This window comes from Mytilus californianus, unplaced genomic scaffold (genome assembly GCF_021869535.1).
Source record: "Mytilus californianus isolate M0D057914Y unplaced genomic scaffold, xbMytCali1.0.p SCAF_11, whole genome shotgun sequence".
In the NCBI taxonomy this organism is placed as follows: Eukaryota; Metazoa; Mollusca; class Bivalvia; order Mytilida; family Mytilidae; genus Mytilus; species Mytilus californianus.
In genome coordinates, this window is record NW_026262593.1 from 17,667,646 (window position 1) to 17,728,898 (window position 61,253).

At 32.4% G+C, this 61,253-nt stretch overlaps 1 protein-coding gene and 1 long non-coding RNA gene across 2 annotated transcripts; both read right to left on the bottom strand.

The window, feature by feature from the left end:
- Positions 1-9,935: 9,935 nt before the first annotated feature.
- LOC127720738 (uncharacterized) lies at positions 9,936-15,153 on the bottom strand. The gene is made up of 4 exons (XR_007990975.1): positions 15,069-15,153; positions 11,841-11,996; positions 10,402-10,551; positions 9,936-10,012 (listed from the first exon to the last, which is right to left on the bottom strand). It is a non-coding gene; the product is annotated as an uncharacterized LOC127720738 (long non-coding RNA).
- An 11,800-nt stretch (positions 15,154-26,953) lies between these two features.
- On the bottom strand, positions 26,954-43,068 carry LOC127720717 (uncharacterized). Its single transcript, XM_052227482.1, has 13 exons — positions 42,864-43,068; positions 42,111-42,201; positions 39,769-39,924; positions 36,668-36,817; positions 36,201-36,282; positions 34,933-34,977; positions 34,450-34,494; positions 33,160-33,257; positions 31,507-31,579; positions 29,807-29,893; positions 28,873-29,561; positions 28,278-28,307; positions 26,954-27,243 (listed from the first exon to the last, which is right to left on the bottom strand). The coding sequence occupies exons 1-10, from the start codon at positions 42,900-42,902 to the stop codon at positions 29,818-29,820; spliced, it is 855 nt and encodes a 284-aa protein (XP_052083442.1). The 5' UTR covers positions 42,903-43,068; the 3' UTR covers positions 26,954-27,243; positions 28,278-28,307; positions 28,873-29,561; positions 29,807-29,817.
- Between the last annotated feature and the right edge of the window lie 18,185 nt (positions 43,069-61,253).

A 61,253-nucleotide genomic window follows, 5' to 3' on the forward strand; every position in this document is an offset into this window, starting at 1 on the left:
AAGAATTTAAATACAATTTTCCCTAAAAAACGTCAAAAATTGCAATTTTGAGCTTTTCATTTGAAAAAACGGGACGGGCGATTTTCGATTTTTTTTCATTAAATGATTGGGCACTCCTCCCTGAACAAAATGATGTATCATATTGGTATAATATCACTAAGAAAAAAATCCAGGTATCATGCAAACCTTACCTTAAATTCTTATTTATAAAAATGTTGGCTAATTTAATTTTACCTTGATCTGTCTTACTTCTGTACTTTCGTAACAATACAAGTAATAAAAGGACTATGCAGACAACTACAACAACTGCTAACACTACAACACTGCAAAATATGTCAATATATCAACAAATGTTTACAAGCTATCTAGAAGTTTCTTATTGCTAAATTCGGTATCTTTTTTATCCAAATTGTTACTGAATTGATTACTAATAATTAAAATGGAAATGGAAAGAAAGGTGGTAGCCCTCAACCTTTTTTTCAAGAAAAATATTTGAATATTTAAAATCAAAATTGTATATCTTTTTACAGAAAGCAAGACAACTATTCTTTCTTTGAAAGTGCAGATGTCTTTAAAGAATAAGTTTTAAAATTTAGTCATGTACTTTTAAATAATTGTAATTGATATATAGCAGTTGGACAAACACTAAATTAGTTATGCCGATATATTTTTTGTCTCCTTTTAAGATTAGTAGAGTTGACAGATCTTTGCCTGTCTCACAAATTTTCTCTTTGTGCAAGTAAGAGCTAAATATATAGTATAAACACTTGTGTATTGTTGAATATTGTATGTAAACGTTAGATGTATGTTGGTTAATTACACGATATGGCAACTAGTGTAATACCTTGGAAAAACTTTGGTATACAACAATTAATGTTCTAAATCAATGTTCTAAAAAGACATTGAATACGTAACAGGTTATTACTGAAACTCCATATAATATGAAATGCTCTTTTTGACGAACCGATATTGGGTGAGTCATTACTCAAAGACGGAACAATGTTTTGTTATATATTCTGATGATTTTAAGGTAGATGGATTGCGTCTGGCTTCTGATTAGTTTGGAATCTTTGATGAATTTTCACAATCAGATCAAATTACTTAGATGATTTTTTATCTGTTTCAAAATCATTCACATAGAAAATTTGTATTCTTACACTACAATAAATACATTTGAAGATGCTTTCTCAGTTGAATCTGGTGTCTGTGCTCTTCCGTCTTTATTTTGCCTGTTGAATGAAAAAAAACTCAAACGGTAGGTATACTCTGGGTTAAATGCGATGGAAAAACAGTGCGATTTGCATATGAATACAAAATCTGCTTATACTACGAATGTGCAAAAACAAAAAGTCTTGCTCTCGGAAAACTTTATGATGATAATAATAGTAATAATAAAAATAATGATAATAATTATGATCATAATAATATAGATGTGTCGGTTAATTAAAAAAAAGCGTTTCGGACCCATGCAATTTATACAGTGGGTTTTTTAAAATTTGTTTTTAACTCACATCTCTTCACGAGAGTATCCATTCTGAATCAGTTATCGGTCGCCATCGTTAATTTATCAATCGATATCATGTGATTATAACACAACATTGAACTGTATCTTAATAGAATAAGATTTACTACCTATTTTACAATTTTGCAGCGACTGCCGCATGCGAAACAGAATAAGAATACTAGTTCAAACGCCTATTCTCCCTTTTTATTGGATGCTACTGTTTGACTCCATTGAGTATCGTTCAATTTGCAATGTTTGCAACGAATCGATTACCTAAAAACATAGGAAATGATAAGATTTGATGGGAATTATTTCGTAATGGTCATATTATTTAGTTTAAAAAATAATTAAGACGCACTATAAATTAAGCAGACGGTACGAAAACCCCATTTGTCCCATCATGGAAATTCAAAAATTGAAGAGTATTATTTTTTTCAAATTACATTATCCAGATATTCACAAGAGACATTAATCATATGTTAGCATTTACATTTTCGAATTTTGTCTTACTAATTTTCCATGAGTACTTTCAATTTCATTCATTTCATGAAATAGAATTAATTATATATTGAATGCATAGCCTCATTTTGATATTTTGTCCTTGATATTTAGATATAAGCCCAAACGGACTCAAAAATATTTTGCTATATATGTTAGGATGTTAATGTATGTGTGGATATAATGTCTATATAGGCAAGATTCGTCTCATATACTATTTTGTAATAAAATAAGCTAGACATGTTTGTGCCGTTTAAATCACAGCGCAACTGCTATTTTAGCACGTTAGTGTTAAATTTATAACCTCCTTTTCATTCATTTAGGAATAAAATTAAAAAAGAATTGGTGATAAATTGTTCAGCTTACTGTGACAATTTTATTTGAGCATTTAGTTTTATTACGGTATAATAAAATTGAGAATGGAAATGGGGAATATGTCAAAAAGACAACAACCCGACCAAAGAGCGGACTACAGCCGAAGGTCACCATTGGGTCTTCAACGCAGCGATAAAATCCCGCACTCGGAGGTGTTCATCAGCTAGCCCCTAAACAAATTGTGTACTAGTTTCATTAATGCCTAATAATGAATAACTTTACCTTTTGATTGTATTTTACCAATTCTAGGAACCAAAGTAGCGATTGCTTCTCTTTCCGTCAATGGAAGGGTCTCAATGCCGGTTATTACTAACTAGTTCATTATTACTAACTTAAATAGCCTAGATTTTCTATTTATGTTTCCTTCTCGTATATTTAAGTAAAAGAGTGAAAAGCTACCGAGCGGGATATCAAATAAACAAGTCGCAAAATAAGACAATTCTTTTATAAAAAGTCAAAACGACCACAAAAAAACAGCTGAAATGTATTTCAGAAAGACTTTTTTTTACAAAAAATCTCATTTACCAATGATTGTTTGTTAAATATAGATTCTACTATGGCATCAAGTATGATAAGATTTTTATCCATTCGAGACAGTTAAAAAACCCGAGGCTGTCCGCGCATTTTAAATATTTAAAATGTAATCGTCGAGTGTAAATAATATCTTATTGCACGAGATTTTGGTTAGATTATATGCAGACAAATTTAATCCTTGTTTTTTGAATGATCTGCAAACAGATGTGATCTTTCCATGTGACGTCATCAGGCATGGTCGTCTATTTCGTGACGTCCATATGGGAATTTCAGAGGAGAGCAAGAAAACTTGACGTCATAATCGAATTTTGATCAATGAATATCTGAGATCAAACGAACCACACAATAATTAAATAAAAATAATGAACGGATCAAGAAAAGGATAAAGCGGGTAAGAATTAGAGAAAAACAATTGCACGGACCATTCTTTATTTTCCAATATTTTCAATGAACTATAGATTATCTAATGCAAAGTTTTAAATGTTGTTATTTTGTATGACAAAATTTGATTATCTAAATGTTGTAATTTTATGTAGTTTTACACAAGCATCGCACAAGTTGGCACTCCGAGGCGGGTGGGGAGCAAGAAGGTGAACTGTGGTTTATTTTTATCAATAGTACCGCTTAAGTCGACGCTAGGGGCCGTCTTGACCTTGTTGTGGGGTATGAATGAATCGTTCATTGTTGAAGACCCTACATCAACTGTCAAGATGAAAAACAGGAATAAAAGCCCTGTTCATTGACAATTTTCTATGTATTGTGTGCGATTTTGTCCCATGTACAATTACTCCATATCCTTTCATTTTCTATTGAATTTCCTCAGATACTTCCGTGAAAGATAAAATTGTAGTACTATCATACAAGTTAAAAGATACAACTTTATTATTACCAGACATATTGGCAATATAGGACTTAAGTATTACAACTATTTAGTCTATTTTTTGTAATATCATTTTTTCGACATTCATACATCCCACCAAATGTGTTAATGTGCTATGAACATTTTTGTATTCTCGTCTTTCATTTTTGCTTATGTAATTTGTCTATAGAGTTTCTTCGTGCCATTTTGTAATGTTTGCAACGAAGCGATTAACTAAAAACATAGGAAATGATAAGATTGGATGGGAATTATCTCGTAATGGTCATATTATTTAGTTTAAAAATAATTAAGACGCACTATAAATTAAGCAGACGGTACGAAAACCCCATTTGTCCCATCATGGAATTTCAAAATTGAAGAGTATTAATTTTTTCAAATTACATTATCCAGATATTCACAAGAGACATTAATCATATGGTAGCATTTACATTTTCGAATTTTGTCTTACAAATTTTCCATGAGTACTTTCAATTTCATTCATTTCATGAAATAGAATTAATTATATATTGAATGCATAGCCTCATTTTGATATTTTGTCCTTGATATTTAGATATAAGCCCAAACGGACTCAAAAATATTTTGCTATATATGTTAGGATGTTAAAGTGGATATAATGTCTATATAGGCAAGATTCGTCTCATATACTATTTTGTAATAAAATAAGCTAGACATGTTTGTGCTGTTTAAATCACAGCGCAACTGCTATTTTAGCACGTTAGTGTTAAATTTATAACCTCCTTTTCATTCATTTAGGAATAAAATTAAAAAAGAATTGGTGATAAATTGTTCAGCTTACTGTGACAATTTTATTTGAGTATTTAGTTTTATTACGGTATAATAAAATTGAGAATGGAAATGGGGAATATGTCAAAAAGACAACAACCCGACCAAAGAGCGGACTACAGCCGAAGGTCACCAATGGGTCTTCAACGCAGCGATAAAATCCCGCACCCGTAGGTGTTCATCAGCTAGCCCCTAAACAAATTGTGTACTAGTTTCATTAATGCTTAATAATGAATAACTTTACCTTTTGATTGTATTTTACCAATTCTAGGAACCAAAGTAGCGATTGCTTCTCTTTCCGTCAATGGAAGGGTCTCAATGCCGGTTATTACTAACTAGTTCATTATTACTAACTTAAATAGCCTAGATTTTCTAATTTATGTTTCCTTCTCGTATATTTAAGTAAAAGAGTGAAAAGCTACCGAGCGGGATATCAAATAAACAAGTCGCAAAATAAGACAATTCTTTTATAAAAAGTCAAAACGACCACAAAAAACAGCTGAAATGTATTTCAGAAAGACTTTTTTTTACAAAAAATCTCATTTACCAATGATTGTTTGTTAAATATAGATTCTACTATGGCATCAAGTATGATAAGATTTTTATCCATTCGAGACAGTTAAAAAAAACCCGAGGCTGTCCGCGCATTTTAAATATTTAAAATTTAATCGTCGAGTGTAAATAATATCTTATTGCACGAGATTTTGGTTGGGGAATCTTTTTTTCTAATCAATTTTAGATTATATGCAGACAAATTTAATCCTTGTTTTTTGAATGATCTGCAAACAGATGTGATCTTTCCATGTGACGTCATCAGGCATGGTCGTCTATTTCGTGACGTCCCTATGGGAATTTCAGAGGAGAGCAAGAAAACTTGACGTCATAATCGAATTTTGACCAATGAATATCTGAGATCAAACGAACCACACAATAATTAATTAAACATAATCAACGGATCAAGAAAAGGATAAAGCGGGTAAGAATTAGAGAAAAACAATTGCACGGACCATTCTTTATTTTCCAATATTTTCAATGAACTATAGATTATCTAATGCAAAGTTTTAAATGTTGTTATTTTGTATGACAAAATTTGATTATCTAAATGTTGTAATTTTATGTAGTTTTACACAAGCATCGCACAAGTTGGCACTCCGAGGCGGGTGGGGAGCAAGAAGGTGAACTGTGGTTTATTTTTATCAATAGTACCGCTTAAGTCGACGCTAGGGGCCGTCTTGACCTTGTTGTGGGGTATGAATGAATCGTTCATTGTTGAAGACCCTACATCAACTGTCAAGATGAAAAACAGGAATAAAAGCCCTGTTCATTGACAATTTTCTGTGTATTGTGTGCGATTTTGTACCATGTACAATTACTCCATATCCTTTCATTTTCTATTGAATTTCCTCAGATACTTCCGTGAAAGATAAAATTGTAGTACTATCATACAAGTTAAAAGATACAACCATATTATTACCAGACATATTGGCAATATAGGACTTAAGTATTACAAATATTTAGTCTATTTTTTGTAATATCATTTTTTCGACATTCATTTGCTTATGTAATTTGTCTATAGAGTTTCTTCGTGCCATTTTGTTTTTTCTTTTTTGAAATAGTTATTTGTTTTATATTTTCAAACAATGTTGATGTCTGTACCCAAATTTTGGACATTTTTACCTATTATGTCTGTTTATTTTGATCACACATTGCTGTCAATATAATGGAATTCTATGCGACTGCCATACAAGTGAAAGGTTAAGCTATATAACCAGGTTTGATCCACCATTTTCTATAGAAGGAAATGCCTGTACCAAGTCAGGAATATGACAGGTTTTTCATTCGTTTGATGTGTTTGAGCTTTTGATTTTGCCGTTTTGAATTTTCCTTTAAGCTCGGTATTTTTTCCCTTTTTCATTAATTTTGATAACAGCAATATAATTTGTTTTCATTCGTTTTAAGGGTTAATTTTCAAATGATTATTATATAGACATTCAAACTTTTTTGTTTTCGTAGATGTTAAAATTCTTTGTGTTTTCTGAGTGCTAAAATCAAACAATTTTACTGTATACTAGCTGCTACGACAAGGGTATTATATAATATATTTGTTGACTGCATGTTACAGTTCACCGAATACAGATTTCAACGTACACAAAATTGAATGTGCATTGCAATGGTAAACTTAAAAAAAACCTGATACAATACTACAAACTTGGTGTCTAATTGTAAAAATTAATTGTCCATCAAGTGATAGGTAGGAGTAGTTAATTTTCAATATGCAGGGGAAAAAAACTGAAAGATAGGAACAGTCATTAATACGATAATTTTCTGAAAATTTATCGTTCCCGACATGTCAAAAGCATTTGATCCAATAAAGTTTTCTATTCCAATGCATAAATAATCTTCAATTTTACTAATTGGGTACTAATTATGCACCCCTTATGGCCGATTTGTTTTTGTACTCGTATGAAGAGCAGAATTCATTCAGAACCTTCTAAAAGACAAAAAGAAAAAGCACCTTGCGAAATTCTTTAATTTTACTTTCCGATATATTGATGATGTCCTATCATTGAATAACCCATATTTCAGCCAATAGTTACATCTCATATATCCCAGTGAACTTGAAATTAAGGATACTACTGATACTAGAAGGACTGCTTCATACCTTGATCTTTTCCTCAATATTGACACAGATGGACGACTTCACACGAAAATCTATGATAAACGGAACGATTTCAACTTCCCAAATATCAATTTCCCATTTCTCAGCAGTAACATACCCTCTGCCCCTTCGTTTGGTGTTTACATATCTCAGTTGATACGTTATGCTCGTGCATGTTCACACTATACGGACTGCATATACAGGAGTGTGCTCCTAATGCAGAAACTGCTCCAACAAAGTTATGAGGAGGACAGATTGAAAATGACACTCCGTAAATTTTACGGACACCATCACGAATTGGTTGATCCATACGATGTGTCTTTGTCCAAACTAACTAAGGACATTTTTACCACGTGTTAGATTGTGGTTTGACATTACGTCGTCTGATCTTTTAATTACCGAACGTAACTTATTCCCGATTGTCACTGTTTTGCTGAGTGTGAATTTGCATTGCTATAAGACGTGTCACGGTACTTTTCTATCCAAAATTCATGTATTTAGTTTTGATGTTATATTTGTTATTCTCATCGGATTTTTTAAATGTCTTATCGTTTGTAGTTGTAAATCTTATTTTTTTCTGTTGTATTCGTGTGTTATGGTAAAGATAATTAATCATCCAGTTCATTTATTAGATTTTAGTTTGGGTCAACTAAAATTTTTACGATATATTTGGTTTACAGTTTGATTTAGAAGAAACACCGACATAGCTAGATAATACAATTAATTATCATAATTTTCATTGTTATTAATAAATGTTATATGAGTTTTACAAACCTAAATTTGAATTCTATCCTAATTCTATCCTATTTTGGGGAAATTTTTAGAAATTAAAATGTGACGTCACTTTGTGCGTTGATCTCTTTGGCTAACTCGGCTGTGAATTTTTATGTGCTGGTTTATGTTGTTTAATGTATCCGTTTTTATTCTGTAGTTAGTCACCACTTCGGTGTTATCATGTATATCTATTATATAGTCATTTTTATAAATTTACTGTTTGCAAAAGTATGAATTATTCTAAATAATAAGGATGTTCTTATCCCAGACAGAAAACCTTAGCCGTATTAGGCACAACTTTTTGGAACTTTTGGTCCTCAATGCTCTTGTACTTGTTTGGGCTTTCGAACTGTTTTGATCTGAGCGTCACTGGTTAGTCTTGTGTGGACGAAACGCGCGTCTTGCGTATTAAATTTTAAACCTGGTACTTTTTGTTAGCTATTATTTGTATGTTTCTCTGTCCTATATGTTCTCCCATTTATTTGTATTGTAGTCCTGTCATGTAATGTTGTCATTTTAATGTTATATTTAACATTGCCATAAAAGCGGGAGGTTTGGCAAGCCACAAAACCAGGTTCAACCCACCATTTTTTTCTTTAAATGTCCTGCACCAAGTCAGAAAAATGGCCATTGTTATATTAAAGTTCGTTTCTGTGTTTATTACGTTTTAATGTTGTGTTTCTGTTGTGTCGTAGTTCTCCTCTTATATTTGATGTGTTTCCCTCAGTTTTAGTTTGTAATCCGGATTTGTATTTTTCTCAATCGATTTATGAATTTCGATCAGCGGTATACTACTGTTGCCTTTATTTAGTTATACATTTTTCTTATTCATTCTAAGAGTATAGGTTCATGTTCAATTGATTATTACATAATCATACAAACCTTTTTGTTTTTGTAGACGTAAATATTCTATGTGTTACCTGAGTACTGAACTGAAACAATTTTACAGTGTACTAGTTAAGAAATCGGAAAATCATTGGAAAGTGGAAATCAACACGTAAGACAGATTATAGTTTGAAGTCGTCCATTTGTGTCAATATTGAGATCAAGACATGAGCCAGACCTTTTACTTTCGATAGTATCCTTAATATAATGTTTACTGGGACATATGAGATGTAAGCACCCATTAAAATGTGGACTATTGAGTGACAAAACATCATCGAGATACTAGTATCTGAAAGTGGAAATTAAAGAACTTCGCAAGATGCTTTTTCGATTTGTCTTTGAGAAGGTTCTGTCGGAATTCGGCTTCATACGAATAAAATCCAAATCCAAATCTGTCAGTAGTGATGCACTTTAAGTGCCCATTGGAGTACATTGCACTGATTGTCTGCTGAAAATTTAATCCACAAACTGAACACATAGTTTGTCGATAAAAAAACAGCATTTTGATGATATCATCTTCGGTGTATTTATTGTGGCAATTAGTGTGGTTCTTCCTAAAGTAAGAATGTCATATTCTTAACTTGATTCACATACATTTAAAAGAAACTAGTAGTGGAACAGATTTTACAGCGTGCTACACCTCCAACTTGTACATGTAAGAGAGGCAATTCCGTTACAATAATGTATCTAGTAGCAAATAAATCCTAAGTGATGCTATGTATTCAATCATACAAAACGTAAACGTCTCCGCCTAACAACAATTACTGCTAGTGGTAAAATAAAAAGATAATTATTTGATGTCTTAAAATTAACCAACAAATAATTTCAGTAATTGATCAAAAGAAAAACAACATTTGTTCATTGTATTGTCTTTTAAATTGCAGGTATTTTTCCTCTATTGTTCAAGACTTGTCTCGACAAAGTCATCGCTAGCTAGACACAATACCCATTAATAACTACTTCGTGATTTCTTAATTGTGATTGAACAATGAAACTTGATGTTAATTTTTGTTAAATATTTTGTAAAAATTTACGTACCTTACAACTGGAGCTTGGGAAAGAAAACATGGACCACATCCGGATTCATTTTTCCATGTTCCTGCTGGACATTTGAGGCAGGCTGAAATGTAAACGGTTAGGATTGGGCTAACATGGATGCATCTTTGCCGATTATTTATTTTACTTACTAAAGATTATTTGTTAACATGATTTATAGAAAATGATGGGTGCAATAATAATTAATTGTTAGGCTATATAAATCCATGTGTACATTTCAACCTGTGTTAAAACGTGAATGAATAAAATATTACTGATCATATTTTTAGAGGCAAAAATGGAAAATCTGTTCACTTTCCCTTCTGCATCTCATTTTTTATTGACAATATATATTAAAATTAAATGTATCTTACTCTAAACGAGGATAATATTTTTTTACAATCAATAGTTTATGATATGTTAAGGATTACAAATATAGAAACAAATTACCACGGCAGTAAAGTAATGACTTACTTCCATTTGAAAGCATAGTTTCACCCAGACCACATTTACGATATGTACAGACACATGGGTCGCCAGAGTAACACTTGTCTGTATCACACTTACAAAACTCTACGCTAGAACCACAACCTTTTGCGCTGTTTTTACGACTAGGCTCTAAATCTGAAATATTTTAAAGAATACAGGTACATATTTGGTAAATAAATGGTACGGTATAAACAGATCAGATTGCTTCAATTTATATTTTATAATTAAGAGAAGCAAATAAAATTAAAATATCGCCACATTTTCGTTGAACTCAATAGCTACATGTTTGCGTAGTCTTATATCTTCAGTGGCCTCGGTGGCCGAGTGGTCTAAGTAGTCCAACTACTGTATCACTAACCAGTCAACACTGAGTTTGTGAGTTCAAATCCCGCACGGCTAGGTGCACTCGACTCCAATCTTTATTGACTAGGATTGTCAGTTTTCCTACCGAAGGTCGGTGGTTCTCTCCAGGCACTCCGGCTTCCTCCATCAATAAAAACTGACCGCCACGAAATAGCACAATAGTGTTGAAAGTGGCGTCAAACACCAATCAATATTAGATCTTTAGATACCAGTATATGTGTCCTATTCCGAACTGTAACATTGAGACACAGTGTGGATTCTCATGGCGGGTGATACATGGATATCAGAAAACGGTTACCCTTTCAACGTACCCGGTCTCCCTCCTTTTGGAATTCATACGATTACCTCACTTTTTGTTTAGTACCTTGTTTGGTTTTTTTCTTTATTCGGTTTACGAGATTTGAAAATCGGTAAACAACTGCTGCCGTTATTCAGTATATATATTGTTTTCCATTTAATGATTATTTTCAGCTTTATATTGTCTATTCCATGTGATTGTGGTCGTTAATATACAGGTCAAAAATGATTCAGGGAAAATTAATTACCGGGTAGTATTTTAAGTTTGTTTTAAACTACATAGATGTAGTCAATTGTATATCTAAATGTTTGTCACCTATATAGGTTTTCTTTTTGGATATACACAGTTAATGTGAGTTATGTAATCCCAAAGACATATTATGTACACCGTTGTAAAGATTATATTTTTATTTTATATATGAGTGGGATGGCTTTTTATATGAATTTTTCCGATTATGTTTGGTCTGTCACCCTGTTTTTGTACTGCAAAGTAAATGTGAAATAGTGTGTCTACTTTCGCCCTTTAGACAACAGAATAGGGGCGATTCCAGGATTTATTTTAAGCAGTAACAAAGCTACTATTTCTCCGAGTGAACCGATTTGGATAATGTCGACGTTTGTTTGCCAAAATATTTTTTCTTCTTCAAATTTCAGAGGGCATGCGCCTGTAGCTAGCCGATCCCGTTTGAATCCGCCCAATGCACAAGTCAGTGTCCCCATTCTCCCTTTAGACCATACACCAATAAAAAATGTTAAATAGATACCTTCTGAACGACATTTATCGATATTTTTATTCTTAAAACACTTGGTAAGAGTCGTGTCCTCGATAGACTGTATATAATCAGGCTGGACAAGTCCTGATGGACACGGTGTACAGATGTCTTTAGTGTTTTCAGCTTTGCATGGTAAAATTTCATGTCCTAAACATAAATGTTAAATATGTTATAAAAGCAAACATGTAATCAATTCATATGATACAAACATGATTTGCGCGTCCTTATTTCCATGAAGACACGTTCTGATTATGTGTTAAAGTTTGGTCAATTGCTTAGGATAATTTATTGGTGATATATTCTTGTTGCCAAATACATATAATTGTTTCACGTATTTATACATATAATTACGAAGTGAAATCAGCTGGTTTTTGTGTTTTTGTTAATATGAGCCTGTTTGAAACCCGTCACAAAGAGTTTTGTTAACTAGCTATAGTTGAAATTAGATAAAAGGAATACAGGAAAAGAAGTAAACAACTGAGATTGAAAGTAAAAAAAGTAATACATAAACTCATCATAGATACAAGGATTGAAATTTACTGACTTTAATTTTTTCGTTTGAATTGTTTTACATTTGTCATTTAGGGGCCCTTTATAGCTGTTATGCGATATGGGCTTTGCTCATTGTTGAAGGCTGTACGGTAACCTATAGTTGTTAACTTCCTCGTCATTTGGTCCCTGGTGGAGAGTTGTCTCATTGGCAATCATACCATATCTTCTTTTTTTTTATATTGACTTTAGTTAAGATGTCAAAGTCGGAGTATAAACCCGCTGTAATTGTATGCACCTGTCCTAAGTCAGGAGCCTGTTGTTCAGTGGTTGTCGTTTGTTGTCGTGGTTCATAAGTGTTTCTCGTTTCTCGTTTTTTATATAGATTAGACCGTTGGTTTTCCTGTTTGAATTGTTTTACACTAGTCATGTTGGGGCCCCTTTTATAGCTTGCTGTTTGGCGTGAGCCAAGGCTCCGTGTTGAAGGCCGTACTTTGACATATAATTGTTTACTTTTTACACATTAAGACTTGAATAGAGAGTTGTCTCATTGGCGCTCATTCCACATCTTCTTATTTATATAAACAGTAAATTGGACCAAGCTTAAAGAATACAACTCTTTGAACTTACTGGAACGTTACTAGTCAACGATTTTCATGAATTAATTCTAAGTTTCTTATAAACACTGATTATTTTAATTCTGTGTCACTTGATACTTACAAATGTATTTATAGAACTAATACAACAAGTGCATTCCTGAATTAAAAAGTTATCTCCCTTAATTCAGGAACTTCCATTTTTTTCTCTTACTGAATTTCTTGTATGTTGTTAAGATTTAAAGGGTGAAGTTAAATTTATCAAAACATTAGTTTAACTCCGCCAAAGAGACATGTGCCTATCAATGTCACAGGTCGGATGCTCATCAATGGTCATCACATGTTACATATAATGTTTCTTTTTCATTATTTGGAGAATTAGGTGTTTGAAAGGGTCTGTAAAATTTTACACCCCAAATTTTTTACTCGAGGCATTTAAGGGCTTTGTATATTAAATATTTACTTGTCTTTTGGAGAAGACTGTAGGTTGGTCGCTAGATAAGTAAGCGTACTTCCAGTCCTGGGTGCAGAAGTTCTGATACATGATATGTACAGGTGTAGCTGTTTTGAGTCGACTAGTCTGCTTATTCCGTCGAAAATGAAAGACATGAGAAAACCATTCATGGAATGCTTAATTGAATGTATTTTTTACACTAGCGCAAAAGATTCAGGGTGGCAAATCTTTTATTTTAGTAATTTGTGTCATGGGGTTGCTGTCTAATTGATGCATACCAATTGTCTGCTTTTTCTGTTAAACATAAAATAATATATTGAAGCATATCTTTTACTGTTGTTAAATTCACAACTTAATTTCCGATGATAAGGTACCTCATAAAACCAGGTATGTAATGTATGGTATAATTGTGAACTGGATCCTGTCTATCCTGTTATTCAATCACGTCATGTCATTCGAAAGTCATTGTGATAACGTAAGATTGGCAGAAGCTAAGATATAGATGTATGTCAGTAGTATTCAATTTTCTACTTGTAGTGTTCTTAAATGGTGTAAACTTCCCTATGAAACGTATTTATTGCAACAATGTATGGCGTAATGGTGTGTGTTGTTCGGCAAATGGTGTATGGTGTAGTGGTGTGTGGTGTACGGCGAATGGTTTATGATGTTATGGTGTATGGTGTAATGGTGTTTGGTGTAATGGTGTAATGGTATATGGTGTAATGGTATATGGTGTAATGGTGTATGGTGTAATGGTGTATGGTGTAATGGTGTATGGTTTATGGTGTTATGGTGTATGGTGTAATGGTATGTAGTGTATCAGGTGTAATCATGTATGGCGTAATGGTGTGTGGTGTAATGGTGTATAGTGTATCAGGTGTTATGGTGTATGGTGTAATGGTGTAGGTTGTATGGTGTGTGGTGTAATGGTGTGTGGTGTAGTGGTGCATGGTGCAATGGTGCAATGGTGTAATGGTGTTTAAATGTTATGTAATTTCATTAAACATTTGTTGAAATTTGCAATTCCCTCATACACGTACATTGTGGATAATTTTGAACGGCGCGAATCGAGTATAATTCAAATTTGAAAGGGGAAAGGAAAATATTGCACGGTGTATACAGTACGTGGAATGTTGTAAGGTGTTATTTTGTATGATGTGATAGTGTATGGTGCATAGTGTATGGTGCATAGTGTACTGGTGTAAGGTGTAATAGGGTATAGTGCATGGTGTATGGTGTAATTAGGTATAGTGTGTTGAGTTTGGTGTATGGTACATGATGTATGGTGTTTGGTGTTTGGTGTAATGGGATATAGTGTATGGTGTGTGGTGCATAGTGTACTGGTGTCTGTTATATGTGAGAAGTTTACACCATTCAAGTAAAAAAATAAGAAGATGTGGTATGATTGCCAATGAGACTATTTTCCACCAGAGACCAAATGTAGTAAAAGTTAACAACTATAGGTCACCGTATGGCATTCAACAACAGGCAAATCCCATTAAGGACTATATTTGCTGTTTTCCTTAATATCATGCTTGATACAAAAACAAGAAGATATTGATAAACGTCATTTATACAGCAGCTAATTTAAGTAGTTTATGTTATAATTATGCATATGCTTATGCATCAGTACAAAACTCTATGTTTATCAATCTTATAAGTGCTATATCATTGACTTACCGGGTGGACAGTTATATATGGGTATACAGTGCTTTATCGCACCACCAATGTCATGTGTAATATTGACTTTAGAATTCTCACAAAATTCAATCTACAATTCAAATATTTTCGTATTTATTTATTGCAATATTCGGTACCTATATTACCTTTGGTTATATCATTGAAAATATTGGCCCTAAGATGCAAACAACCGTTAACATTGATTAAAACTAGTATTGCCTGCTTGCGATAACATTCTTGAATTCACTATTCTGTCAGTCCGGCACTGGGTGTTACATTTATCGGTAAATTTCTAATCTATGTTTAGCGCACCCAATGAAAATTATTCAAGAAACAGGTGCAACGCGTATCTTAAAAATGTATTCCTCAAGTACTTCTCTAATATGAAGAGTTGAAAGTTATTATAGATATCCGATATCCATTTTCCACGGAAAGGTTTGTAACATTTTATACTTTTTTGCAACATTGTCTTTTATCATAGCATGCAATAACGTTAATATAAATATCGTACTAAATAGGAATTCAATAACTGTCACTGTACGTTTAGCAACTAGCAATCATTCAATGATAGATTTACATGCAAATTAACTATTAGCAAACAAAGGCCAAGAGAGTAGACTACGGCAGACGTGGATGGTTTTTATTGAAACATAAATTATACATGATGTTGAAAAACAGCATAAGAAGTAATTCACACCATTTGTAACAGCTAACAAAGAGGATTCGTATAAATAGAAACTACTTACCAACAATAAACCAATTACTAAAAAGTACAAGATCCACATGATTTCTATTAGCGTTATAGAACCTCTTAATACAATGATCTACAATGTCTCACATAGATGGTGGTATAGAACATGTAGAAGTTTTACTATCGTTTTCCTTACTTAACGGTAGTATTTTATAAGTGTATTTAAGTGGTGAATTAATGTACACATCATAAATATGCACTTCAGTTGGGTTTCGAGAAATATTTTACTTGTATGACATCAGCATATATAGAGTGTATGGTTTTTCTGCGAAAAAAATATTCTTATTTCATAAATAAAAACATATTTTTTCGATTGATGAAGAATATTTAATTACTTATTCAGCGCTAAGGATATTCTTGCTCTAACTTTTGATCAATTTGATGTACGTAATTTATTAGAAATGAGATTTCAATTTTGAAAACTTTTTATATAAATAATCTCATTGTTTTATCCATGCGATCTCCAACAATTATATTTAGAATTTGTTATCGTGTCTTTAAAAAGTTCCGTATTTAGTTCAAGGGTTAATTGAAATAAAATGTCCTTTTTCAAGTGGAAGTCAAAAACAAAACATACTATAAAAAATCACGATTATGTGGAAAATTCAATAATTAGTCATCGTATTTTTTTTAATACAGTTTAATAACAAGAATGATTTAATTAAGTTTTTATAAAATTAAGTTAATCTGAGAAAAACCCTGTGTTGTCACAAGTAGTGTACCTGGAAAAGTTCATTTCAGAAACACGTGTCGTTACGAGTGACGCCGATGAAGGTCATTCAAGAAACACGTGTTGTTACGAGTGACGCCGATGAAAGCATTCCAGAAACACGTGTTGTTTCAAGTTAACCTGATGAAGGTCATTTCAGAAACACGTGTTATTATGAGTGTACCTGGTGAAGTTCATTCCAGAAACACGTGTTGTTACGAGTGACGCGGATGAAGGTCATTCAAGAAACACGTGTTGTTACAAGTTAACCTGATGAAGGTTATTCCAGAAACACGTGTTATTATGAGTGTACTTGAAGAGGTTCATTCCAGAAACACGTGTTGTTACGAGTAAACCTAATGAAAGTGACTCCAGAAACACCTGTTGTTACGAGTGAACCTGATGTAGGTCATTCCAGAAACACGTGTTGTCACGAGTAGTGAACCTGGTGAAGTTCATTTCAGAAACACGTGTTGTTACAAGCGTTCCCGATGATGATCGTTTTAGAAACACGTGTTGTTACAAGGGAACCTGATGAAGGTAATTTCAGAAACACGGTATGTCACGAGCGTATCTGATGAAGGTCTTTCTAGAAACACGTGTTGTCACGAGCGCACCTGATGAAGGTCATTCCAGAAACACGTGTTGTTACGAATGTAACTGATGAAGTTCATTCCAGAAACACGTGTTGCACGATTGTACCTGATGGAGGTCATTCCAGACACACGTGTTGTAACAATGTAACAATATTAACTTTCTATTAAACTTTCACTATTACTAACAGTTATATCCATCAAATAAGTGTAAGCAATAGACACATCTGTTCCGTGAAAAGCAACCAGCATATACACTTGGCAAAATTGTTTTTCTTATTCAGGAGTCAGATCCTATTTTATTGGAAACTGCTAATAGAAAGTGCAAGGGGGACAAATCTTTAACTCGAGATGTTCATGTTTGATTAATAGGCAAAGCACAATTACCAATTGTTTCTGATAAACGCCTCTAAAAAGTAATCTAATTCAAGGGTAAAATGTCCGTCATTTAAAACTTCAAAGAGCAATAGATCAAAAACTTCTTTATAACAAACGAACCAAAAAACTGCCCAAGAATCAACCGAAAGTATGAATCAAACAACTTTGACGTCTTTGAAACTCAACTGCATAACTGACATATTAACATTAGCGGTACACGAGGAGCATTTCGACAATAAATGTTTCTACAGTGATGCTCCAGTTGAAAAACCAAAACTCATTAAAAAATTGAAGAGCTCATAAAACAAAAAAGACAAAAAAAAAATAGCCTAAGTCTGGCGAGGAACCAGAGCATTGCATTAGGATATATTCCTTAATATGAAATAATTTCCAAAATTTTCATAAAAACAAATATCAATAATATAATACCGTATTTTCATGCCAAAACCGACGCACTGGCCACGAGGCTAGTCAATCCCTCGGGTAGTTACAGTTCACATGCAGAAGTATCGAATCAGTTGTATTAATATCATTAACGGTACCTATTTTACTTAACCAGATGCTCATTTCTACAATAAATATCTCTTCAGTGAGTGATCCTCGAGGCCAAAGTTTTGAAAATTCAAAAATGAAAAATCTGAGTTACCGCAAAAAAGGACAAAAGTATAGCCAAAGCCGGAGTTTTGCATAAAGAATTAAATAAATGCCTGTACAAACGAGGCAATAACTGAAGAAATATGTACAAAAATCTTAATAAACATTGACATTAAATTGTTTTCTTTCTCTCTCTCTCTCTCTCTCTCTCTCTCTCTCTCTCTCTCTCTCTCTCTCTCTCTCTCTCATTATGCGTATTTTGGACATTTGGACTTCATATTATATATGTATAGGTATATCTGTGTGCCTACGTTCCTTTTAAAAGTTTCTACAAATCTAAAGTATTTCCCTTGCTACTTGATGAACTCGAGATTTTGTTTGATTAATAGGCAATACACAATTACCAGTTGTTTCTGATAAACGTCTACACTTAAATTCTATTTAAAGCCTGCGTATTTTCAAGATCAAATATAATAAACGATTGTTTCATTACGGAAGAGAATATTCATAGTCACCATACATGTACACTTCAGATCATTTCAGAATGACGTTAGAGTGTAGTTGAGGCATGGCTGTTTTTATATGAGCAGCTGACGTTCTTGAGCTTGTTTTCAGTAACTTCGAACATTGTTGTATATGGTATAATTAGGTATTTGAACTCGGATTTTCCCTCGTTATTTTGTATGTTAAGATGGTTTCTCAAGATACACACGATTCGAAAAGGTTTTTGGCAAACGATATTAAACAGTGATTACCCTTTCGCAGTTGAATCTGTGTAACCGTACATGTTTTCTGATTAGAGTTATCTTGACTTCAATATTTGAAATTAGATGTTTGGCAGTATAACTCCTAAACCATACACAATTGAGACGTTTGGTTTTTCATTTTAGATCCATGACTTATGACTTTGATACTGGCGTCAAGGTCACAGGTATACATGACGATCTAGATTTTGACCTTTGCTATATCTTCATACTGGTATAAGATATAGAGTCATAGAGTCTTTTGCATAAGGTTTGAAAACATTTGACTATGAAAAATGTTGACCGCAAGTGACCTTGTGTTAACCGGAAAAAAGCTATATTTGTACTTACTTCAGATATAAGTGTCTAAATCTATCAGTGTTTTTGGAATCAGTGTGAAATAAACTTTGTTCTAACAATGGAACCAATTTTTGAAACCAGAAACTATTATTTCCATTAAATTTTCTTTATAAATATGAATTTGCATAGGTTTAAAGATTTTCAATAGTTCTGTGAAAAATTGGGTTTTGGGGGTTGTTTTTTTTTCTTGCGCCGTCTCAATTTAGTTTTTGATTGGCGACATATTGAAAACAAGTGCTATCTTTAAAAACGATATCTGACGCATTCAGATGTGAGCATCGAGTTTAAAACATATCATGAATCTTTATCGGTTTTTTTTTATAAATAGTTAAAGAAAAATGCACACAACTTGACGGCAAAAGGCTGTCGATTCTGAAAGTTGAGTATATGCGCTTTCTCTAAAGAATTAAAATATATACTGCATGGTACTAAACTAAATGTATATATACATTGGTATTTTTCAGAGATAAAGAAGTACCTATAGCAGTGAAATAGACATTAGTAGGTTACAATCTGTAATTAATAACAAACTTCCTAAATAACTGTGATTGAGCCGTGATAACTATTAATCTAAATCTATAAAATAACAGTATTTTGAAAAATGTGTATGCAAATATTTTCTGCAATACACTGAAAAGATACAGGTGCTATGCCTGACTAAAAAGAATAGTGATTTAGTGATCACAGAGTAAGGACACGTAAAACTGAAACAACACAACAGATAAAAATTTGTTTTCGAATTGTTTTCATATGCCATACTGTGTTTTGATAAAGATTGTTTTTAAGAGGTTGTCTTTAAGGATTTCAAAACTACATTCTAATGCAATTCGTTTTTAACGATTATTTTCATTGGACGTTGACAAATATTTTAAAGGGTTAGATTCCACGTTCTACCAGTCCGTAGCTAGGAAAGCCACCATTTTGAATTCCGAAACTTTTTGGTATGTTATTTCTCAAAAAATAAACAAGAAAGTCACATTTTGTGCCTCAAAATCTTCTTTTTTGTCAATATTGAAACCATTCAGAAGCGTACGAAAAGTAAAAATACATCTAGTGTTTATGTTTGACATCGGGAGTAAACATATGACGTCACATTGTTTAGATACCAAAGACGATGCAATAGTTTCGCGGAATTTTTCATTTATGGCATTTTTAAGCCAAAATATTTATTAAATGGAACCTATTTTAATATGTTGCATTAGAAGGGAGATAACTGTATTGTATTTTAAGCTTGGCCTTCGTAAAATCTACGTTTTACGAAGGCCACGCTTAAAATACAATACAATTATCTCCTAATCTTAGAGTAATAATTTCGCACCTACACCTTTTCACACTTATTTCTTACTTATTTTAAAAGCAATACCCAAACATGACATCTTAACTTGATGTAAAAATAAAGAGATGTGGTATGATAGTCAATATGACAACTCGCCACCAGAAACCAAATAAAGTAGAAGTTAACAAATTATAGGTCACCGTACGGCCTTCAACAATGAGCAAAACCCATATTACAAAGTAAGCTATAAAGGCCCCGAAATGATAAATGTAAAAGTATTGCAGAACCGAAAAATGCATATTAAGAAGTTATAAATTTAAAAACACTTAAAAATAAAAAAAAGTTTAACAATGACTACACGAGGCTTATATATCTGTATCTGTTGCCAAGTTTCTCAAAATTAGTGAAAATTTTTCCTCCGCTGTAATATAGGTACGCATATTGGTACTGATCTTTGTAATACTGTCTTTTACCATATCCAAAAGGTAAGCAAATTGCTGCAGAATGCATCGCAGAAAGTTGCGAAAAGAATCACTATTTGAAATCTTCGAGCAGAGTTTGGCAAACACCCAGATCTGCTCTTTTTGCCAGCAATGGTTTTTTCCAATTCCCTTGACTTGTTTTGTTCGTCTTTTGGCGGCAATAGCAGCAATAATGTATTTCAATGCTCTCTTCCTCTTACTTTTCATGTCGTAACTTTTCCGTTTTTGAAAATGGTGAAAGATGACGCGTTCGGATAAATGACGTAATGGTCATCAATTCATGACGTCATAATGATTATGTCATAAATTGTGTGATTAGACAATCACGGAGATTCGTTTATTTCCATTTGTTAGTTCACCTGTCCCCAAAGGGTCATGCGAACTATTGCCATCAGTCTGCGTCCGGTGTCCGCCGTCGTTATCGTCGTCCGTCTGTCCACATTAACATTAAGTTAATCTTCTTGTTTGAAACAACCAGGCTAGTTGGAACCATAACTTGATGAAATGGTCCTGGAAATTGGTTTTGACTTCAAATGACAAGTATTATTGAGTCATTTTGTCATTTGCAATTTTTTAAGATTGAAAGTCGTTTATTCACCTTTTCTTGGCTACTGTGAATCAGATGGGCGTTTAGAGGCTCCTGTGAGCCTCTGGTTAAAAGTCATTAATAAATCACTAATCATTAATTCAATTACAAGCCGTACAGATAATATCAGACGTTGTTGCGTTTCGAAACATAAAAGCACCTGTTCAAATCTGTTCAAAATCGAATGGAAAATCGTTTCGTGTAAACAGAACGCTGTACGATTTACCTGAGCGACGGTATCAAATCGGATGAAAAATCGTACCGTGTAAACGCACCTTAAGCGTATTCAAAAAGAACTGGTCTCACTCGCAATCATACTACATTTCCTAATTTTTGTATTCTGTTTTATTTGAAAAAAACGATATTTGACTATACGGGTGTAGGCATAGTGAAACGTTGTTGCAGTCATAACAATTGATTTAACACAACAACTTGAAACAAGAAACATATTGGACGAACAAAAAATCAATAAACAGTAAAAGTGTGTGTTTTACTCCATGGCAAAATATATAACTAAAAACCAAAATGTACAGGTGCTGTACGTGATAGACGCCGTATTTATTTATATTTCAAATAACGTCCAACAGTATAGACATATATAATGTATTCTAAATCAATGTGTCAATACGGTGTATTCTCTAATATCTCTGAATTTACCCGTCATAGACAGTCAAGGCCGCCCAGGAAAAACCAATGAAATCATGATCTATATATCAATATGAATAGAAACCTGTATCCGATGCCAACGCTCAAGCCTATCTCAGGATAAAAGTGTCGGACTACACCGTTAACTAGCAAATACGTATATAAATAAAAAAAATCAAAGTTTAATTACGATTAGCAATTATTAAAAGGAGCTTACTATGTTAAACGACGACTAGAAAGTGAAGTGCTTGAAAAACACCAAGCATAGCGTAATACAAAATTATACATCCTGATTGGTCGATGTGAATATTTATGATAAGTGTAACGACAATACAATATTTAACCGCTTTACTATTCGACTAGTGTCAAGTGGATTATATACTGATAAGACGACTTTTCCTTTTACATATATTTTGTATTTTCGTTTCCTCGACATGAGAGTTCTTTAAGATTTTCCTTATACTAGTGTACATAAAATATTTGTGATTATTCGCATTGGTTAATTTTAGCGGGGTTTTCTATGGTAAATCCTGTTTACTTTGTTTTATTACTTGTCTTGTTCCTGTCTCTTACCTCGTTTATATTGACGTCAAGATATCTTCCGATATTTTGTGTATGTTGAATATTATCGTATTGTCGTTTACCTTAAACGTCCTTGTGTATAAATCATAGAATGTTTTGTTTCGAAGGATTCTAACAAGTTTTAAAAAGCCTTAACTTAAACAATGAAAAGCGTATGAATGAAAAGAAGCTAGCATTATCCTTTAACATTCCTTTCTGCTATAATATATATTATATGGAATGTATATCTCCCACTTGATACGATATTCCAGGGCTTGCGTTTCCTATCATGATTTCCTTCATAGAGGATTGCTGCTCACAAGGTGAAGTTGTTTAATAGCGACTTTGTAAGCAGCAACCCTCTATCAAAGAAAGCACGATAGAAAACGTAAGCGTTGGAATGTCGTAACCTACTTGGATATATTTGCTTAAATGAAAAGCTCAAATAATCATTTTTGTCGTACAGTTTTATTCTAAAACGAATTTAAAATATCTTTTAAAACTTTTACAACTTGGAAACAATGGTTCAATTGCTTCCTTGTAAGCGGCAACTCTCGTTTAAAGAAATCGTGAGAAGAAACGCTTGTAGTGTCAAAATGTATACGCCATAGTTAGTCAGGCGCTGCTGGAATGTTGGTGCATAAAAATAAAAATTTTATAATTTGAAAGCTGAAATCATCCTTTCAGTCGTGCAGTTTTGATCTCAACCGACTTGATATGAAGTATTAAATGTTGAAGTTTGAGGCACGTTTAATAACATATTGCTATTATTCTGAATATCAATAGTATCATTAGCCACATCTCTACGTCAAAACATGTCATAGAATCAGACTAAACGAAAACAAATTGGACTTTGAAAAGGCAGAGTTTAGAGGCAATACCAATTTTTATTCCTCAGTTCTTCTGAGTCTTTATTGTATAATTGTAAAGTCTATTCCATTGTTATCAAATGCCAATCGATCGAAAGGATGTTATTCAAAAGTTTCTTAGAGAAGAACTTTGATTTATACCCAAAGGTTTATAAATCTTGTTTTGCTGATCATTTTGGCTCTTTACAGTTTCTTCTTTTTTATAGATAAAGTTTTCAAGATAAGATCCAAAAACACATACAAAGAGAGTACAAATCATCATTTCAGTACAAAAACTGATATAAGGAGTAAAATTACAATCCGAACATTTGAAAACATTGATATAAAATGGTAATCTGATCAGTTTGAGGACATTGTTGTTTGACTTCATCTTTTAATTTTCGAGATATAAACAAACTTTGACTCCTTGCATTCTATTCTTACAACAGAGATACAGTAAAGAGATAAATCAAATTCCCAGAAAAAATTTATAAACAAGATGCCCAAAGTAACAAACATATAAGGTTCGGTGACATTCGAAGGTTAAATCCGAACAATGACGACGGACGGGTAGTGATTTCACAATCTTACATTAAATTATTGCTCAATGTGACTTTAAAATCGAGAAATACCAGTTGCGATTGTTACAATGCATATTATTGTCACAGCACACTTTATTACCAAACAGATGTATTTTGCAGTGTTACCGTCAATTTTATGTTTTACACATTCCAATTAGATTCTGAACTTGCTAAAATGGCATATAAAACAAAAGGAAACGATGCCATTGTGCTTTTATATTTCTGATGTCATGCTTCTTTTCATTTGTTTGTCACTTTTAATGAATACTCATACTTTAGAAATAATTCCTCACATTAATGGGAGATAACTGTTCTTCATTTATCAGAATTTTGTGGATAACTGTTGTTGTAATTTACAATTATAGTTTATTCACTGAAACTGTCAAATAGGGCTACTTATTTCTTAGCCGCCTTGATCATAGAGGTCACGTATTGCAATTCTTTCTATTTAAGAAAACAATTTGTGTCTACTACATGTATTCACCTGAAAAAGCATATCAGGAAATGTTTATAGGACAAGGAAGATAACTCAAATTGCATAAATATCTGTATTCATTTTCTATGGCAAATCCTGTTTACTTTGTTTTATTATTTGTCTTGTTCCTGTCTCTTACCTCGTTTATATTGACGTCAAGATATCTGCCGATTTTTTGTGTATTTTGAATACTATCGTATTGTCGTTTACCTTAAACGTCCTTTTGTATAAATCTTAGCATGTTTTGTTTCGAAGGATACAAACAAGTTTTAAAAAAGCCCCCTTAACTTAAACATTGAAAAGCTTATGAATGAAAAGAGGCTAGCATTATCCTTTAACATTTCTTTCTGCTATATATGGAGTGTATATTTCCCACTTGATACGGTATTCCAGGGCTTGCGTTTCCATCATGATTTCCTTGATAGAGGGTTGTTGCTCGCAAGGTAAAGTTGTTTAAAAGCGACCTTGTAAGCAGCAACTCTCTATCAAAAAAATCACGATAGAAAACGTAACATACTTGGATATATATGCTGAAATGAAAAGCTCAAATAATTATTTTTGCCATACAGCTTTATTCTAAAACGAATTTAAAATATCAAAAAACGTTTACAACTTGGAACAGTTGGTTCAATTGCTCCCTTGTAAGCAGCAACTCTCTTTCAAAAAAATCGTGAGAAGAAACGCCTGTAGTGTCAAGATGTATACGCCATAATTAGTCAGGCGCTGCTGAAATATGGCTGCATAAAAATAAAAATTTAATAATTTGAAAGCTCGAATCTCACTTTAGTCGTGTAGTTTTGATCTCAAGCGATTCGATTAAACAGTAAATGCAGATTTGAGGCACGTTTAATTACAATGCTAGTATCCTAAATATCAATATTATCCTTAACCACATCTCTATGTCAGAACATGTCATTGAATCAAGACTTAGTGTATGATTGTAAGGTCTATTCCCTTGTTATCAAATGCCAATCGATCAAAAGGACGTTATTCTGAAGTTTCTTACAGAAGAACTTTGACTTATACTCTAAATTATATAAATCTTGATTTGCTGAAAATTTTGGCTATTTACAGCTTCGCCTTTTTTTATCTTAAAATTTTTCTAGACAATAGCCAAAAACACATGCAAAGAGAGTACAACTCATTTCAGTGCAAACACTGCTATAAGGGTCCACTTATAATCCGAACATTCGCACTGCCGATATAACTGTAATATTTGCCACTGCCGATATAACTGTAATATTTGCCACTGCCAATATAACTGCCACTGGATAAATATCAACACCATTGAATGTTTTTGATTATGTCGCAAAATATTAATGCCTCGTTTAAATATTATTTATACCCCCTCAAATTCCATTCATTAGTGCTATATTCAATTATAAAAAAGAGCATTTAAATAATATAACGAATACGCCATTTTGACCATTTCAGTTTCATGAACTATTTATTCTGTTGAACCACAATATTATTGTAGAAACTATCCGATTTACTTTTCTGTTTTTAATGTATATATTAAAATGCTCAAAACGATTTTTGTTGTACAAGATCAAAATACATCATTTCATATTTCAAGGAGATGGATATTTGAACGGTAAAATTAAAAGCAAATCTTTAAGCGAAATATATTTTTTTCTCTAATTTTCATTATTGAATAAAATTAATGTGTTCAATATTACAAACGACTTCAACTGAGTTAACACAGATTATATGTTGTAGATACACAAATGAAACTGCGGATATTTTTGTAGAATTTTAGTGAATACGATACTATATTTCATACGATGGAATTACGACTTGCAATAAAGGAGTTGACTTTGTTAATAATGAGATATTTGGTGTTCATTGTATTACTACGATCCAACCTTTAAAAAAACCAGTATCAGACGTTTTATTAAGTTTTCATCTTCATTCAATATCGCATTACGTCCTTTAGATTTATTTCCATGGGTGAACACTTTTTTGAAGAAAGTGCCCATGCTTATAGCCAAAAGGCAAAAAGTTCAGACGGATGAAGATGCAAAATACAAAATAACTCACCATTCCAGAAAAATTAATGGAGAGTTTGAACAAAAGATTTACGTCACAGGTATATTTTAAAGTTGAGAATCGTAGGTATTGTATAACGTTTACATAAAATGTACACGAAACTTCCATAAACAGTACATGAATGCGTAGACTGATGTATGTATTAAACTACAATATAATGTACATGAACACATAACACGGTTGTTTAGCTGCCTATAGTAAAAGCTATTGTTTAATGATTTTTTCCCGTCAAATTCACTTCTTTAAGACATATCTAATACATTCCTTTTAATAAAGATACTATAAAGCCCTGAACTTTCTCTGATTTCATCGTCTCTCTAATATGTTTATAAATTTAACTGCCTAGTCTCTTCAATGATAAATTGTCAGCGCTATCCATTTCCACTGTCATAAACGCCACTATCATTTCTAACAATAATCTGCTTAGGTTGAATACTTTCACTATGAACAGATGGTGTTGTCGGTCCAGTTAATTTATAATTAAAACTTTCTAGACCGCTTGTAATGATCTCTGTTCCTTCCGTGCTAGCATTCGAAACTGAAACTAAAATAATCGGAATGTGTCATCAATAATACAAAAGTAAGAAAAATTTGATGTCATGATGTATATAACTCTGTTGGCATTGTTTGTTATGTAAACGTCGTCGCTATATATATTTGATTTAGTTTTATATACCTTGTTTTCTGGATATATAATTGTCTAATAGATCTACTTGATTTGGCAAGATATATTATCATTACTAAAATTCCAAATATCAAAATAACCAGATTACACAAATAATAAATACATGCATAATAAATTTCAGATATCCTTTAAAATCTGAATGTAATGATATGATAACATATAAACCAAAAGCTCTGAGTCTATGGGTGTTTAGTTCCAAACTACACAATTTTTCATTATTTCCTATTAAGCACAATTGTTAATATTTCGCAAACTTACCACTTCCTACTAGTAAGTTCAGGTTTCTTCGTCAACTTTTCTTGTAATTACATTTTTTATCTGTTGTCATCGATATGTATACCAATTCACCAATTCACCATATTTTTGTAGAGAACCTGGGCCTTTATCATAGGACATTGGCGAACAGTGTGGAAATTCAGAAAAATACAAAGCCTTTCAGTCAACTAGTTTTTATTCAAATAGAATATAGCAGCAGCCAATGTATTGTTATCACTTTGTTCATTCGTTAATAAATATTTAATTTTCAAAATAATTAATAATGAAAATTTCCACATCGAATATATGTTGTTTGGTTGATATTTCTGTTGTAATTGCATATTATCGTCGTAATACTCATCGTGATTTAAAGTTTTTAGTGAAGCTCGTCACATTCATTTTCCGTTTTCTCTTAAGACAACTTTTGAAAACATTCCGTCATAAATTTTCCGTTTTGTTTTTGGCGTATAGTTATGTCTGTCCCTCATTTTATTTTCTTGTTTGTTATTCTTATATCTTTACAACAAAGTAGTAGTAATTACAACAGAAGTAGAAGTAGCACTTGTATCAGTGGTACTAATAGTAGTGTTGATGTGATTTTGTGCATATTTGTAAACAAATATGATGTGAAGACTTACCTTCGGACCCATATCCACAACCGACCTCCTCTGAAAGTGAAAGGTATACTAAAGTTACAAGAGCTTATAAACTATTTATCTTAAAGTGTCAAATAAGAAAATACCGGTTCTTATACTCTACTTAAATTCGTTCCCATGAATATACACGTTTCTAATTGCTCAATAATGAACAACATTGACAAATCTAAAGGACTGAGATGGCACACCAACCAGTTTTATTTTCATATAAAATAGTTTACATTGAATTTCATTCAAAGTTAAAAACACTTGACTTCTTTAATAAAACAGTAACATGCATCTAGAAAATAAAAAATGAATTGTTAGAAAGTCGTATCATGCTTATAAATGCAAACTGTCGATATAATAAACCTGTCGAACAGGTAAGATATAAACTAAACTCAATAAATGAAAAATGTGGGAGAAAAACCTTTTGAGTCGAGAAGACCGGACAACTTGCAAAAATATACGCAAGCAAAATACCTACTCTAAAAAGTACAACAATTATTGACTTACACAATGGTTGACTCGCTTGGAAAGAACATCAATTGCTGACTTGATTCAAATTACTTATGCGATATCATAAAGTTAGACCTACCTGTATTTTGATCTAATCTTTCATCTGAGACTTGTGTCACAGGGTTTAAGCTATGTTCTGTTAGTTGTGCATACCCAATTGTTGAATTTGTATTTAAACTATCTTCATCCAATCTTGGAGCTTGCACGAAAGGCATTTGTGTTTGCTTTTCCATACAATCTGCCTGATGCACATCCTTTGTATTTTCGGCAATCAGTAGTTCTCAGACAATAATGTCAATTCGATCAATATCTGATTGTTCGACTGCCAATACTATATCTTTTTTTTTATCAAAAATTACAATAATGGCTATGGGCAATTCTTCTACTTTGTTAACTTCAATGTCTTTAATATTATGCGGAAATCCGTTGTCACTGCATAATACATCTCGACGAAAATCATTATTATGAGCGGAATCATTGGTTGTCTTTTTGCTTTGATCATTTACATTGTCTTTGTTTACTTCGTTCTCAATATCACCAGCGATTTTATCTTGGATTCCGTTTAGAACATTGTCATTCTTCATTTTGTTATTTAGAGTCGCCGAAACCAGAATTCCTCCTTGTTCTATAACATCTGCATCTAAAAATGGCATCATAATCAGCACACAGAACATCTGCTAGTCTAAGGTTTTATATTTATTTCATAATTTTGGTTTTTCGTTATTTCCTTTAATTGACATATTGTCGTTTTCGAAGTCAAGAAAGTCACTGAAATACAAGATTGTTTAAGGTACAGTTTAATGGCGTGGACTTCAAAGTTTAACATGTTTGAATAAATTTTTCCAGTTGTACATTGTAACGTTTTGTGGCTTGGCCTTGTAGTTTTGTCTTTTAAATTGTCTCATGTTAGTATGTTTTTCTTTTATGAAGTGCAGTTTAAAGGAGTGATCTTTTAGGTTTTGACTTTTTAAATTTTCATATTTTACAATACTTGTTGCGTCATTTAATTTTACCTTGATCTGTCTTATTTCTGTGCTTTCGTAACAATACAAGAAAAAGGACTACGCAAACAACTACAAAAACCTGCCAACACTACAACACTGCAAAATTTATCAATATATAAACAAATGTTAACAAGCAATCTACAAATTTAAAACTGTTAAATTCGTTATCTTTTATCCAAATTATTATTGAATTGATTACAAATAATGAAAATTGAAAGTAGAAAAAAGGGTAGAAGCCCTCACCCTTTTTCAAGAAAAATGTATGAATATTGAAAAACAAAATTGTACATCTGTTTACAGAAAGCAAGAAAACTATTCTTTCTTTGAAAGTTCACTTGTCTTAAAAGGATAAGTTTTAATATCCAAGTATGTACTTTTAAATACACATGCACATTTTACACATCCAAATGTGTAAGTGCTTAAGATGGAAGTTTGTCAAGTTTTCAGAACTTGTTTCTCTGTATATTTCATATAAAACAACATTTTATAAACGTACATTTTAATCTTATTGATTTGTTATCATAATGTATATTAAGATTTCTTCGGAATAATATCAAGGCTTTGTAGTAAGCTGAATTCAGTATTCTAAAGTTAGCTAGAGCACTCAACGTAATTTCATTTTATATTAGAAGATAATATATTGACCCTAAAATCTCTGAATACTATCTAAGTACTCAATTCTCAAAAAATCATCAACTATTTGTCACAAATATTTGTCTTACTCTCATTTGTTCTATTAAAACATTGCCAACACGGATAATTATATCTTAGTTGAGAACAGGACGCCTAATAATTTATAAAAGGTACTCTGATAAAAAAAAAATATCGTTTTCTTTACCTGACATCATAAAACTGTTTGAATATTTGATTTACAAAATATATGTTACGACTGGTAGATTTACGATCTTTCCATATCTATAAAGCAATATTCCAACCGTACTTGAATATATTGTATATTTCTCCAAGATGATATGATATTCTAGGGCCTGAATTTAGAAACATGATTTCACTGACAGAGGGTTGCTGCTTACAAAGAGGCTATTAATGAAGGGTCTTTTTTAGGGGTACCCAAGACTATGAAAAAAATAGAATTGTCTCGTTTAATTTATAATTTTTTTACAAAATATTTACTTTGACCTGTTGACAAAAATATGAAAATTTAAAGACATTTGAACCACACAATTTACAGGATTAATTTTAATTGGATATATAGCAGTTTGACAAACACAAATTAGTTATGCCGATGTTTTTTTTTCTTTTTATTGTCTCACAAATTTTCTCTTAGTGCAAGTTAGAGCTAAATTTAAAGTATAAAACACTTGTGTATTGTTGAAAATTGTATGTAAATTTTAGTTGTTGGTTGTTTAGTTAAACGATATGATAACTAGAGTGTAATACCTTGAAAAAAAACTTTGGTATACAACAAGTAATGTTCTAAATTAATGTTCTAAAAAAACTTAAATACGTAATAGGTGATTACTATAAATTCTATATGAAATGAAATGCTCTTTTTTTATGAAACGGTATTAGGTGAGTCATTACTCAAAGGCGGAATAATGTTGTGATATATATACTGATGATTTTAAGGTAGACGGAACGCGTCTGTCTTCTTATATAAGTTTGGTATCTTTGATTAATTTTAAAAATCATATTTAGAAATTTTTTTATCTGTTTCAAAAATCATTCACAGAGAAAATTTGTATTCTTACACTGCAATTAAAGAATTTGAAGATGTTTTTTCAATTGAATTTGGAGTCTGTGCTCTTCCGTGTGTTATTCCGCCTGTTGAATGAAAAAAAAACAAAAGAATACTTTGGATTAAATGCGATGGCAATACAGTACAACTTTAAGTATGAAAAGAAAATCTTTACATCTGTTTATAGTACGGATGTGCAACAACGAAAAGTCTTAAAATTTCTCTGGGAAGGCTTTAAGATAATAATAATAATAATAATAATAATAATAATAATAAAAATAATAATAATACTTATGATATTAATATAGCTGTTTCGGTTCTTGTACATCGTTGGCTTACCCATATTATATTCGGTTTGAGCGTTCCTGGTGAAGGTAAATCCACAGAAGCGTTCGGACGCATGCAATTTAAACGGCGTTTTTATTATTTTTTTTTTTTTTTTTTTTTTTTCACACATCTCTTCACGTTCAAAGAGAGTATCCATTCTGAATCATTTATCGGTCGCCATCGTTAATTTATCAATCGATATCATGTGATTATAACACATAATTGAACTGTATGTTTGACTCCATCGAGTATCGGTTTTGTTTTTAATTTGCAGTGTTTGGTGTTTGGTGTTTTGTTATTTTATGCATAATTGGTATGGTTTCCATAACATGTTGCTAATGGCAATATATGTGTTCAGAAAATCAACATTTAAGAAACTTGATAAATCTAGATACTATTTTCCAAACGTTGTTTTTTTGTTAACAAAATCAATTGTTATTCCACACAGGAAGTTTCATATTTAAAAATTATCAAACAAATGCATTTCAATGTATAAAATTAACAAATTATATTTATATATAGAACCTTAAATGCTCGATAAATACTAAAACAAAACTCACAAAGTACTAATTTACATCTCATAGCATAAAAGATACGATCAATCCTGTAGAAGAAAACTTTGATGAACAGAAACTGTATTACTTTTGTCCTGCTTCCGTTTTTGTGGCAAACGTACACGGTAACGACGCGACTAACAAAAACATATGAAATGATACGATTGGATGAGAATGAATTCGTAATGGTCATATTATTTAGTTTAAAAAATCATTAAGACGCACAATAAATTAAGCAGAAGGTACGAAAACGCCATTTTTCCCATCATGGAATTTCAAAATCGAAGAGTATTAATTTTTCAGATTACATTATCCAGATATTCACAAGACATTAATCATATGTTAGCATTTACATTTTTGAATTTGTCTTAAAAATTTTCCATGAGTGCTTTCAATTTCATTCATTTTATGAAATAGAATTAATTAGATATTGAATGCATAGCCTCATTTGATATCTTCTCCTTTATATTTAGATATAAGCCCCATCGGACTATTTTGCTAATATATTTTAAGATGTTAATGTGGATATAATGTCTACATAGGTAAGATTCGTCTCATATACTATTTTGTAACAAAATAAGCTAGGCATGTTTGTGTCGTTAAACTGACAGCACAACTGCTATTTTATCACGTTAGTGTTAAATTTATAACAGCCTATTCATTCATTTATGAATAAAATTAAAGAAGAATTGCTGATAAATTGTTCAGCTTACTGTGACATTTTATTTTAGTATTTAGTTTTATTACAGTATAATGAATCAATGCTTAATAATGAATAACTTTACCTTTTGATTGTGTTTTACCAATACTTGGAACCAAAGTAACGATTGCTTCTCTTTCCGTCAATGGAAGGATCTCAATTCTGGTTGTAACATATTGCCGACTGTAAGTCATGATAAAAGTTTCATTATTACTAACTAAAATAGCCTAGATTTTCTATTTAAGGCTGTTTCCTTCTCGTATATTGAAGTAAAAGAGTGAAAAGCTACCGAGCGGGATATCAAATATAGAAGTCGCAAAATCAGACAATACCTTTATAAAAAGTCAAACGTCCCAAACAAATCAGCTCAAATGTATTTCAGAAAGACTCTACTATTGCATCAAGTATGATACGATTTTTATCCATTCGAGACAGTTAAAAATCGCGAGACTGACCAATGAATAACTGAGATCAAACGAACCACACATTAATTAAATAAAAATAATCACCAGACCAGGAAAAGGATAAAGCTGGTAAGAATTAGAGAAAAACAATTACAAGGACAATTATTTATTTTCCAATAATTTGTATGTACTATAGATTATCTATTGAAATTTCAAAGTTTTAAATATTGTTATTTTGTATGACAAAATTTGAAAATTTAAATGTTGTAATATGATGTAGCTTTGAATTTCTTCAGAAACTTCCGTGAAAGATAAATTGTACTATTACCATACAAGTTTAAAGATACAACTCTATTATTACCAGACATATTGGAAATATAGGACTTAGGTATTACAACTGTTTAGTCCATTTTTGGTAATATCATTTTTGCGTGGCTCGACATTTATACATCCCGCCAAATGTGTTATTGTGATATGGACATTTTTATATTCTTGTGTGTCATTTTCGCTTATGTACTTTGTCTATAGACTGTCTATATGCCATTTTGTTTTTCTTTGTTGAAATAGTTATTTGTTTTTATATGATTAAGATTATAAAACAATGCTGACGTCTGTACCCCAATTTTGGACATTGTTACCTATTATGTCTGTTTGTTTTGCTCACATACTGCTGTAAATAGAATGGAATTCTATGCGACTGTCATACAAGTGAAAGGTTTAGCTAGCTATGTAACCAGGTTTAATCCACGATTTTCTATATAAGCAAATGTGTGTACCAAGTCAGGAATATGACAGTTGTTTTCCATTCGTTTGATGTGTTTGAGCTTTTGATTTTGCCGTTTTGAATTTTCCTTGGAGCTCGGTAATTTTGTTATTTTACCTTTTTCATTAATTTTGATAACAGCAATATAATTTGTTTTCATTCGTTTTAAGGGTTAATGTTCAAATGATTATTATATAAACATACAAACCTTTTTGTTTTCGTAGACGTAAAAAATCTTTGTGTTACCTGAGTGCTGAAATCAAACAATTTTACAGTATACTAGCTGCTATGACAAGGGTATTATATATATATATTTGTTGATGGATGTTACAGTTTACCGAATACAGAGTTCAACGTACACAAAATTGAATGTTCATTGCAATGGTAAACTTTAAAAGAAACTGATACAATACTACAAATTTTGTGTCTAAATGTAAAAATTAATAGTCCATTAAGTGATAGGTAGGAGTAGTTCAATTTCGATATGCAGGGGGAAAACTGAAAGAGAGGAACAGTCATTAATACGATAATTTTCTGAAAATTTACTGTTCCTGACATGTCAAAAGCATTTAATCCAATAAGGTTTCTTATTCCAATGCATAAATAATCTTCAATTTTAGTTATACATTTTTCTTATTCATTCTAAGAGCATAGGTTCATGTTTAATTGATTATTATATAATCATACAAACCTTTTTGTTTTTGTAGACGTAATAATTATTTGTGTTACCTGAGTACTGAAATGAAACAATTTTACAGTGTACTAGTTAAGAAATCGGAAAATCATTGGAAAGTGGAAATCATCACGTGAGACGAATTGTAGTTTAATGTGGATTATTGAGTGACAAAACATCATAGAAATACTAGTATCTGAAAGTTAAAATTAAAGAACTTCGCAAGATGCTTTTTCTTTTTGTCTTTGAGAAGGTTCTGTCGGAATTCTGCTTCATACGAATAAAGATATAAGTCCAAATCTGTCAGTAGTGGTGCATTTTAAGTACCCATTGGAATAAATACATTGCACTGATTGCCTGCTGAAATATCCACCCACAAACTGAACAAATATGTTGTCGATAAAAAAATAGTTTATTTGTTGTGCCAATTAGTGTGGTTCTTCCTAAAGTAAGAATGTCATATACATGATTCACATACATATAAAAGAAACTGGTAGTGAAACAGATTTTACAGCGTGCTACATCTCCAGCTTGTACATGTCAGAGAGGCAATTCCGTTGCAATAATGTATCTAGTAGCAAATAAATCCTAAGTGATGCTATGTATTCAATCATACCAAACGTAAATGTAAAAAGTAAAATCACAAAAATACTGAACTCCGAGGAAAATTCAAAAAGGAAAGTCACTAATCAAATAGCAAAATCAAAAGCTCAAACACATCAAACGAATGGATAACAACTGTCATATTCCTGACTTGGTACAGGCTTTTTCTTATGTAGAAAATGGGGGATTGAACCTGGTTTTATAGCTAGCTAAACCTCTCACTTGTATGACAGTCGCATCAAATTCCATTATATTGACAACGATGCGTGAACAAAACAAACAGACACAATAGGTAAACATGTCAAAAATAGGGGTACAGCAGTCATCATTGTGTTATCATCTTAATCACCATAAAAACAAACAAATGTAACAAAGAAGCACAAAAAATTACTGCTAATGGTAAAATGGTAAAATAAAAAGATAATTATTTGATGTTTTAAAATTAATCAACAAATAATTTCAGTAGTTGATCAAAAGAAAAACAACATTTATTCATTTGCATTGTCTTTTAAATTGCAGGTATTTTTCCTCTATTGTTAAAGAGTTGTCTCTACAAAGTTATCGCTAGCTAGACTCAATACCCATCACTAACTACTTCGAGCTTTTTTAATTTTTACTAAATATGATTGAACAATGAAACTTGATGTTATTTTTTTTTAAATATTTTGTAAAATTTTACGTACCTTACAACTGGAACCTGGGAAGGAAAACATGGACCACATCCGGATTCATTTTTCCATGTTCCTGCTGGACATTGGAGACATGCTGAAATATGAACGGTTAGGATTGGGCTAACATGAATGCATCTTTGCCGATTGTTTATTTTACTTACTATAGGTTATTTGTTAACATGATTTATATAAAATGATAGGTGCAATAAAAACTAATTGTTAGGCTAAGTAAATCCATGTGTACATTTCAACCTGTGTAAAAACTTGAATAAAATATTACTGGTCATATTTTTAGGGGCAAAAATGGAAAATCTGTTCATTTTCCCTTCTGCATCTCATCTTTTACTAACACTATATAATAAAAATGAATGTATCTTACCCTTAACGAGGACAGTATTTCTTTACAGTCAATAATTTATGATTTATTAAGGATTAAAAATATAGAAAAAAATTACTACGGCAGTAAAGTAATGACTTACTTCCATTTGAAAGCATAGTTTCACCCAGACCACATTCACGATATGTACAGGCACATGGGTTGCCAAAGTAACACTTGTCTGTATCACACTTACAAAAATCTGCGCCAGAACTACAATCTTTTGCGCTGTTTTCACGACTAGGCTCTAAATCTAAAATATTTTAAAGAATGCAGGTACATATTTGGTAAATAAATGGTACGGCATAAACAGATCAGATTGCTTCAATTTACTTTGAGTTATATTTTATTATTACGAGAAGCAAATAAAATTAAAAACCAATTCAGAGAACAATTGAAGGTCTTTCCACTCAAATTCATTTAAGATAAGAAGATTTTGAGAGAAAAAAGTATGTTCGGGCTTAAATGATAGCTTATCACATACTGATTCAGAAAATACAATGTTTGAGGCACTTTTTTCATCAGTTAAGGTAGATAAAAAGCCGCTTCCGGTTAAATCAAAGTCACTTCCGGTGTCAATTATTAGCTTAATTAACTCTGATTGTAAAAATATATAGTTTACATATATTTTTGCTTTAAATAAGGGAGATGAATTGCCGCTTCCGGTTAAAAAAGGTCACTTCTCGTTGACATTTGCAAGGTCATATGTTTACTTACATAATTCAAAGATTCTAAGGCTTAATAATGTATAAATATGAATCTACAGCAAAGGTCAAAAACTAGAACGTCAATTTTACCTTTGACCTTGAACGAAATTTCAAGGTCATAAAGCAAGGACCTCAAATCAAATGACCCTTAGTCTCCCTTGTGTAAGGGAAATGAGTTCTATCCCAATACGGCTTATTTTGAGTATTAGAGGGAAGGAAACTCCCATCAAATGTCAAAGGCTTTAAACCAAAATATGTATGTTACGACATGTCGCAAATGTTTGTTTAGTAAACATATTTTGTCGATATCTTGTACGGTTTCTGAAAAGAAGCAATATTAAGCAATATTAAGCCAAGATCAAAATTAAGAACCTGACCTTGACCTTTGACCTTGACCCCATTTTCTTTTTGGTGGACCAAGGACCTCAAATCAAAAGACCCTAGGTCTCTATCATCTATGGTTTACCAGTTACAATTGCATTTCACTTGTTTTAAATACAGAAGGAGAAATAACTCTCATATGGAGTCTCCGGAACGCTTCGCTCAAAATTGTTCTTAAGATTCTGAGGATATAACGAGCAAATTGTTGAAATAATTTTGTCGTAATCTTTTACGGTTGCAAAGGAGATGCGCACACAAGAAAAACAGTGTTAGGGGAGATAACTCTTACAACAAAAAGTGTTCAGTTAAACAGGGTCAGTTTCAAAAGCGCAATAACTGTTCGATATCATATATTTTTGGAACCAATGTCAAGTAAACTGTTTAAAAATACCGGAAATGACATTTTTTAAACCGGAAGTAACAAATTATCTGCCTTTTTTCAAACAAAAGTGTATAGAAACCATATATTTTTAGAATCAGCATTCAGTAAGCTATCATTTGACACTCGAAATTACATTTTAAACCGGATTTTAATATTTTCATTTCAAAATGTATCGTTTCGGGTGGAAATCATTATTATTATTCTTTTCTTCTTCCGCCACATTTTTTTTTTCGGTGGATAGTGGTTTCGCAAGATGTCGCTTAGATTTTTTATTTCCACCCGAAACGATATATTTTGAAATGAAAATATTAAAATCCGGTTTAAATATGTAATTTCGAGTGTCGCTTCGGTCAAAATTATTCTCAATATCCTTAGGATATAATGAGCAATTTGGTGAAATAAATTTGTCCTTATCTTTAACGGTTGCGAAGGAGTAGTGCGCACAAGAAAAACAGTGTTCGGGGAGATAACTTTTACAAAGTAAAGTGTTCGGTTAAACAGTGTCAGTCTTAAAAGCGTATAAACTGTTCGATATCATTTACCAAATATCTAAGCGACATTTTTTGAAACAAAAATAACTCGCAAGAAAAAAAAAAGGCGGAAGAAAAAAAAATAATAATCAGAACAAAATCAATAGGTCTTTCCACAGAAAAGTAGAAAGACCTAATTAAAATATCGCCAAATTTTCGTTGAACTCAATAGCTACATGTTTGCACTCGACTCCAATCTTTATTGACTCTGATTGTCAGCTTTCCTACCGAAGGTCGGTGGTTCTCTCCGGGCACTCCGGCTTCCTCCACCAATAAAAACTGACCTCCACGAAATAGCACAATAGTGTTGAAAGTGGCGTTAAACACCAATCAATATAAGATCTTTAGATACCAGTATATGTGTCCTATTCCGAACTGTGACATTGAGACAAACTGTGGATTATCATGGCGGGTGATACATGGATATCAGAAAACGCTTACCCTTTCAACGCACCCGGTTTAGCTCCTTTGGAATTCATGCGATTACCTCACTTTTTGTTTAGTACCTTGTTTGGTTTTTTTTTGTTGATCGGTTTACGAGATTTGAAAATCGGTAAACAACTGCTGCCGTTATTCAGCATATATGTTGCTTTCCATTTAATGTTTATTTTCAGCTTTATATTGTCTATTCCATGTGGTTGTGGTCGTTGATATACAGGTCAAAAATGATTCAGGGAAATGAATTACCGGGGTAGTATTTTAAGTTTGTTTTAAACTACATAGATGTAGTCAATTGTATATCTAAATGTTTGTCACCTATATAGGTTTCCTTTTTGGATATACACAATTCATGTGAGTTATGTAATCCCAAAGACATATTATGTACACCGTTGTAAAGATTTTATTTTTATTTTATTTATGAGTGGGATGGCTTTTTATATGAATTTTCCCGATTATGTTTGGTCTGTCACCCTGTGTTTGTACTGCAAAGTAAATGTGAAACAGTGTGTCTACTTTCGCCCTTTAGACAACAGAATAGGGAAGGTTCCAGAATTTATTTTAAGCAGTAACAAAGCTACTATTTCTCCGAGTGAACCGATTGGGATAATGTCGACGTTTGTTCGCCAAAATATTTTTTTTTCTTCAAATTTCTGAGAGCATGCGCCTGTAGCTAGCCGGTCCCGTTTGAATCCGCCCAATGCACAAGTCAGTGTCCCCATTCTCCCTTAAGACCATACACCAATAATAAATGTTGAATAGATACCTTCTGGACGACATTTATCGACATTTTTATTCTTAAAACACTTGGTAAGAGCCGTGTCCATGGTAGATTGTATATAATCAGGCTGGACAAGTCCTAATGGACACGATGTACAGATGTCTTTTGTGTATTCAGCTACGCATGGTAAAATTTCATGTCCTAAACGAAAATGTTAAATATGTTATAAAAGCAAACATTTAATCAATTCATATGATACAAACAAGACTTGCGCGTCCTTATTTCCATGAAGACACGTTCTGATTATGTGTTAAAGTTTGGTCAATTGCTTAGGAACTATTTATTGGTGATACACTCTTGTTGCCAAATACATATAGTTGTTTCGCGTATTTCTACATATAATTACGAAGTAAAATCAGCTGGTTTTTGTGTTTTTGTTAATATGAGCCTGTTTGAAACCCGTCACAAAGAGTTTTTTTTAACTAGCTATAGTTGAAATTAGATAAAAGGGATACAGGAAAAGAAGTAAACAACTGAGAACATTGGAACGACAAATTTCGAAATAAGTTGTAAATTCTTCTTATTTTTATATTGACTTTAGTTAAGATGTCAAAGTCGGGGTATAAACCCGCTGTATTTGTATGCACCTGTCCTAAGTCAGGAGCCTGTTGTTCAGTGGTTGTCGTTTGTTGTCGTGGTTCATAAGTGTTTCTCGTTTCTCGTTTTTTATATAGATTAGACCGATGGTTTTCCTGTTTGAATTGTTCTACACTAGTCATTTTTTGGCCCTTTTTATAGCTTGCTGTTTGGCGTGAGCCAAGGCTCCGTGTTGAAGGCTGTACTGTCTCATTAGCACTCATTCCACATCTTCTTATTTATATAAACAGTAAATTCGACCAAGCTTAAAGAATACAACTCTTTGAACTGACTGGAACGTTTCTAGTCAACGATTTTCATGAATAAATTCTAAGTTTCTAAAAAAGACTGATTATTTTAATTCTGTGTCACTTGATACTTACAAATGTATTTATAGAACTAATACAGCAAGTGCATTCCTGTATTAATAAGTTACCTCCCTTAACTCAGGGACTTCCATGTTTTTCTCTTACTGAATTTCTTGTATGTTGTTAAGATTTAAAGGGTGAAGTTAAATTTATCAAAACATTAGTTTGACTCCGCCAAAAAGACATGTGCCTATCAATGTCACAGGTCGGATGCTCATCATTGGTCATCACATGTTACATATAATGTTTCTTTTTCATTATTTGGAGAATTAAGTGTTTGAAAGGGTTTGTAAAATTTATTCAAATTTTTTTACTCGAGGCATTTAAGGGCTTTGTACATTAAATATTTACTTGTCTTTTGGAGAAGACTGTAGGTTGGTCGCTAGAAAGTAAGCGTACTTCCAATCCTGGGTGTAGAAGTTCTGATACATGATATGTACAGGTGTAGCTGTTTTAAGTCGACTAGTCTGCTTATTCCGTCGAAAATGAAATACATGAGAAAACCATTCATGTAATGCTTAATTGAATGTATTTTTTACACTAGCGCAAAAGATTCAGGTTGGCAAATCTTTTATTTTAGTAATTTGTGTCATGGGATTGCTGTCTAACTGATGCATACCAATCGTCTGTTTTTTCTGTTAAGCATAAAATAATATATTAAAGCATATGGTGCATAGTGTACTGGTGTAAGGTGTAATGGGGTATAGTGCATGGTGTAATTAGGTATAGTGTGTTGAGTTTGGTGTATGGTACATGGTGTATAGTTGTTTCGCGTATTTCTACATATAATTACGAAGTGAAATCAGCTGATTTTTGTGTTTTTGTGAATATGAGCCTGTTTGAAACCCGCGACAAAGAGTTTTGTTTAACTAGCTATAGTTGAAATTAGATTAAAGGGATACAGGAAAAGAAGTAAACAACTGAGAACATTGGAACGACAAATTTCGATATAAATTGTAAAATTTTCTTATTTGGTACATGGTGTATGGTGTTTGGTGTTTGGTGTAATGGGATATAGTGTATGGTGTATGGTGCATAGTGTACCGGTGTCTGTTATATGTGAGAAGTTTACACCATTCAAGTAAAAAAATTGAAAAATGTGGTATGATTGCCAATGAGACTATTTTCCACCAGAGACCAAATGTAGAAGAAATAAACAACTATAGGTCACCGTATGGAATTCAACAACGAGCAAATCCCATTAAGGACTATATTTGCTGTTTTTCTTAATATCATGCTTGATAAAAATACAAGAAAATATTGATAAACGTCATTTATACAGCAGCTAATTTAAGTAGTTTATATTATAATTACGCATATGCTTATGCATCAGTACAAAACTCTATGTTTATCAATCTTATAAGTGCTATATCATTGACTTACCGGGTGGACAGTTATATATGGGTTTACAGTGCTTTATCGCACCACCAATGTCATGTGTAATATAGACTTTAGAATTCTCACAAAAGTCAACCTACAATTCAAATATTTTCGTATTTATTTATTGCAATATTCGGTACCTATATTACCTTTGGTTATATCATTGAAAATATTGGCCCTAAGATGCAAACAACAGTTAACATTGATTAAAACTAGTACTGCCTGCTTGCGATAACATTCTTGAATTCACTATTCTGTCAGTCCGGCACTGGGTGGTACATTTATCGGTAAATTTCTTATCTATGTTTAGCGCACCCAATGAAAATTATCTAAGAAACAGGCGCAACGCGTATCTAACAAATGTATTCCTTAAGTACTTCTCTGATATGAAGAAATATATTGAAAGTTATTATAGAATATCCGATATCCATTTTCCACTGAAAGGTTTGTAACATTTTTATACTTTTTTGCAACATTGACTTTTATCATAACATGCAATAACGTTTTAATAAGTATCGTACTAAATAGGAATGCAATAACTGTCACTGAACGTGTAGCAACTAACAATCATTCAATGATAGATTTACATACAAATTAACTATTAGCAACAAAGGCCAAGAGAGTAGACTACGGAAGACGTGGATGGTTTTTATTGAAACATAAATTATACATAATGTTGAAAAAACAGCATAAGAAGCAATTCGCACCATTTGTAACAGCTAACAAAGAGGATTCGTATAATTAGAAACTACTTACCAACAATAAACCAATTACTAAAAAGTACAAGATCCACATGATTTCTATTAGTGTTATAGAACCTCTAAATACAATAATCTACAACGTTTCACATAGATGGTGGTATAGAAGTTTTACTATCCTTTTCCTTACTTAACGGTTGTAGTTTTATAAGTGTATTTAAGTGTTGAATTAATGTACACATAAATATCCACTTCAGTAGGGTTCCGAAAAATATTTTGCTTGTATGACATCAGCACTAGAGTGTATGGTTTTTCTGCGAAAAAAATATTCTAATTGCATTATTAAAAACTTATTTTTTCGATTGATGAAGAAGATTTAATTACTTATTCAGCGCTAAGGTCTAAGGATATTCTTGCTCTAACTTATGATTAATTTGATGTACGTAATTGATTAGAAATGAGATTTCAATTTTGTATATAAATAATCTCATTGTTTTATCCATGCGATCTCCAACAATTATATTTAGAATTTGTTGTCGTGTCTTTAAAAAGTTCCGTATTTAGTTCAAGAGTTAATTCAAATAAAATGTCCTTTTTCAAGTGGAAGTCAAAAACAAAACAAACTATAGAAAATCACGATTATGTGGAAAATTCAATAATTAGTCATCGTATTTTTTCGTTTTTAATACAGTTTAATAACTTTCTTTCTTTTCTTCGTATTAGCTTGCTATTATAAGGAACACCCCTTAACGGGTAATATTTAAAAGTTTATTACGGGGAAGAGAGGTAAAATATATTACATGAAGGTACAATCCAATGATGGTGCGCTATACATTGGTAGTGAAATATAAAAATCTTAAAATATACAATGATATATATATAAAAAGGATAAAAAGAACCTTCAGAAGGTCAAATAAACCAAATATTTAGTCATTCATTTTACCTGCAAATAGATTTTTTTATATACATATATATAAAAAAAAACAAAAAAAACAAAACAAAAAACAAAAAAAAACAGTTGCAATAATATTATATACAGAAGCTACAATTAAAGTTCAAAATTATCCGATATTTCACTTTTCTAATGTCAGACATCTAGCTTTTGTAATAGAGATAATCTGTGATAATGTAACTTGAAGCAGAAGTGTTTTGTGAGAGTTTCTAGTTGAAGAGTTGACTCTTCTTTGCATCCTAGTTATGCAGTGTATGTTGTGCAGTCCAGTATGAGTTGAGTAACTGTTAGCTTATTGTTAAACAGTAATTTCCATGTTCCGGGAGGAGAGTTTTCTGTTACAAATTGTTTAATAGGAGTGAAGTATTCTTTTCTCTCATTACTTAGAATAGGACATGTTGTTAGGACATGTAAGATATCCTCTATTTCCCTGTGGTACAGCAAGCAGATAGGGTCAATGGTATATTTGCTGAACTTATGTTTGTCGGCCTGCACCATGTATGTCCCGGTGAGCATCCTTACTATAGTTGTAGCTTTTCTGATTTCTATTAGGTTTTGACCTACTTAGTCCCAAACAGGATGTGTGGTTTCTGCAATACCAAAGTTGAGGTTCAGAAATTTAAGAGATGACATTTGATGAGCTTCATCTTTAAGTTTAAGAATCCAAAATGTTGAGATTTCTGTTTTTACTCATTTCTTCCAGGAGAGTTTTGATGGAATAGCAGTGTTTTTGCCTAGAATGAATGGTAGGTTGTATTTTGATAGTAATAAGGCAGTTTGATAAAAGAAGCTTTTGTTGTTGTCATAGTTCACCGCGATTTGTCTATTAATGATTTCTTTAATTTTCTTGTTGGAGCAGGTTGTAAGGGAGTGTAGAAATATTAATTTCCTCGTGTGAATTTCTGCTTCTACCGGTAGAACTCCAAGAAGCAAGTATACCGCAGGTTTCGCTGTCCTCGTGGCAAGAGCATGTATGGAACGCAGTGTACCAATATTAAATCTCTCCAATATCTGAATTTGAGTTTTTGTTAGGGAAAAGATTTCCAGACCATATTGTAGTCTTGGTAGCACGTATGTTCTGTATACTGTGTAGGAGACTTTTGGGCTTAGCCCATTTGTACCATGAAGTCCTGAATTTATAAGGGCATATTTTGTTCTTCGTGAAGATTTTACACGGTCTTCTTTATTTTACTTCAATTTCTATTTTGCTTGATCTTTTTAGGCCTAAATGGGTAGTTTCTTTTGAAAGTTGAATTATATTATCTGATAAATTCCAGGTATTTGTGCTGTGATTCTTAGCAGATCCATAACAAATGACTTTCGATTTTGTTGGATGAATATTATAATGATGTTGATTTGCATATCTCCCAATGGTATTTAACATTATTTGTAGTTCTTATGGGTTGGAACTTATCAGGACAATGTCATCAGCACAGGTAGGCGTTCCACAGTATATGTTTCCAAGACTAAAGCCTATTGCGTTTTTCTCTAATTCTACTTATAGATCCTCTACAAATATCTTATATAAATGGGTTGACAATATTTCACCCTGCCTGACTCCTTGAAGTATATTGAAGCTATCGCTAAGTTCTCCTTGCCATTTGACTTCGGTGTTAAGTCCAGAGTATAGATCTTTAATAACAAGCCACAGATCTGGGTGAATCTAGTAATTTATCATGAAGTATCAAATGCTGGACTACATCAAAGGCGGATTGTACATCAACAGTAGCCGTTTTTCCGTTCACATTTGCATTCTGATATAATAAGACTTGCAATAAGTGGGCATAGCCCTTCTGTAAATCCAAATTGAAGATCAGTGTTAGGAGTAATACTGAGCTTGCCAAGAATACATAGTTCATGGAGTTTAGAAATTACAGGGGTTACAGTGATTCCTCTATAGCTGGATACTAGACATTGGGTTTTTTCCTTTTTTAGTACTGGAATTAAAATTCAAGACTTGAATTCAGTACTGCTCTGTTAATGAGGATATTATTGAATACATTTGTGAGAGTCGGTGTAACTATTTCTTTGGCAAGTTTTAAGTGTTCTGCACATAGGCCGTATTCATCAGGGGATTTGCCACTGTTTAGGTTGTCTATAGCTTTAGAAATGTCATCTTCTTTGTAAGGTTCTATGTTTGATGGTTTATTATGTAGAACTTCTTCCACGAGTCGCTGCCTTATTTGGCATAGTTCCAGATATGAGTTGTCATAATTTGTTTCTTTTGGGATACTGAGGTCTTCGTAGTATTTTGCAAATGCCTTTCTCTGTCTAGCAGGATTAAATTCTAACTCTCCTTCTACATCTATACCTGTTGTATTTGTTCTAGGTTTGGATCTATTCCTATTGATTAGTTTGTAAAATAATTCTGTGGATGGATTTTCCATAATTTGCTGGTATATATTTAATCTATCTTCAGCATGTTCCTTTCTTTGCTGACTACGGATATTTTTCTTTTCTGCTTTTAATTTTTTCCTGATAGGGTGATCCGGGTGTTTACCTTCATATTTCCATTTTGAGTACAGTTGTTTACAATTTTTTAGATTTTTTTTAACTCTAGGTGATGCCTTCCATTTTGGACCTTTCAATTTAGTGGGTTTGCTTGGAACTGCTTTGCTTGAAGCTGTTAGTAAGGCATCAGTGACCTTTTGAATGCTATTGGATGGTTTTTGAGTCAATTGTAGCTTTGATATTTTATTCTGAACAGATTCTATGTATAGAGGAAGATCAGTGTCTGGTCCCATTGAAGCTTATGAACTGTTTGAATTTCTTGATTGGTTTTGTTTACACAAGTTGGGATGACAATGCTAGTAGTCACTGTTACTGGCACATGTGCTGAGACATTTGTAGGTGAATTATTCCAGGTGTATACTTTTTAAACAGATTTTCTTTAGAAGAGAATATATAATCTATTTCGGAGCTTGATTGTCCTGAATGGTGGAAAAAGGTTTTTCTTTATCTTTATCAGCGGTGAGGTTAAGTTCTTGGCCAAATTCCTTTAGTAATTGATCATGCTTGTTGTTTCTTGTTTGTAAATTTGTCCCATTCAAATCTCCACATAATATAATAGCATGGGTATTCAGATATTTTATAGCTATGTTGTGTATGAGGTCCAGACATTCTTCATATTCGTAGGACGAGTCTTTATCCATAGTACGCATATAGACATTTATTAGACACACATCCACGTCTGGTGAGATTACAATTGCTATCACCCTCTCATTTCCGTCAGGTAGCTTTTGGATTTGGCTGTTCCACACGAATGTTTTAATTTAGTTTTTATACAATTAAGTTAATCTGAGAAAATAGTGCAATCAGAATTTTTTTTATGTGTGTTCAATATGGCGGTTGTGTGAGCTTTAGGACAAAATCTCTTTTCAGTTGAACTTGATTAGTATCTTTTCGATAAGTAAGAGCGTACCTGATGAAGTTTATTTTAGAAACACGTGTTGTCACGAGCGTAACTGATGAAGGTCATTCCAGAACCACGTGTTGTTACAAGTTAACCTGATGAAGGTCATTCCAGAAACACTGATTGTCACGAGTATTGTACCTTATGGAGGTCATTCAAAAGACACTTGTTGTTACGACTGAACCTGATGAAGTTCATTTCAGAAACACGTGTTGTTACAAGCGTTCCAGATGAAGATCATTTTAGAAACACGTGTTGTTACGAGTGAACCTGATGAAGGTCATTTCAGAAACACGTGTTGTAACAATGTAACAATATCAACTTTCTATTAAACTTTCACCATTACTAACAGTTATATCCATCAAATAAGTGAAAGCAATAGACACACCTGTTTCGTGAAAAGCCACCGGCAAAATTGTTTTTTCTTATTCAGGAGTCAGATCCTATTTTGTTGGAAACTGCTAGTAGAAAGGGCAATGGGGACAAATACTTTTTCAATTTTATTCTAAAAAAAATATAAATAATTATAATGATAACAGTAATACTATGTCTGAATCTAAAAAGTTAATCTAATCCAAAGGTAAAATATCCGTCATTTAAAACTTCATAGAGAAATAAAGCCAAGACGTCTTTAGAACAAACGAAAAAAAACAAAAAAAAACTGCCCAAGAATGAACCGAAAGTTGGAATCAAACGATTTTAACGTCTATGAAACTCAACAGCACAACTGACATATTAACATTAGCGGTACCCGAGGAGCATTTTGACAATAAATGTTTCTACAGTGATGCTCCAGTTGAAAGACCAAAACTCATTAAAAAATTGAAGAGCTCATAAAACAAAAAAACAAAAAAATAGCCCAAGTATGGCGAGGAACCAGAGCATTGCAAGAGGATATATTCCTTAGTATGAAATAATTTCCAAAATTTTAATAAAAACAAATATAAATAACATAATACCGTATTGTCATGCCAATACCGACGCACTGGCCACGAGGCTGATCAATGCCTCGAGTAGTTATAGTTCACAAGCAGCGGTATCGAATCAGTAGTATGAATATCATAAACAGTACCTATTTTACTCGACCAGATGCTCATTTCGACAATAAATGTCTCTTCAGTGAGTGATCCTCGAGGCCAAAGTTTTGAAAATTCAAAAATTTAAAAGCTGAGTTACCGCAAAAAAGGACAAAAAAGATAGCCAAAGCCGGAGTTTTGCATAAAGAATTAAATAAATGCCTGTAAAAACAAGGCAATAACTGAGGAAATATGTACAAATAAAAACATTAAATAGTTTCTCTCTCTCTCTCTCTCTCTCTCTCTCTCTCTCTCTCTCTCTCTCTCTCTCTCTCTCTCTCTCTCTCTCATTAATTATGCGTATTTTGGAAATTTGAACTTCATATTATAAATATATATGTTCATTTGTGTGCCTACGTTTCATTTAAAAGTTTCAACAAATGTAAAGTATTTTCCTTGCTACTTGATGAACTCGAGCTGTTCATGTATGATTAATAGGCAATGTACAATTACCAATTGTTTCCGCTAAACGCCTACACTTTAATTATATTAAAAAGCCCACGTCCTGCGTATGTTAAAGATCAAATATGATAAACGATTGTTACATTACGAAAGAGAATATTCATAATCATCATACATGTACATTTCAGAATGACTTTAGAGTGTAGTTGAGGCATGGCTGTTTTTATATGAGCAGCTGACGTTTTTGAGCTAGTTTTCAGTAAATTCAAACTTTGTTGTATTTGGTATAATTAGGTATTTGTACTCGGAGTTTCCATTGCTATTTTTTATGTTAAGAATTGTTTTGGTTTCGCAAGATACGCAAGATTCGAAAAGATTTTTGGCAAACGATATTGAACAGTGGGTACACTTTCGCAGTTGACTCTGTGTAACCGTACATGTTTTCTTATTAGAGTTATCTCGACTTAAATATTTGAAATAAGATGTTTGGCAGTATATCTCCTAAATCATACATAACTGAGACGTATGGTCTTTTTTATTTGACATCCATGACTTATGACTTTAATACTGTGGTCAAGGTCACAGGTATACTTTACGATTTAGAATTTAACCTTTCTATAACTTCATACTGGTATAAGAAAGAGTCATAGTGTATTTTGCATAAGGTTTGAAAACATTTGACTATGGAAAATGTTGACGAAAGTGACCTTATTTTCACTGAAAAAAAAGCTATATTTGTACCTACTTCAGGTATAAGTGTCTAAATCTATGTTTTTTTTTTCAATCAGTGTAAACTAATTTTATTCTAATAATGGAACTAAGTTTTGAAATAAGAAACTAATATTTGTCATTAAATTTTCTTTTTAGATATGAATGTGCGTAGGTTTAAAGATCTTCAATTGCTTTTGAAAAAAAAATATCTGATGCATTCAGATGTAAGCATAAGGTGTAAAACAAACCATGAATCTTTAGCATTTTTTTTTTAAATAGATTGACAATTTGACGGCAAAAGGTTTATGAAAGTTGAGTGAATTCTCGAAAGAATTAACATATATACTACATGCTACTTTACTAAATGTATATATACATAGGTATTTTTCAGAGATAAAGTATTTGTTTTGTGCACAATCTACATGAACATTCGTCCTACTATTAAAACAAATTGATTATAATATTCTTGAAGTGATTGAAAATGATATAGTAAAATACTAACAATCAGGAAAAATTATGATAGCAGGTGATTTAAATGCAAGAATTGCTTGTGAAATTGATCATATCAAAATGGATTCAGGCAAACATATACCATTATTTGACAATTACAAGTGTGATTCTAGTTTTATACAAAGAAAGGCGAAAGACAAATCTGTTAACACTAGGGTCAGACAACTCCTATATCTATGTATATCTTCATCATTGCGTATCCGTAATGGCAGAACACTTGGTGATTTAATGGGTGCATACACTTGCTGCAAACCTTTAGGAAGCAGTGTTGTCGATTATTTTTTAGCATCTGGAGAACTTGTACAAAATTTCACATATTTTTACACTAAGTATATGAAAGAAACTCAATTCTACCTTTAATGCAAGATAAATATATCTGGATTGATAACTCAATCTCGGCATTTCAAGATGCTATAAATACAAATGAAATCAAAATTTTTATTAGGGAGCATAAAGGTAAAATTTACAACCAAGATTCAATTAATAAAGCAGCAGAAGATTTGAATAAGATTTTCCTAAAAGCTGCAGATATATTACTAAAAAAAAATGATTAGAAAACCAAAAGAAAGCAAAAAAAAAAACCAAATTAAAAGAAAAGACAATGGCAAGATCAAGATATAATTCATTTAAAACAAAACTTATATCGAAAATACAGATTAATGCAAAATTGGTAACTATTATGTTAATGTCTCAAATAATAGTCAAAACAACTCTGAAATTCTATCAACCCATCTGAATAGCAAGAATACTTTCAAAAATTTAATAAGAATGAACAATACAGTGATGATTTGATTAAGAAGAAACTTGAATCATTTCATAATAAATTTTTTTTAATGAACTTGATTACTTGATAACACCTGAAGAAATAGAAAAGGCAATAAAAGGTCTTCAGAATTCTAAATCAAGTAGATTTAGTATGATCTCGAATGGAATGATATAAAATAGCCAAGCTTTTGTACCCTTTAATCCAAAAACTCTTTAATTTAGTATTTTCAAGTAGTATTTAATAACCAAAATTATGGGGTCAAAATTATGAGGTGAATGCTTTATCACCCCAATACAGAAGTCTGGCTCTAAATATGATCCAGCAAACTACAAGGGCATAACCATTGCAGATAACATAGGCAAGTTATTTAATCTAATTCAAAATAACATAAATAGGTTGACGAAATTTTTAAAAACTAGAGATATAATTAGAAGTGAGCTATTGATTTTACCAAAGGATGTCGCACAACAGTCCATATGTTTGTGAGCTATTGGTTTTACCAAAGGATGTCGTACAACAGACCATATGTTTGTGAGCTATTGGTTTTACCAAAGGATGTCGCACAACAGACCATATGTTTGTGAGCTATTGGTTTTACCAAAGGATGTCGTACAACAGACCATATGTTTGTGAGCAATTGGTTTTACCAAAGGATGTCGTACAACAGCCCATATTTTTTTGAGCTATTGGTTTTACCAAAGGATGTCGTGCAACAGACCATAAGTTTTTGAGCTATTGGTTTTACCAAAGGATGTCGCACAACAGCCCATATGTTTTTGAGCTATTGGTTTTACCAAAGGATGTCTTACAACAGACCATATGTTTGTGAGCTATTGGTTTAACCAAAGGATGTCGCACAACAGCCCATATTTTTGTGAGCTATTGGTTTTTCCAAAGGATGTCGCACAACAGCCCATATGTTTGTGAGCAATTGGTTTTACCAAAGGATGTCGTACAACAGACCATACGTTTGTGAGCTATTGGTTTTACAAAAGGATGTCGTACAACAGACCATATGTTTGTGAGCTATTGGTTTTACCAAAGGATGTCGCACAACAGCCCATATTTTTTTGAGCTATTGGTTTTACCAAAGGATGTCGTACAACAGACCATATGTTTGTGAGCTTTTGGTTTTACCAAAGGATGTCGCACAACAGTCCATATTTTTGTGAGCTATTGGTTTTACCAAAGGATGTCGCACAACAGCCCATATGTTTGTGATAAATATCATCATTCAAAAAGTTGTGAAAGATAATCCGAAGCCTTTGTATGCATGCTTTGTAGTCGGTTACACATCTCCACCTTTTTTATAAACTTAAATGTATAGGTGTTGAAGCAAAGTTTTATGACATTATAAAATGTATGTATGGAAACACAGAAACCTGTGTAAAAATTGACCGACAAAGGAAAACCTATTTAAATCAAATATAGAAGTAAGACAAGGAAATAATCTTAGTCCTTGCCTCTTTAACATATATTTTAATGATTTGCCAACTCATTTTGACCAAACATGTGTCCCAATATCATTTTGAACACACACCCCTTAAATATTTAATGTATGCTGATGGTGTAATTCTTTTATCATCATTTGAGCAAAACTTCAAAATTGTGTTAATTAATTATTTGAATTTACAGTAGATTGTACAATGACAGTTAACACCAAAAATACCAAGGTTCTTGTATTTAACAAATCAGGATTGCATAAAAATATTAAAATATCCTTAGGAAACCAGATTTTAGAATGTGTACAGAACTACACATACTTAGGAACAAATTTTTCTGCATCTGGGAGCTCCCAAAGGGCAAAGAAAGAACTTTAAAATAAAGGAATGAAAGCTTATTTCAAATTAAGGAAGACCTTTTCAGTGGAAAGCCCAAAACATAGTACTTTATTACATATTTATAACCATACAATCCGACTCATCTTGTTGTATGGATTTGGAATTTGGGGTTATATACCATATAAGAAACAAAAACATATGGATAACTTTATATAAAAAAACTAATTATCTTGTTCTAGAGAAAATCCATACTAAGCTTTGTAAATTTTCATTTGGAGTTAACATAAAAACATCAATATGGAATGTAGGGGGGAAATAGGTTCACTCCCTACAATTTTTTATGTAATTATTGATTTGCTGAAAATTTTGGCTATTTATAACTTCTTTTTTATCTTTAAAGTTTTCAAGTTAATAGCCAAAAACACGTACAGAGAGAGTACAAATCATTTCAGTGCAAGGGGTCCACTTATAATCCGAACATTTGCACTACCGATATAACTGTAATATTTGCCACTGCCGATATAACTCTGATATTTGCCACTGGATATATAACAACAACAGGGAATGAATTTGATTATGTCGCGCTCAATATTAATGCCTTATTCAAATTTTATTTATATTCCCTCAAATATATTCATTAGTGCTATTTTCAAATTATAAAAACGAACTTTTAAATGATATACCGAGTACGCCATTTTGACCATTTCAGTATTCTGTTAAACCACAATATTATTGGAGAAACTGTCCGAGCTACTCTTTTGTTTTTAATATATATATTAAAATGTACCAAACGATTTTTTTACTGTACAAAATCAAAATACATCATTTCATATTTCAAGGAGATGAATATTTAAACGGTAAAACTTAAAGCAAATCTTTTACCTCGGGGGTAATGTTTTCTATTCTGATATTTTCTTTTTGCTTATTTTGCAATTTGTTAATTCTTTTTATTTTCTATTTTCTGTTTTAACTATCAATGTGGCCAACCGAGTTCGCATGAAAAAAAAGAAAATATCAGCGTAAAGACTTAAAAATTGAATAAGAATGTGTTATAGACTACCGATACTCGAACAACACATTTTACTAGATTGATTTGTTTTACACAAAAAAAACCGTAACTTCCGTCTTAGACTTGCAGTGAGGGGAGATTTTTTTTTTTTGCGCCGTGTTGCAGGCCTCACTGTGACTTTGAGATGAAGAACAGCAACAAAAGCGCTGTTCCTTCGATTTTTCTGTGTTTTTTTTTTTTTTGCTGTGCATGCACTGATTTTGAGTCATTGATGGATATCCTATATCTTTTGGTTTTCTAATACTTCAATAAATTCCTGTTTTCCACCTTTGGCCTTAGATGAAAATTAGTTAATAGTAACCTGGACCTATTATTCCGACCTTATACATCCTATTTCGACTCTTCAAAATTCAATTGTTTTCAATTTAGACTTTATTTATATTTTGTCGTTTGGGCTTGTATTATATTTGCCTTCGGGTTTATATGATCCGTTCATCCTATTTCGACTCTTCAAAATTCAAGAGTCTATCCTAAATTGAGGTAAATGATATGGCCTTCCAAATACCGTTTCGATTCCTAACATCACTGAAGAGACATTCATTGTCGAAATCCGGATATGGTGTACAAATTTTTGCACCTCATGTTTGCGGTATACCATCTTTCCCGCAAGTTTATTGTTTTCTGTTTGGTATTAAATCAATAATAATGATCCATTTTGTTACATCTTGTGATTCGTTTATTTGTCAAACGCCAATGGCAGTCAGCAGGGTTTAAGAACATCCGTTGTTCGACCTGTTAGTCAAATGCGTTTTGTTTGAACATACTTTTTCACTTTTTCGGTCTTTTGGAAAATGTTGTTTGTGCTGTATTTAGACCCCTCTACCAAGAAATTTGTTTTACATGCACACGTATAAAAATTGCGATTTTTATCCAACGCAATCATAGGTTTGCGTTAACGTTGTTTTCAATTTAGACTTATATATATATACCTAAGAATGTAACTTTAACACACTAATGATTGTTATAAAATTAGTTGTTATATTTTATATTATTCACGCAATATTTCGCTAAACAAATTAGCTTCATTAGGCGCGTGCAGCCAACCAGGTAAAATTTAGAGGCTGTAAAGAAATTTTTGCAGCTCAATGTTAAATGTCTAGAAAAATATTTACATTCTTAGGCACTTATATAATTTAATGTAGTAACTGCATCAGTTTATTTACAAACTGATCCACGCCTAGATAGATTGAATGTTGATTGTTGCTATTTTTAGACACTATATATATATATATATATATATATATATATATATATATATTCGATATTCGGTCTATGTTGTTATCCCTCAATGTGGCATGCTTTGCGACGAAGCGCTAAATCTTTGGTTTGATTTAGTTTAGGACCCCAGCAATATACCGGGCAGTTCCAAAGACTACTAGCTAAAGGCTTTATATATTAACAAAATATGAACTACTCACTTGGTCAGGAAAAATTGGGATTGTAATTCGAAGCTCCGCCCAGTACACACGTTAAATTACTCGGTGGTATAGGCAAACTTTAAATTCTTCCGTCTTACTTTTTTGACATGTATTTTTTGTTTTGAAAAGGGAAACAAATAACACAAGTTCTTGATTTCAAAAATGAGTGGAGTATGACTTTGCGACAAAAAAAGAATTAATTTTCATAATGAGTGTGTGAACACTGGTTTGTCCTGGGACATAATATATAAAATATGTAATATACTATATAGTCAGTATATAAGTCCCAGGTTTGACCCACCTGCTGCAAAGTAACGAAATTATCGGTCTATGATGATAAGGAGATGCCAATTCATTTTATTAAACTGGACGTTTAGGGTTAACATGGGTATAGAATCATGACTTCCCTACATTAAATAAGAAAATCAATTTCACAACACTAAATAAGTTGTCTTAAAAACTATAATGCTTACAATCAACAGTGTGAACTATTAGGACTTGTTTCAATACAAATAAGAAGTATATCAGGATAGATCACATATTTTTAAAGTTGTTTTTAAGTTTTAAGTTGTTACCACAGATTCCTAGATACATCCACATATATGGTAGTCACAGTTTTCAACACATTGTTTGTGTCAACAAGAATGCACAAGCTGAAATATCTCACCTGCTTTACTAATCATGATTGCTTTGATGTTGATATTCCTAAAGATCAAGGTTTACTTCAAGTATCACAAACACTAAGTCTTGTGTGATCAATGATCCATAAAAATGAGACCAAGGTCAGATAACCCAAGTCCGCCTAACAGTCATTCCATACACCAAATGTTGTTGAACTATAGCATATATATAATATACAAGAAACAGACCAAGCCATGAAAACTTAATATTGACCAATAAACCATGAAAATGGGGTCAAAGACAAATGACAGACCTGTACACCTTAGTATCATTTCATACACCAAATATAGTTTACCTATTGCTTTTAGTATTGGAAAAATATACCAAAACACAAAAACTTAACATTGACCAAAGACCTACTGCTAACAGTATCTGAGAAACAGCCCCAATCAGGTAACTTTAACCTTGATCACTGATCCATGAAACGAGGTTGAGATCAGATTAAACCAGTCTGAAGGACATGTAGACCTTGCAAGGGACCCATATACCTAATATAGGTATCCTATTGTACATGTATCAGTCGCTGAACAATGAAAATGAAGCCAATGGCAGCAGACATATGACGGACAATAATAACATAAGGTATATGAATACAAGTTATGAAGCGTCCAGGTCTTCTACCTTCTGAAATATAAAGCTTAATACAAATAGTTTATGCTGACGCCCGATTGTAATCCCTATATCTCGCATTCTGCCACTTTCATCGCAGGCAGGAAAAAACGTTGAGTTTTTGTTTTGTTTATGAATACTCCATATTTCTCTTGCAATCTTTATAGGATTTTTAGGGTAACAAAATTAGAATTCAAGTATTGTTAAAGTCCATTGTTGATGACATTCAGGTGTTTGATCAGACATAATTCAAATATTGAGATAACAAAATGTGCAGACAGCATTTTTCCATTTCTACTCTTCATGCTCTTAGAAATATTTGCGAGTTTGATTTTATACTTATAAGGCAATAATTAGGGTAGGATTATAATTCTTTTTTAAATGTCATTTACGGAAATCATTGTTGCAATCCCTATTGATTGGAGTTCATATCTAATTTTACAAAACAATATTTGCCTGAATTTAGTTATCTGGATCATGGTGATAGATGATTAGGTTGTCACAGATGATATCGGATATGTTCCTTATGTCGTAACTACAATACCTTTTCACGAATGTGACCTACCGATTTAGACTTTTTACCGGATTTGTAATAGCATAAGCAACACGACGGGTGCCACATGTGGAGCAGGATCTGCTTACCCTTCCGGAGCACCTGAGATCACCCCCAGTTTTTGGTGGGGTTCGTGTTGCTTAGTCTTTAGTTTTCTATGTTGTGTCATCTGTACTATTATTTGTCTGTTTGTCTTTTTATTTTTGACTATGGCGTTGTCAGTTTGTTTTCGATCTATGAGTTTGACTGTCCCTCTGGTATCTTTCGTCACTCTTTTATAACCACTGGGTCGATGTCTCTGCTGGTGGACATTTTGTCCCCGAGGACATCATCTGCCCAGTAGCAAAATTGCATGAATTTACGAAGATCTAACAGGATACTGGCTCAGACGTCGCCCGAAATAAAAAGGTCCGAAACAGACGTCACCATGGACACGGTGTCGTCTGATAAGGTAGATGTCCCCTCATTACCAGACATGACAAATATCTCAGACATGACACATTCAGATCATCATACTAGTGAAAATAGCAATAGTACACATACACAGCCATGTTCAGTTCTCCTTAAAGGCATTTTGGATTTTGATGACTCTGAACAACACTGTCTCATTTCGAAATGTGGAACTAATGGCTGCAAAACTTGTGAAATTTTAATAACAGATGCTCAATTCACTAGCAATTTAACTAAACAGTCTTATTTTACTAGAAGTTACGATGATCTCAATTGTAAATCTATAAATGTCGTCTACGGATTAGAGTGTAACCTTTGCGGATTGGTTTACGTCGGAGAAACGAAAGGAAGGCTAAACAAACGTATATGCGGCCATAGATCAGATATTAACCTCAATGCAAACGACATTCTGTACCAGCATTTTAATCAGCCTGATCATTCCATCGTTTCTATGACAGTTCGTTTTATCGAAAAAATATACCACAAGACTAACAATCCTCAACTTGCAACGCCTCTCCGTAAACAAAAAGAGGACTACTGGATTCGACAATTTGGAACTGCGACACCATATGGTTGCAATGACAAAATTGATGGTATAGGTATTCTATCTAGTCCTTCCTGTAGCTCGGTGAATGTGATGAATATTTTCAATTCTACTCCTCGACGTAGACGCAGTCATGGTCATCGTCATTATACATCACCTACTTTGCATGATATCTCTATTAATGACTTGCTGCCATTTATACAAAAGCCGTTAGGTATTCATCACATTCGCACGAAACTGTATTCATTACCCCTTTCAAAACTTCATTTTCTGTTCAATTTATGTTTGGAAACCACTGTTACAAACCCTCATTCAAACCAATACAAACTTACAGCTATCATTTCGGATATTGCAAGTCACAGACTTTTCAAACCAGTTCGCATTGGAAAAGATGAAAAAGAGAAAAGATCTTTTCCTAAACTTTCTTTTGCCAACAAATGTCTCGATGGCGTCAACTTAGACAATATCCTTCATCATAAATTAGTACAGTCGAAAATACCTCCTTATTTTAAAGATCAGTCTGTACCAATAATTTCTTATACCTATACCAAACCAATTGCAACTAAAATTTTTAATTACAAACATGTTTTGCAGGATCTCAACATTGACGACTTCAAGTCTTAACCTCCTGATTGCACCTGTGCTAGTTCCCATTTCACATATAGTCCGGCTGGCCACGTTATTACCGGAGACCTCAACATTGCCAATAACACTTCCCTGCGAAATTTGTTATCCAAGGTCCGAAATATCGTGAGCCTAAATCCATCAATTGGAAATACAACTTCAAAATACTAATGGATTCAGTAGAGGATTATGCAAGGCAATGGGCTAAACGCAAGAAAGAAGACGTAGTTACTCTTTCCGAATGGATTAAGGCTGTGAGGTCGTTGATACAAATCCGAATTAAGAAACTAAATGGGCCTATCAATACCCACGCTACGTCAATTTTTAAAGACCCAAATGTTGCAAAACACTTGTCCTACCTCCATGACAAATATGTTGTTGTGCCCGCAGATAAAGCCCCAAACAACATCGTTTTTGTGTGTAAATATCATTACATAAACCGCTTGATAAATGAATTAGGTATTGACAATTCACTTGGAAACTCAACATATACCCTCACGACACTTACCAAAGAGGAAATCCTGGATAATCATGAGTCTGTTCTATGTTCCTTTGGAATTTCAACCAAAGATGAAGAACTGGATCTTCTATCACTGTATTGGATACCTAAACTACATAAATGTCCTTACAAACAACGGTATATTGCTGGGTCTTCCAAGTGCTCAGCGAAACCTCTTTCTAAATTATTAACATCTATTTTATCAGTAATCAAAGCCGGGCTCCAAAGTTATTGTGAAACTGCCTATTCGAAAGGTGGCGTGAATCAGATGTGGATACTAAAAAATTTCAAAGATCTTTTAGAGTACATACAATCTAAGACTCTTTCATCTTGCAATAGTATTAAAACATTTGACTTTTCTACACTTTACACAAGTATTTCCCATTCCAAACTAAAAGACAAATTGAAAGAGTTGGTATTACTTTGTTTCATTAAAAAGAATGGCGAACGTAGATACAAGGATCTTGTCCTGGGGAGGGATAAATCCTACTTTGTAAAGAATCACTCTGATTCAAACAAAAAATTCTCTGAAAATGTCATTATCAAGATGCTTCATTTCGTGATTGACAACATATTTGTTACGTTTGGAGGACGTGTTTTTCAACAGACTGTCGGAATTCCAATGGGAACCGTTCTGGTGAGACACAATTTCACAGGTAAACCCTATAATCACCATTCCTAACTGTTTCAGTTTTTCCAGACAATATGTAATTTGTTTGTTTGTTTTGTTTGGTTGCTGTATCATTAATAACTATGACGTCTTGTACATAACAACCTTTCGTATTTAATAACGCGCACACATGATCAAGCGTCTCCGTGAAGGGTAATAGAGTATTTGCCATAGGATAGAGTGAATTGTCTCCCTCGTATTTACCAATCAAAATCTGGCATTTTGACATGAAGAATAATAAAACAAATTACCATAGTACAATAACACAATGGCAAGATGTATAAATACCGAGCCGCGCCAAACGAATATTACCAAAAATAGACTAAACAGTAAAGGTTAAAAATGTACACAGACAAATAAAAAGAACACTATAACACTTAATTAAGATGATAAACAACGTCAGTACCTAATATGAATATTCGAAGACCATCATGTATTATTTGTGAAGTTGATACGGAATATTTATCAACAAAGTCTTGGTATCTTCCGATGAACTTATTTTTAGAAAAAGGACGAGACGTTCTTTGACATAACCTTGGTACATCAACGTTTTGCTCAGACACTGCTGACGTTTATAAAGTCTGAGATGTAGCTGCAAGCTCTTGAATACCGAATGAGTTGGAAAATATATATCCCATACGCAGGCGAAGTTGGTATATTGTGCTAAGGTTTGGGAAATTTATAATTTCAAAATTGAAATCGTCTCGTTTGTAATAGATTCTGGTACTGAGATGACTAATTTGAGGTATAAGTCTAAAAGTGAGGCAGAGGAAGCCGTGTCTGTTGTTTCTTTAATTTCTAGTTCGGGAGGATACATTAATGGAACCCAATCAGAAAAGTTCGGATTGTTAATGGAAAGTACATCATCAATATATCTGAATGTGAAATTAAATGATCTGGCTTCTTTGATCTTTTTGTTTTTGACAAGTGTCTGCAGGAACTCCGACTCATATGAAAATAAGAAGATGTTGGCAAGGAGAGGCGCATAGTTCGTTCCCATAGGAATGTCGACAGTTTGTTGAAAGAATTGACATCCATATTCAACAAATATGAAACTCCAGCATACTGATCACTTGTATTGAACAAATGCACCAATCTTTAAAATGTATTACTTTACATAGCTATGTATGACCGTTTTATATTATTATGCTCTCAAATTCATCAAAAAAGCAAAATCTTTAGTACATGATGATATTTTTATTAAGGATATATAATACAAAAGTATCATAACTGCAAAGCATCAAGTGCACATTTAAACAATATTCAAATGACATTGCTAGCCAATTAAAAGCCAAAATATAATTTAAAATAATGAAACGTTGAGTGTAAAGTTACATTTTTACCGAACAAATACATCATAACAAACAGATAAATGGAATACAAAAATATTAAAATGTCATAATACTGATAAGTGAAAAATGGAGTTTTATAAAATAATCAATATAACATACCTGTTGTTCTTTGAAAAATATATTTACCTTTATTTCCCCATGGTTCATATTTCGAATGAAAAAGTGATAGCTTCTTTCAATTAGTTTTTAAATTAAATGATGATTGTCTTTATCAATTAGTCACAGAACAAAATACACAACATTTGCTTGGTATGATCATAAAAGTAAAATGAAAATATAATACTTAAATGGTATGATAATGGGTTATAGTATAATTCTCAGTTATTTTCTATTTAAAATATATAATTAAGAAGAATGCATTACAAATTA

What these genes read in the sequence shown, in the direction of transcription:
- LOC127720717 (XM_052227482.1), bottom strand. Translation starts at nt 42,902, where the DNA reads ATGTGGATCTTGTACTTTTTAGTAATTGGTTTATTGTTG. An exon ending in ACGTCTACAAAAACAAAAAG is followed by an intron (nt 34,495 to 34,932) that starts GTTTGTATGATT and finishes GTTTGATTTCAG; the next exon opens with CACTCAGGTAACACAAAGAT. An exon ending in ACGTCTACGAAAACAAAAAG is followed by an intron (nt 33,258 to 34,449) that starts GTTTGTATGTTT and finishes CATGACTTACAG; the next exon opens with TCGGCAATATGTTACAACCA.